This window comes from Ochotona curzoniae, unplaced genomic scaffold (assembly GCF_017591425.1).
Source record: "Ochotona curzoniae isolate NIBS_2020 unplaced genomic scaffold, NIBS_Ocur_1.0 contig_2235, whole genome shotgun sequence".
In the NCBI taxonomy this organism is placed as follows: domain Eukaryota; kingdom Metazoa; phylum Chordata; class Mammalia; order Lagomorpha; family Ochotonidae; genus Ochotona; species Ochotona curzoniae.
In genome coordinates, this window is record NW_024465384.1 from 2,080,529 (window position 1) to 2,152,454 (window position 71,926).

The window sequence follows — 71,926 nt, forward strand, 5'->3', positions numbered from 1 at the left end:
TTGGATATAAAAGAAAGTAATTGATAGAGATAAATGTTTTTTTTTTAAAGTTTGTCTATTTGCAAAGCAGAGTGATAGAAAGAGGACAAGACAAAGAGGTCTTCCATCTGCTGGTTCCTTTCTGAAATAGCAACAACAGACCAGGCTGGGCAGTCAGGAGCCTGGAACTCCATCAGGGTGCCCCACATGGATGGCAGGGTGCAAGTATTTGGGCATATTTTCCCACCTTCCCAGGTGCAGGAGCACGGAACTGGATCAGAAACAGAGCAGCAGGACTCAAACCAGGGCTCTGAAATGGAATGCTAGTGTCACAAACAGAAGCGTAATTCAGCATCACAACCAGCCCCTATGAGGTAATTATTAATATTAAAGAGTTGATATCGCTAACACATTTTATAATTAGACGCTGAATTAATCCTCGACTGCTTTCCCAGGCCACAAGCAGGGAGCTGGATGGGAAGTGGGGCTACTGGGATTAGAACCGGCGCTCATATGGGATCCCAGCGAGTTCAAGGCGAGGACTTTAGCCTCTAGACCACCGTGCCGGGCCCCATGGCTTTTTAAAATAAAGATTTATATCTTTTTATTTGAAAGGCAGATCAGATTTATGAAGAGAAAGAGAGACAGAGAGAAAGATCCTCCGTCCGCTGACTCCCACTCCAATTGACCACGATGGCTGGAACTGGGCTGATCTGAAGCCAGGAGCCAGAGCTTCCTCTGGGTCTTTTAAGCAGGTGCAGGGTCCCAAGGCTTTGGGTCATCCTCTCCTGCTTTCCCAGACTACAAGCTAGATGGTAAATGGAGCAGCCAGGACATGAACAGGCACCTATAGGGAATTCCAGTGCTTGCAAAGCAAGGATTTACCAATTGAGCTATTGTGCCAGTCCGAAATCATGGCTTTTTAAAGTAAGGAATTTTAACCAGAAGGCAAAAGTATGAGTATTGACTTGGATTGCTATATGTCTTATATGGCAAGCCACATGAAATTCAATCATTTTGATATCAAAGAATAGAATTTTATAACTTGTTAAATGCAATATATCGTCTGAGATAAAATATATACTCTTTACATCTTAATTATTCATGCCACTATGATGAAAGAGAAAATTTCAAGGATTCTAATATTGAAAGACGCCTCTCAGATGCAAAGAGAAAAAAGAAAGTCATTTTGAAGATGGAAAAGTCAGCAGATCTGCCACCTTCTCGATGTTAAAGAACAGAAAGTAGCCTGATCACACATATTTGTAATATTAGTTGGTTCCACTGGGGGGCAGTGTAACACAGTAGATGAACTAGGCCTTGGCCACTGAAGATTCGTGTACAAGACTCGGGACACATTGATCTGTAATTCTGACTTTCTAGGTCATGTGGCAAGTGGAAATACTATCTGTCATGACCATGTCGCATGAGAATTATATGAAAGCTGCATTAATGCTTTACTTCTCATTTTTCAAAACATTATTCACTGCAGTGCCTGTGATTGTGTAACAGTAAACACTAAAATCAATAGAAAAAAAAAGTTACTGATGAACAGTTACAAAACGGTTCCCACCCACCCTCCTTTCCCACATCCCATTAGTCTGTGACTCTGCCACAACATGAACTGTCTTCTTTTAGCTGTCAGATGCTAAGAGTCAGCTCTACAATGAAAATACAGGCCCGTGTGGTGGCATAGCAAGCTAATCTTCTGGTTGCAAGTGGCAGCATTCCACTTGGGGTCTGTTTTGTGTCCTGGCTGCTCCACTTCCTGTGCCGCTCTCTACTTACGGCCTGGAAAAGCAGCGGGGTATGATCAGAAGCCTTGGGACCCCACAGGCCTGGGGGGCCAGGAGGAGACCTCTGGCTCCCATCTTTGGATGAGCTCAGACAGCTGTGGTCATCTGGGGAGTGAACTAGTAGATAGAGCTCCTCTCTCCTTGTCTCTCCTTCTGTCTGTGTAAAAATCTGCTTTTCAAATAAACATAAATAGATCTTTTTAAAAAAAATCTCAACATAAGGAAAATACAAATCCAATGTAACATGAAATGTCAGAATATGTTTAAGTAGCAGGATGATGGACTGTGACTGTTGTTGAGGGACTGTTGTTACAATATAGGGGAAAACAGTGGGGGATAGAGGGGAAAAGAGGAAATCCCTGGATCTAAAGAACTGTATCATGAAAAATAAAGAATTCATAAAATGCAGAACGTTAGAAAGCCTGGGAAGTCATATTAGGAATTTGTTTAAGTCATAGCCAAAATTACCGTCACATGAGAGAACATCATAATTAGACAAGTTAATTACTCAAATGCGGAACATCAATGGGAACGTAAAAGTATTGGTTGGTGTCTCAAAAAAGGATGAGTGTAACCACACTCAAGGTGAAGTTATGCTATCGTGATTGTGTTGAAAGATAACAGCCCCGTAAAGATTGCAGCACTATTCTTTGCTGACTCTAAGAATGAACGCCTGTCGAGCCATGCCAACCTGGGCCAAGCAGGGGCCAGGTACGTGAATCCCAGGAACAGGGGATCTGACAGGCTTTGGTAAATTGGCTCAGGCCATGAGGTCCACATATGTGGTGGCGGATGGGTTCCTGTGCCGTGGGGGACAGGGGAACTGGTGGCATGTGGGTCACCTGGCCCAGATCCTGGGGCCTGCCTGCTAGTTTGGCGTTGGTTTCATGAACCCCGGGGTGGGGAATCTGGTGGGTCTTGGATCTCCTGGCCTGGGTTCCAGGGCTGGCATACTAGGTGGGTGTCTGGTTGTTGAGCCCAGGGGTTGGGGAATCTGGCGGGGCTTGGGTCTGCTGGCCCAGGTATCAGAGCCCTCCTACCAGGCGGGTGACAGGTTCATGTGCCCCAGGGGAAGGGGATTCGGGGATGCTTGGGAAACCTGGCCCAGCTACTTGGACTCGCCTGCTGCTTGGACATGCCCTGCTTAATGAAAAAGGAGGAGCAGTGGACACAGGCCCTGTTGTAAAAAGAGAATATGGCAGCACGTTTGGTGCTGCAGCAGAAGAGAATTAACTGGACAACCACCCCAAACAAACGATGACAGCAAAAAATTTTGGTGAATGGAGCTGATGGACATTGGGATGGTGACATCATCCTTGGATTGGTGAAATCGACAGCATTTCAGAACTATCCAAACCACTTGGACAGAACCCTCGGAATATGTACACGTGGAGACTCTGGTTGATATGAGGTGGCGGTTCCTCATCCCTGGGTACTGGGATGTGCGCAAAGGCATGAGTGGTAATCCCCTTTGCTTCTCCCTTCTACCCCAGGAACAACAAGAAGAAACAGCAAATTTGGAAGCAATGAATTCACCCAATTTTCCTTAAACTCCGATCCTTCCTAACCTGATCAACCATGTAATCATTATTTTTTAAAAAGACTCCCGAATGGAGCAGTACTCCTATGCGTACTCCTAGGGACAGACTCCTATGGAACAGTATCATGAAAAAATTAGAAAGAAAAGCAGTAGTTTAAATTTCAAAAAAAAAATTATTTTCAATGTTCTTTTTTATTTATTCTTCTTCAGGACCCGCTATAGAATGAGGACCTGTGGTACACACTATGGTGATTGATTTCAAACACATGAAGTCAGATTTGGGAATCGCTCGACTTGGCTGACTTGATTAGGGACAATTCGTTCATGGTGTCTTATTGTTCTTACATCTGTCCCCAGGTTTCCCAGGATCCTGAATTCTGCTGTAATTCAGCTGGATTTTGTGGTTCTTGCTGTTCTGTTCCTGGGACTTGATCATCTTAAGCAGGTGGTTCTTAGATTTTTACATTATGTATCTCTGTGTCTGTCACCTGTCTGGAGAGTGTGGTGGCTTTCTTCTTTCAGGCAGCGTTGCAGTTGTGAGCTTGAACCTTGTCACGTGCTGCTGGGTGTCTCATTCACGGTCGTTATGGCAGCAGTATTTAGCATTCTTGTTTGGATGGGTGTGTCAGATGGTGTCTGCTGTTTGGGGCTTTAACAAAAGCAGCTACCACAGGCATTCCTGACCACAGTAACTGTGAGACACTAGCATATTTCAGAAAAAAAAAAAAAGAAAACAGTATAACTTAGCATTTTTTGACCATTTTTCCCTTCACTTTACTGTGTATTATTATTATTAAAGATTGATTCTTTTTATTGCAAAGTCAGATATACAGAAAGGAGGAGAGACAACGAGGAAGATCTTCTGTCCACTGATTCACTCCCCAGTGACCGCAACAGCTGGAGCTGAGCCGATCCGAAGCTAGGAGCCAGGAACTTCTTTCCAGGTCTCGCACACCGGTGCAGAAACCCAAGGCTTTGGGCCATCCTTGACTGCTTTCCCAGGCCACAAGCAGGGAGCTGGATGGGAAACGGGGCCACTGGGATTAGAACCGGTGCGCATATAGGATCCCGGCATTTTCAAGGTGAGGACTTTAGCTGCTAGGCCACTGCGCTAGACCCATTTTCTGTATGTTATTAACTTGTCTTTCAAAGTTATTGTGCACTCGCACCCACAAGGTACGACACTTGACAGTGTTAGAATGTACTAAATTTTACTCATAAAAAAGATACTAATGCTTTCTCATGTTAAAAGTTTGCTTTTCTCTGCTTATGAATGAAGATAATCTTTTCATATATGTACTGATGATTGGATATGTTATTCTTGTGAAAAAGTTCTCAAGTGTTTACTTGCAAGTTGTATACTGCCCTGCTTGATTCAGTTTTAAAATATATATACTTGGAGAAACAGCATTGTGGCATAGTGTGTAAGGCTGCTGCCTGCAATTACCACAACCCACATGACTGTTGGTTCAAGCCCTGGTCGCTCCACTTCTGACACAGCTCTCTGCTAGGGCACCTGGGAAAAGAGCAAAAAAGGCTCCATTACTTGGGTACCTGCATGCATGTGGGAGACCGGGAAGGAGCTCCCAGCTCCTGGCTTCGTTCTTCCCCAGACCTGGCCCTGTGGCCATTTGAGGAAAAACTAGATAGACAATTTCTCTTCACTCTCTTTCAGTCACTGTGTGCATGTGTGTGGATGTCGTTCTTCCTTAGCTGTTTTTCAAGAAAATCAATTTTGAAACTATGCATGCATTTATATGGATATTTATTTGTTGTCTTTTATAAACGTTGGAAGTACCTTTTCTCGTGGTGGATTTGTCAACCTCTTGCAGTATTTTCAATGTTTATTCACTTATCTGAAAGTCAGAGTTACAGGCATTGAAATAAACCAACTGGTGAATTTTAAGGTGTTTGTTGAAATGCAGGTAAGGATGCAGTTCCATACTGGCTGAAATGATAAACAGAACCTCCTGCATAACTGTCAGAAAAGAACGTGAACTCTGGAATTAAAGAAAATTTGGGGAATGACCGATTGATAAATAATAGCTAAATATTGAGATTTAGGCATTAGGTGGAAATATGATAGACAGATGATCTGCTTAGTAAAGTTCGCGCCATTGATGGTGTTACACATAATGCAATACTGAACCTAATTAACCTTTTCCAAAGTATGATTCCGTATTTGTCAAAAATATGCTTTTTAAAAAAGCAAAGATAAGATCAGGAGGAACTCTAAGGAAATATCACAACAATAATCTGATGGTTCAATTTTCTTGAAAAAAAAAACAAAAAAGGCAGGAAGGTCATTTTTACAATACTCTCCAGCAATGAACGAGGGCTGTGCTGGGGCTCACCCTTCTTGTTGGTTACCTGGGAGAACAATTAACATTTGAGGCAATTTTTTTTTTCTTTTTAAAAATCAAGCTTGTGAAAGTGCTCCTCTGAACCAGCTCATCAGATGCCCAGGACCCCAGAACTCATACAGTCTCAGCAGACTGAGAATGCTAGCAGGAAGCCGACTTCTTGCGTGGGACTGTGGCTGCCTCGCTGGCTAAGCGTGGCAGGGAGGAGCAGCGCATCCCTGTGGTCCTTCCTCATCAGGTGCTTGTAACCGAGCGTATCCCCCTCCTCAGTTAATTGATTTGTTAGAATCCGTTCCTGAAGAAAACATGTTCACTCCTTTGCTGCTGCTGCAGTGGTTGTTATTTCATTTACTTGTTGGCTATTTTTGGAGGGGCTTTCCGTGGTTGCCCAGGTAACCTGCGTAGTATGTTTATAAACCCTGTTGAGTTTAATAGAGGGTGCATTGCTTCACTTGGCCTTGCATCTCCTGTGTCACAATCTCTCTCAGTGCGGTGGTCACACCTTGTTCCCGGACTCCTAAGAGGGATCATCCTCACAGTGTTAGTTTAAGTCGCTCATTTCAAACGACTTCATGTTTGAAATATAGATTTTCATTACTATCCAATTACTATTGGATTAGACATGTTCACGTTGAGGACCAAGAATCTGCTCTTTTGAAAATAAATTTAGAACAACATTCATACCTAGCGTTGACTTCATTTTCCCGGTCCCCGTTTGGTTCTTACCAAGAGCTTCTTGTATTCCAGTATTTGAGTATTTCATTAGTTGCAGAATCACCTCTTTCAGTGTTGTAATGGTTTCTACCCTGCTTTGATTGATGGCACAATATGTCACTTTCTAAAACCTGACAGATTCAGTAACTCTATTATTTATGTTAACACATTATATCATTATAAGACACAATCATAAAATGTTTAGTTTCATTAGCTTAGCCTGTTTTCAAATGTTTTCATGCGTACAATATAACAAGACTTTTTTACAGTGTGTGGTCAGATGCGGTGGCCAAACCCTGCATGCTGGTGGCTTTTCCCTGATCGTTGTGTAGAAATAATAGTAAACAACATGTTAACAAAGAACCAAGAGATGCTATCTTTTCCCTTCACAGAAATTGCACCCAAGGCTGTCCGATCACTGCTTCCTCTCTGGGACAGCCCAGAGACAAAATCTTTCATTTGAAATTAGTATTGTTCCAAAAATGATCTTTCATTAGATCAGTCAAAATAATCCATAATAACTAGAGAACACACATAGATTATTTGTAGATTTTGTTTTAAAAAAAAGTAAATGTGGCTCAGTTATTCATTTTTGACTTAGGGTTTACAGAATCAAATTATAAGGTGTTGAAAAGTATCAAAATGAATGAATGAATGAATTGATTGAAATGAAGTAGGAACTTGTAGGTAGAGTAGAATGGATGTGCTTGGGATTTTGTTTTGTTTTGTTTTGTCTTGTTTTGCTTTTTTGGTGGCCTGGGATAGAAAATGATATGGGTATTTATTTTGGAGTCCAGGTTCTGGAATCCAATTCCATGAATACAAGTCCAGCTTCTAGAACCCATTAAGTACCCTGTTTTCTCTGCCATTTGGTTTCCTTAACTACAAAATTGAGATAACAGCCCTTAATGAGGCTTGACGGGCTCAATGAGGTATATGTCCCTGTCAAATTGTAAATACCCAATGATGCTTTAAAGATATCTAGTATTTAAATTATAAATTAACTCAGAAATATATTTTTCTAAATAAGTATATGTTTGCTGTTTCCATCTTTTTCATTTCCGGCCTTCGATTGTGTCATGTTTGTTTCTGGGTACAAATTGCACTAGCTTCAACTAGCTTCAACTAGCCTTATTGAGCCCTTTCATGCACTCATTTGTTCAACACATATTTTTAAAGCAACAGTTGTCAGGAATTCTGCTAGATGATGTAAATTCAAAAGAAAATAAAAGGCGTCAAGGTATTTACACAGATACTCTGAGTACTCACAGTAAGTGTGAGGATGTGAAAATTGATAATACTTGCCAAATAATCTTGAAGTCAACTGCTTTTAATTTGCTCTTTTGTTTGTGTACATTCTGTTGTTGTGATGTATTACTTTCTTTATTTTTAAGCCATTATCTTTTTTCATTCAACTGGTTTGCATTTTCTGTCCTCAGTCGCTTCTATCCCTCTGACTCATCTCTTGAGGAGCACCGTCATTGGAGAAAACTCCCTTGTTTAGTTCCAAACCCATTTCCATAGCAGTTTCCCTGCAAGCTGTCTGTCTGCTGATCTGTCAGTCCCCTTACGTGCCTTCACTTCTAAGTTATTCAGGGTTGTGCAAATTTTTTAAACAAATCAGAAAAGCACAGGAAATACTAGGTAAACCACAGCCTTCAAACCATGTCCAAGAAGTGTCTGAACTCTTGCTAAGAGGAAATAAGCTGATGGCAAAGGAAGAGATTGTGGTTGTCCTTGCCACCCTGCTTTAGCGTGATGTAGGAAACACCTGAGAGAAATGTGCAAGACTCCCGGCATATTGAATCAAATGCTTCTAGAATTCAAGGCATAGAATAACAGTTCTTCCATGCACCAAAACTACTTGTTGAAGGTTGTTAGCTCTGTCTTCTTACTGTTGCAACAGGAACAGTATCCTTGCACATAGAAAAATCAATCCCTTTTGTGGTACTACAGGTTTAGCTGGTGCCTGCAATGCCAGCATCTCATACAGGCAGATTCAAGCCATAGATACTCCACTTCCTCTCCACTAATGTGGGGAAACAAGAACTAAAATCCTGGCTCCTGGATTTGGCCAGGTCCAGCTCCAGTCCTAGCCACTGTAGGCATTTGGGGAGTGAACTGGCTGGTGGATCTCTCTCCTCTCTGTTTTTCTCCCCCAACCTAACTCTTTCAAGTAAATAAATAAACCTTTATCTGTGGCACCAGTATTCCATATAGGCCCCCAAATTTGCTACAGTAGTAAAGTGTATGATCATTTGGCAAAATAACTCTATATCTCACGTGATACACAGCTATTACCCTATGTATGAAATAAACAACTATTAGGACCAGCACAATGGTGCAGAAAGTTAATCCTCCACCTGCTAGCACCAGCATCACATATGGGTGCCAGTGTATGTGCCAGCTGCTCAACTTCTAATCCAGCTCCTTGCTTACAATGGGACAGCAGCAGAGGATGGTTCAAGTCCTTGGGAACCTGCTACCAAGTGAGCAACCTGCAAAGAAGCTCCTGGCCCCTGGCTTCAGATCTGGCTATTGCCACCATTTCAGGACTGAACCAGCAGTTAGAAAAGTTCTCTGTCTCTCTTATCCCTGTAAATCTTCCTTTCAAAAAAAAATTTTTTAAGCCAACCCCACCACTTTGACCATCTCTTTTAACTTCTCAGTTCCTTCAAAGTATTCTGTAACTATTCCTCTTCCATTATCCCTTGTGACACCCATTTTTCCTTTTCACAGATGCCTTACATTAACATCAACATTGAAACAAAATGAAGTCAAATTATTAGAATAAAAAACACAAACAAGCAAGTTAAGAATTCAGTGGAAAGGGCCTGGCGGCGTGGCCTAGAGGCTAAAGTCCTCGCCTTGAATGCACCGGGATCCCATATCGGTGCCAGTTCTAATCCCGGCAGCTCCATTTCCCATCCAGCTCCCTGCTTGTGGCCTGGGAAAGCAGTCGAGGATGGCCCAAGGCTTTGGGACCCTGCACCCGTATGGGATACCCGGAAGAAATTCCTGGCTCCTGGCTTCGGATCAGCATAGCATCAACCATTGTGCTCACTTGGGGAGTGAATCATCGGAGGGAAGATCTTCCTCTCTGTCTCTCCTCCTCTCTGTGTAGCTGACTTTCCAATAAATAAATAAATCTTTAAAAAAAAAAAGAATTCAGTAGAATTAATAATAGAATGAGTGAGGCAAAAGAAAGAATGACAGAATTGGATGACAACTCCTGCAATAATGCTGAAACAGCCAAAAAGTTGGAAGAGGAACCCATGTAAGATGAGAAAAGCATCCAGGAATTGAGGAACACCACAAAAAAAATACACAAACATAAGAATTATGGGAGTTCCAGAAGGTGCAGAAAGAGAAGCAGGGCTCAAAGATGTATTTAATGAAAAACCCATTAAGAACGTCCCTAACCTAGAGGAAAAATTGGACAACAAAATACAGGAGGTTCACAGAACTTTCAATAGAGTAAAATCAAAAGTGACCTTCACCACGACACATCATAATCAAGCTCTTTTCAGATGAACATAAGGGAGACATTTAAATATGCAAGTGAGAAAAGTGATTTAACAGCTGACTCACAGCTGACCTCTCAGAGGAAACTCTACAAGTCAGAAGAGAATGGAGTGACATATTCCAGATCCTATAACATACCCAGCAAAGCTTTCCTTTGTCTTTGAAAATGATATAGGTAAACATGCATGTGCATATCGTCACCTAGAGGAACTGTGTAATAGAAATCATCGTATCAAAATGTGAAGATGCAATGCAGTATGCACTGAAACTGTTAAATATATCTTGACAATAGTTTGCTGGACTCTGCCGTTCTCCATACCTATAGTGTCAGGATATACTCTCTGTCTCTCTCTGCCTCTCTCTATTTGCTCTATTTCCTGGCCTCTCAAATAAATTGAAGTTCTCTTTACTTCTTAAACCATATCCTGTGTGGTTTTACAGCTAGTTTTTATTTGAATGCCATGATTTGTAGACTGATTATACTTTTTGTTAAGTGATGTCTCTCTTTCCATCTCATTCAGTGATGGAGTATTCTGTTTATGGAATGGTTGAACACATCGAAAGCACAGAGGGATCTGTCACGAAGAGGCCAAGGAAACATCCTCATCATTGCCAACACAAATGGACACACAAAGGTAAAAATCTGTAATCCTCCAGTCAATCAGAGATTATATGATTAGAATTTTCTGTAGTGAATTTATTTCTAGATGCTCACCGAGAACCTGAAAGAACTTGAAACAGACTTTGATACTCACAGGTAGTGCTACCTTGGTTTTAATCGTCTGTTTTTGTAGATGTCTCCTAATTAGATTGGGAAGTTAACGATCTCCCACACCTAATGCAGTTATTAATAGACAAGAGTATTTCCAAAAGTTGTGGAATTAAGATACATTTATTTAGTTGTGAAAATTTTTGAAATGCCTGCGTACAAGCAATATTCAACAAGTTTGTGGGAAACACATATTATTTTTTAAAATGTGCATGGATTTCAAGATGTGCACAACCAAAATAAACATGTTTTCATTCTGTTTTTCTACCAACTTTTGTTGGTAGAATTACTCTCATTTGTAAATTTGTCGTTTTATTAAAACTGGATGTGATTAATCAGATGTGACTTTTCCTGAGTTGGAAATCATTAGCGTCATGAGTGTTGTCTTATTAAAGCAATCATAAAGATTATAATTGAGTTATATATGAATCAATATAAGTTAAAGAGTTTTATTTCAAATAAAAGTTGGACAGAGGCTACAACGCTCTATCTTGCTTATGTGTCTACAAAGGCACTCGTTTTTTTAACTCACATTTCATTATTTTGACACTATTTATGTTTTTCCTTTTCATGACTTAATCCCATTGAATGTTATACATGTCACTGAATCAAAATTTAATTTAATTAAAGCCAAAGGACAAATAGGAATGAAAATGTTTTTGACACATGGGTTTGGTCAACTACTATTTCTGTATTCAGTTGTTGCAAGAGTTCTAATTTGAGAATACACATGTAAATGTAACAAGGCTGTTTAATAAATACCAAGTAAAGCATTTAGACTTACTGAAATGTCAAAATGTTTCAGAAGAGAAATTAATCATTACAGATTACTCTCAGTGTCCAAAATGGCATCACACAGCTCTGAGACTGACCGGCATTGTGGTAGCTCTATTGGTGGCCACCATAATAGGACTGTCTGTTTGGGGTGAGTAACTCAAAAGCCACACAGTTAACTAGAGGGATAATTGAATTTTCTTCATGAAATCTTTCAAAAGTTTATGGAAAAATTATAGATATACTTCAAAATGTTTCAGTCCAAAACTGGCTTATCTTTTTAGCTCTATTTTCTACAAATTGTTTAAAATACTATTTTTTGTAAGAAACATTTGTAGTGAATTTGTTTCTTGTAATTTTTAAATTATTATTATTATTATTTTATGATACAGATCCATTGGCTCTGGGATTTCCCCTACTTCCTTACCAAAACCCCTCCTCCCCCGGTGGGCTTTCCCCATATTTCACAACAGTATAGTTCCTCACAAACAGTTATAAGTCCATCATTATGGGCATCGACAATGGCAGAGAGTACAGCATCCTATTGTCAAAATATAGTTAACAGTTTCATTGGGAGTCCATCTTTGATCTGCAAGTAGATGCATACTGCATTGTATCTTCACATCTGGATATAATAGTCTCCATTACACAATTATTATACATCCTTTTAAATGGAAGTCACAAAATAAAATCAACAACAGGAAAAAAAACCAGAAATTTACAATGCCATGAAGTTAAATAACATCCTATTGAATGACTAATGTGTTGCTGAAGAAATGAAAAAGAGAATGAAGAACCTTCTTGAAGAAAATATTCTACTGTATGACCTATGAGTCAGTGAAGAATTTAATATGAGGAAAAACTCTTTTGAAAAAATGAAATAAAAAAATCAAAATCTATGAGATGTAATTTCCGCTGATCTTTGTTGGTGAAATGTTTCTCCTGTAGGCGACAGATAGATGGGTTTTGTTTTTCGATCTAGTATACTAATCTACCACATTTCATTGATTAGTATGCTAGATTAGGTTTCTTATGCATTCAGAGATAATATGTACAGGTGGTAATTTGGTCCTGCCATTTTAGCAATGGGTTGTTCATTGATTTAGTCTTCTGTTGTTCCTTTACTGGGATGTTCTTTACATTTGCCTTTGGTTTTGGTGGAAGCTATTCCTTTTCTCTGTCAAGAGAACATCTTTATGTATAATTTGTAAGGTGGGTCTGAAAGAGGCATATTCTTTGAGCTTTTCTTTACTGTAAAACAGTTTTATTTCATTTTCAAAGATAAATGAATGCTTTACACCTATGTTCTTCTGGGCTGACAATTTTTGCTTAAAAATGTGGAATATGTCACACCATTCTCTTCTAGCCTGTAGAGTTTCCTGTGAGAGATCAGCTGTGAGTCTGATTGCTACTCCTCTATATAGCAATTGATTTTTTTTTCCAAGACCACATTTAAGGACCTTTTTCTTATGTTTGACTGAAGAGAGTTTGACTATCATGTGTCATGAAGGTCACCTTTGGTCACCATGTTGGGAGTTCTGTGCCCCTCCTGGATGTTGTTTCCCAATTCTTTCTCTAGATTAGAGAAGTTTTCTTTTATTATTTCATTAAATACATTTTTAAACCCAGCTTCACTTTCTGTGCCTTGTAGAACTCCTATAACTTATATTTGGCCTTTAATAGTGCCTCTTAAATTTTTTTTTGATTTATTTATTTTTTGTTGGAAAGTCAGATATAGAGAGAGGAGAGACAAAGAAGAAGGTCTTCCATCTGATGATTCGCTCCCCAAGTGGCTGCAATGGCTGGAGCTGCGCCAATCCAAAGTCAGGAGCCAGGAGGCAGGAGCTTCTTCCTGGGTCTCCCACATGTGCATGGCCCTAAGGCCTTCGACCATCCTTAACTGCTTTCCCAGGCCAAAAGCAGGGAGCTGAAATGAAAGTGGAGCAGCTAGGATGTGAACTGACAGCCATATGGGATGCTGGTACATGCAAGGCAAGGACTTTAGCCACTAGGCTATTGTGCCAGGCACTCTTAATTCTTGAATTCCTTTTAGCTTGACCTAGCTCTGCTTCTTGCTTTTTGAAGGTTTTCCCATTGTGAGTAGAAATATCTTCCAATTCTGGTATTCTTTCTTCTGCTTCATTCATTCTATTATGGAAACTTTCACGGATTTTTTAATTTGCTGTATTGCATCATTCACTTTCAATAATTCTGATTGATTTTGTTTTACTGTTGCTGTATTGCCTGTGTGACATATTCCTTAAGTTCCTTGAACTCCTGTATATGCTTCTCCTTGATAAGAAACTTCGTAACAAGTGTTTTGACTTCTGTATCCCCCATTTTCTGGATATATTCCTCGGTTAACTTTGAGTTTGGCAAGATCCTTTGCTGCTTTGCAAGGGAGTCTTCAGTAATATTCATTGTTCCTCTGTCTCTTCTTATACTCTTGGTCATTGTGCTCTCTTCCTCTCTCTCTCCTCTCTCTCTGTAATTCTGCCTTTCAAATAAGTAATAAAACTTACGACAAGAAATGTGTAAGTTCACACTAAATTTAAGAACTCTGCTTTAAGTGAACTTCATGTGCTAAGAGCTATGGATGATCACATTTGCTTCTATTTGCTATGACGTATTATTGTATGTTAGGAGTTATGATACACATTATATGGTTAAAACAAATGAATAATTTACAAACATAGACTTGGAGCTACAGAAATCTTATCAGTGTTCCTATTTTCCTAATTTCTTAGTGTATCATCTAAGCGTATATTCCTTCAGTGACAGTCACAGTGAGCAGTTGCTTGGTAGTGACAACGGAACCAAACCCTGCAATTGTGCGAATATTTCTCCCAGGAAACAACTGGACCATACAAACTCCTCAGGTAAGTGATTTTATTTCATAGTATTTTCAGAAAGGAAAAACCAGGTTATATTAATGGTTAAACTAAGCAAAGAGGCAGGAGATAAAGGAAGCAGTAGCCCAGTCACTCAGGGTTAATCAAGCTTGGTAGGGGAAAGGGAGGCATAGGAAATGCCTCTATGGGAAAAGCAAACTAATTTCTTTGGGGGAAAAAATAAAGAACAAAGTAGAGATAAGAAAGTGAGTGGTTTTCTCTTTTCTCCATGTAAAAGAAAAAGGAAAAAGAAAATTCCCTCAAAAAGGGGATTTATGATAGGTTCACACTTAGCAGCCTCATTTCTTGGAAGTTCCTGCTTTTGGTCAGATCTGGTCAGACAGAGAAACTGTGAAAAGACCTGTATTACCATCTATTAAATTTAATCCTGGGCTCTCTATTTGAAAATCTGCTGCTGGCAAAATGGTTCCTTGTGATGCTCATCAATGTTTTGAATGTGATGCTGTTATTCCTGTTGTATCCCTCCAAATCTGGTTCCTGTTCCTTGACCCACACCCACTGCACTGGTGCCCTTACTGCTGGCTGCTGACACCCCTCCCAGCACCTGCCATCCCACTGTCTTGCAAGGCCAAATTGCAGCTACTTCACATTTTAGGCTTATGCTGCTAGCAACCTCACAGCTCAGCAACTCTCCCAATTTTTCAAATTCTTGGGGCTTTTAACTGACCAGAACTTTACTCTTGGGGCTTTTAACTGACCGGAACTTTACTCTGTTAGCTCTACCTTCAGACCAGAGAAGGTCTCCCCAAGAGGCCACTGAACTTATCTGGACAATAAGATGCTGGACTTTATGCTAGGTATATGCTTGCAATGAAGGAATCTCAACTGAACTTGAACTGTGGTTATGCAGCAAGGTGGAGGAATCCACTATGGGGGAAGGGGTGTGGGAGGGGTGGGGGGAATCCCCAGTGCCTATAAAACTGTATCACATAATACAATGTTAATAACAATAAAAAAATTCTTATCTACTGGGCTTTACACCTTTATTAGTCATAAACAAGCTACTTGCTTTCTTGATGAACCAACAAGCAATTTAAGAAAAGGTCACTTTCTGTGGAAGCCACATGATCCACATCTGAGTTGATAAAAATCAAATCCACAGTTATTTCATGACAATAGAGCCGTCCGTGATCCTGGCATGACAATCTTCTTTTATGAAATGTAATATAGATGGTATCATATTAAGGCAAACAAAAAAATATTAAGGAGCAGGATATTCAACTTGCATGAGACTCTAAGATGAATTCCATTGTTAAGGAAATCATGCTTAGATCCTTAGGAAACAAGTTCATTCTGTTTTCAGAAGTTATTGACAGAAAGCTGTTGGGTATATTGGACTAAAATAGTTCTGCTAATTTGTTGATTGTCTTTTACTAGATGAACAAAGGACATTGGGTTTCAATCACCTTTTTCTGGTTTTGCCTATACAGCTGTAACTTCTATGCCATCATCTGCTTACTGCTTTTGTAATTCTGAGGTTAAGATGTTCTAGACTATTCTTTCAAAAGGTAAATGTCAAAGGGTTGAAATGCAAGGCCAAGAGAGACCAGTGTGTCTCAAGAAGAAGAGAATTGCTAATCACAAGTGTCCTAATGTTGCCTGGGTGTGCAGACCCATTTTGGAAATGTGTGCAAGGACAGACATTGGGCTCAGTGGATAAGATGTTACTTGGGAAGCCTGCCTCTCCTATTGGAGTCCCTTGGTTGCAGTCCTGGCTCAGCTTCTTGTTAATGGACATCTCAGGAGGCACAGATGACAGCTTGCCACTTGAGTCTCTAATCTACATGAGAGACTCGCTTTAAGATTCAGTGTCCTGTTAATCAATACCATGTCAATTAATGCCATAAGGTTGTAAATGACTGTTGATGTTATGTCGGGGCTTTTAATTGATTGGGATGATACTTTGCTGGCTTTACCTTCAGACCAGAGATGGTCTCACCAAGAAATCGTTGAACCCACTAGGATAATAAGACACTGGACTTTATGTTTGGTAAATACTTCCAATGAAAGAACCTCAACTGAATTTGAACTGTGGTAACGCAGCAAGGTGGAGAAATCCACCATGGGGAGAGGGTTCGGGGAGGGGTAGGGGGAATCCCAGTGCCCATAACACTTTGTCACATAATGCAATGCAATTAATAAAAAAAAAAAAAGAAAGAAAGAAAGAAACAAGTATGGGTGAATAAAACATGGAGAGGGTTTAAAAAAAAAATGATTCAGTGTCCTGGCTTTGGCCTGGCACAGCCCAGTCGGTTATAGGTATTGATGAGTGAATCAGCAAGTAAAGATATGTGTGTGCGTGTGTGTGTGTGTGTGCGTGTGTGTGTGTTTAGGTCTATCTCTATGTTCATGTCTATCTCTATGTATTTAAACAAATAAATAAGTTTCAAAATGAAATAAAAATTAGGGCAAAATTTGTATTTTATATTTAAACCTTTTTTCTCTTTGCTATTTCTCCATTTCAGCAAGTGTATGCCCTAATGACTGGCTACAGAAAAAAGGGAAATGCTATAAATTTTTCATGAACTTCGAATCATGGATCGACAGCCAAAAATCATGTTTGTTAAAAAAATCACATCTCTTGATGATCCAAGACAAGGCAGAACTGGTAAGAGCTAATCTGTCATGCAAAGTAGCCCTTGGAAAACTGGGAGAGCTGTATGGAGTTTTCAAAGTGTACATGGAGACACATGCTATAAACACTATGCATGGATTTCAAAAACTGGGGGGGGGGGGGAGGCAAAACGAGCTTATCTATTTATTCTATTCTTCCATGAACTTTTTGAAGTTTCTGAGTAGGTACATTTTATGAGACCAGAACTGTGGTGCTGATAACACTGCCATCTACTGAATTCCTTCCAGGTCTTAGGCCTTGTGTGAGGCACCTCAGGAATGTTATGCAAATTAGTGCTCACGATCAGTGCCACGTAGGTTAGAATTTCTCCATTGTCAAGAGAAATCTGCAGAGCCTCACAGGATACAAAACTCACCTATTTCACAATACATGTAAATGGCAAAGATTTTTTTTTAAATCCAGGATCATTTTATGGATGTCATCTTTCCATATCATCTCCTGGCACTCGTTAGGCATCAACGTCAGGCCATATTCTTGGTATCTTGGGTAGAGAGAGTGGAGCTTTTTCATTTGGTTCATGCGTAGTTTCAGATGAGGCACTGCTATTTTCTGGACTGCTCCTTGGTTGACAAAAGAATGAGTGAATAGTTGCGGATTCCTTGGGCAGGATTACTGATTCTTCAGTTTGCTCTATATCCCCTTGGCATTCATTCATCAGTTGCTGTTCACATCATTTTGTGAATGTCACTAAACAACACAGACCTGCATATTATGTGTGTCAAGTTTTCCTTATTAGGGAGATAAATATCAAAACCTTGTTAGTCTGGACAACAGAAGAGATTATTTTTAATAGATTGAACTCTCAATTTTCTCCGGATTTCCTCTTCCAGGATTTCATACAGAGTAACATCCAGGATGGAATTTACTTTTGGATTGGATTAAATGTTACATATCCACCAAAGGCATGGACCTGGCTTGATGGCACACCACTGGATCTACAATTGTGAGTGTTTGGCACTTGAACATCATTGCAGAACTTTAAGAGCTGAGCAGCTGACCCTTCCTGGTGACTGCCTGAATCTGCAGGACAGGTGGTTCCTGGAAAATGAAGCCTTTGAGCTTAGTTAACATGTGGATCATTTCAAAACTTGGAAAAATGGAGATTTAACTCCAAACTAACTTATTTTCACATTTAGGCTTTCAGCTCACTTAAAGATGCAAGAGGCTTGATTGTCCACTCCATTTGGCTTTGCTGCATCCATTTCCAGGTGCATTCTAAAGTGAGAAGTTATGCACTAATTCTCAAAATACAGGCAGAAAGACTAAAAGTTCCTGGTGACCTATTCTCTTGGTATAAGGTTTCAGTAAACATCAAAAGTTCACCAGACTTCTTGGAAATTTTGAATTCGTTGTGTTGTCTTAAAGAGATGTAAAGGAGATTGGGAAAAGATTGGGAAAAGTCACCCAGCAGGTCCACCACCTGCCTGAAGAGATGCTCTGGGACTAGTGCAATGGGGCAACATGCTAATCTTCAGTCCTTTGGGGCAGGCATCTGAGCATCCTGACTGCTCCAGTTTTGATCCAGCTCTCTGCCTGTAGCTTGGGAGAGCAGCAGAGGATGGCTCAGGTCCTTGGGGACCCTACATCCATGTGGGAGACCTAGAAGAAGCTTCTAGCTCCCAGCTTCAGATCACCTCACTTCTGGCCTCTGCAGCCATTTGTTGTTTGTTAGCTTCTGATGCTTGAGATGATTTCATTGTCCTGTAGCTTATTCATCTAGCCCAGGGGACGCTGACTTAAACTTCATATGAAGAAAAAAAAAGGAATTAAGAGGGAGTTTCCTTCTTTTGTGACAAGGTGAATGATTTGGGCACACTCATATGTACATGTATGCATGGAAGTTCTCTTGTTGCAGTATACCTACAATTTGGCCTATATAACTTAAAAAAAATTACAAGTGGTGAACTCCCCTCCTGCACTGCTCACTGTAGCTTTCACTTCTTTCTCTGACCTGGAATCGCTGTTGCCATCTTCAGCAATATCTTCACCTCATTCTTTTCACTTCAGTGCAATCTATTTATATCAAGGGCCTTCTGTAGACTCAAACAAGCTAATCAAAAGCACTTAAAGGTTTTCAAAGGTGTGTCATTTGGTATTTAGGTCTGAAAGATGAAAAATAAAGGTTAGATTTATTTCTACAGAAAATTGGTTCAATGCCTTTTGAAGTCTAAACGTATGGGCGTGCTGACATTTCTACATCTTAAAATGATGACTCTGATATTGTCTGCCATAGGGTTGGGATCCAAGCAGTTTAGACATGCAAAAATCTTGAATTATGAGTCTGTAGGTACTAGGTGAATTTTTCTCCTAAAATGTTCTCAAATTGCTCACATTCAAAAACAGAGAAAAGGTGCATAGCTGTGCTTGTAGCAGGTACAGGTCAACTTTCTGGGAAGAGTCCTGCTTCCAGAAATTAACATGCCACGGTTCCCTCTGCAGATTTCAAGTCACAGGCCAAGTTGACGAGCAGACCTGCGCTGTGATCACAAAGAAGGGTGTTTTTTCTGAAAAGTGCTTCGTTCAAAGTTACTGGATTTGTCAAGAAGTCATTTCACCAACAGAGATTAACCTCTAAACTAGTCTCAGCTCTTCTTCCCAACAACAACAACAACAACAGAAGTTTTGGCGGCAGGCAAAAGTGGCCCTGGTCTTAAAGATACTTGAGTTCCGTATCAGTGTGCCTAGGTTCGATTCCTGGTTCCGGCTTCTGACTCCAATTTCCTATCAATGCAGACCCTGGAGGACAGTAGTGATGGCTCAAAAACTGGATTCACGTGGGAGATCTGGATTGAGTTTCTGGTTTCTAGCTTTGATCTGGCCCAGTCCTTCTGGTGAGCATCTAACAGATGTAAGTGTTCTGAGGGCACTGCTCAGTGGTTGGATTTTCTCTCCCTCCCTGACTCCCTATAATTCTTAATTAGCTAATTAATTACCAGAGAATATGTTCTTGGTTTGAAAACATTCATAAATGGATTTTACATTTATATATCTTTAGAGAAATACTTTCTTTCTTTAACAAATGCAATGACGCTGATGATAATAGAATTGCATTGCTATAAAACGAAGCACCCACCCTCATCGTGTGTCAGCCAGCCATTATTTCTATATTATCCTACTATTGTCTTTCCTGATAGTGGGACTATTTCAGACAGACGCTTCCCTAGCTTCAATACTTCACTCCATGCAACTCTCACAAGCCCTTGGCAAAGGACTTTGTATGTGTCATTAAGAGTAGCCATTGGAGGAATAATCCTGACCTTTCTATCACTGAGTCTGCACATTTGCCTACCCCTTATTTAACTACCTTTTGTTTTTTTCCTATTTCTCATGAAGGAATATACATCTTCCCATCTAAATCAAATTCTCCAAGTCCATATTCAGGACTGTAATGTTTGTAATTTAAAAAAATAACATATCACACGCACCAAAGACATTTTCTTAATTATCTGACTTTCAAATCTGCCTATTTTGTATCAAAAGCAAAACGTGCAATTGGTGAAAAACTTCCCTCAACCACATGTGGTTTCTAGTTTCTACCTAGCTTCTTCCACCCTTTACATGTCAAACTTCCTAAAAGTTGTTTACACCTGCTTTTTCTGCTGTCTCCCACTCCAAGTTCCTTTAAAACCCAGTTTCTGCTTTTCCTATTGTTTCACTACTGTATTCTCACCATGTTACCTGTGACTTTGTTCTTACTAAGTGTAATGAGACCATTATGTCACATTAACTCTCAGCAACTTTGTTTTTCAAGGTTATTGATGTGCTTTTGCTTTCAACCTAAAGTTGGAGCAGAGAGACACTATCTATGTTTGTTGATAAGTTTACCATAGGAGACCCCATTTCTTCTTCTTCTTTTTTTTTCGATATATTATTTTATTTTGACGATCTTTACATAGTTGATTAGGGCTCAGACTGGACCAGTCTGTTCTACATAATGGCAAAAAAAGGAACCAGGACTGGAGGCAGGCTTAGTGAGGGTTATAGGAGGTTGCTCCGACTGAAAGAGTCAGGTTTGGGACCACTTCAGATGAGGTTTCTTTGGGGATCCCCACTCCCCAACCCAACTGCTGGTCTCAAAATTCCAACCATGGGGAGAATCGCAGGATCTGTGGTCTGACCGTGGAGTGCATGTGTCAGAACTGGGCCCCCTTAATGACTTAGATTAAGCAGTGGACAGCATACCCAGATGCACAAGGAGGATTTGACGGTCCATTTGGACCTACAAAGGAGATGGGGTACCATGACAGAGAAAAGAGGGCAGAACAAATTGCTTAACTGCCCCAGCCAAGCATTGATGGCAAATATCTGGACGAATGAAGACTAAGGTGGACTATGTCAGCCAATATACCTTGGAAGGACTTCCTCATTCTTGAAGTGGCAAGATCGACAGCATTTCAGAACTATCAAAACCTGCCAGAGATCAGCTCCAGCCGAACTCGGAGCTCAAGGAACCATGTGTGGAGTCAGCAAGAAAAGAGAGCCGACCTCGGTCACTGGATGCTCAGAATGAACAGCTCAAGTGGGTGTCTTCTTTATTTACACAGAAAAATCATTATAAGCTTCTGCACAAACATTTAATTGTTCTATTTTTTACTTCAAGGCTAAGCAGGCATGCACAAACGTTCAATCATTCTATTTTTTACTTCACGGTTAAGCAGGTGTTTTGAAGATAATTGTGTAAAGTATTATAACCATCTCACTTCAAAGCAAGCTATTATTCATTCTTCAGTAGTAGCCACTGGGCAACAGCCAGGACTCCAAGGCCCGGGCACACATGGCTATTTATTAACCAGTAGTACATTCCTTCCACATTATTATTTCTACAGCTTATCTATCACATAATGAGAGAAATATGTCAAAAGGAAAAACATTTCTATTTTAACAATTTATCTATCATTAATAAAAATAAAGATCCAAAACAAAAGTTTCAAACATTAAATTCCTCTACAACCACTTGCTTTACAACTCCGTAAACAATCAATGATTAAAAACATGTTTCTATAATGTGAATTCAACCATCCTTTAATTCCTCTAGCCAAAGGATCATAAAAGCAGCTGAAACAAATGCATTTTCTATGCTCCAAAGAGATTGCAAAGGCAGGCTAGCCCTTAAGGTTACAGTAGCTATATTTACTACCATAGCAGTTTTGGCTCGTACTCCTATTGGTCTCATCAAGTTTTAGGATACTTATCAAGCCATTTCCCAAAAGTTGCACTATATATCTGGGCCAGGTTCTGGGGCAATAGTTAGGTACACAATAAGGTGTTCAGGAATGGCATGAGCTCGATTGTACCTGTGTGCATTAATTCACATAAATTGTTAAAGGCCCACTCACCAAGACATTATCAGTAACATTAGCTCCCAAGCTCACATCAGCTGCAGAAACCATCTCACAAGGGCAAATGACAATGCCTCAATAGATTACAGGATTCTTTAATGGGGTAGTGGAGCATCCGTGCAAAGGCAGTGAAACTGCGTTGCGGTGGTTAGAGAGATATCCGCCAGGCCTTGCCACACAGCTGGAAGCTCCTTGCAGCCTTACCAGCAGAAGAGCTGTTTTCTTTACACTTTCTTGTCATCCACCCCAACTGCACAGCCCCTAGCAAAAGCCACTTGAGCAAAACCCTCGGAGCATGCTCCACAATGGGGACCCTGAGTGACACTGGGTGGCCTTCCCTCCTCCCTGGGTACTGAGAGGCAGGGTATGGCTTCTCCCCTTATCTCTCCCCTTCCCCCACATACAGAGGGAAGCAAAATAAAATTTGAGAAGAAATGGTCTCACTCACTTTCCCTTATTTCAGGGCCCTTCCCACCCTAATCAATTATGTAAGCATCATCAACAATAAAGTAAAAGTTAGGGTTCTGGGAAAGTAGATGAGCTTAAGTGGTTACTACGAATTCACAGAAATAAAGATATTAAAATATAATTGATTTTTTCATTCATTTGGTAAGTGTTTCATCAGGTCTTAAAAGCTATGAATCAAAAATATTTATAGAAAAACTATACTGACAAGTTTGATGTGAAACACCAATGAAAATTTCTAAACATGAATTTCATGTACATTTGTATTAATGTAATACAGTTCTTTCAGAATACAGTTCTTTGCATTTTATGTAAAAAGATCTTTGATCTCTGGTGCCTTAACTTCCTGTTGTATATGTGTCTGGTTTGCTGCAAATCCATTTTCTAACCAAATGGCTGCTTGCACTGCTGACGCCAGTTTTATGTAGATAGGCACATTCTCCGATTCCAATTATTTTAAACCTGAATCAAGACACACAGCAAAAAAGGCAGTGATTGCATGAGGACTGACCGAAAGTGTTACAGAAAAACTTCCCTTGTTATAACCTTTCTGCTCCAACCAATCACAATAATAGCTCGACCATATAAAATTCATATTTTGTCTGACCTAAAAGGTAGCTTCATACATTCAAATCAAAACCTGCCCATACATGGTGGGGAGTGTTAAGACATCTTGACAAATACAACTGAAGTGTATGTTGCAAACTGTTTAGTGATGGTTTCATCACTGAAATGAAGAATACAAGAGTACTTCCAAAAAACTGTGGGAAATGAAATTGAAAAATAAATTCCATTTTAGTGCAAAAACATAAGCCCATATGTAGTTTTCTCATAATATGCATTTTTCATGATCTTCTTTAAGACTTCACATGGGCATAGATTTCAAAATTTTGACACAGAAAATTTTTCTTTCATTTCTATTTTCTATGGACTTTTTGAAATTGCTTTGCAGCTTTCAGTATCGTTGTGGAGTAAAATGATATGACAACTATGACATGTTAATGTTTGCCATATTAAAAAAATTAAATTAATGGCATAATGATTTTGATTACCATTTTTCCTCTGCATTCAATTTAGTCTCTCTCACAAAAGAAGCCACAAGAGAATGGTATGTATAAATTATAACTCAGATCAGTCCATGAAAAGGACTCTAGGCTCTACATTCAATTAAATCAACTATAATGTTAACTGGGACTTACCAACCACTGTGTACGGTTCCATCTATCCACTGCCAAGTGTGCCCCTGTCTTCTGCTCAAACCAATCCAATATTGAGAGTGGTCTGAATAGCGTTTCAGGAAATCCTTTAGCAAGATACATTTACAGAATCAATTCCAAGTGCCTCATTGTTTCAAATATTCTTCCATCTAATGCAATCTTTTTCTACCTTTGGAAACCATCTCAGATGTCACATTGTCCTTGGCTGGTTTGTGGCTTAATTCATCAGTTGTGTCTACTTCTATAACACTTCTGACAACTTACAACTCATTTGTAGAGAGTAGTTTTTTCTGTTTGCTTTTTTCTTCTAAAAGAATTTTTACAGAATATAGATGATCTATTTCATAAGGGCTTGTCAAATTTGCTAACCAACCTTTCTAGGGTTGGTTCCTTAGGACATGAGAGAACACTGGATAGCAGTAAAAATGTTTGCATAGTTCCCTGTTTATTCTGCTCTTATATATTATCTAGTTTCGTATTTAGCGCTGACAGAATTTACTTTCTGTTATACTACTAACCCAGTTTTTTCTTCTCATCTGATTTTGGCTAGCAATTATTTGGCATCTTTTCCTTCATTTTGGTTCTAACTTTCGTGTGTGTGTGCATGTGCCTATAAGTAATTCCTACTACTTATATGAATGTCCCTATAAGTAATACACAACTAGACCCTTGCTTCCTTTTTTAAGTCAATATGAAGGGTTTTTCTTAATAAATCAAGTAGATTTCTACTTCATTGTTGAGGGCTGCTCCTTGGATTTTTCATTGTTGAGTTTTCTGACTCCCAGGCTCATTTCCTTTTCCTTTGGTAATTTCTGAATTCTCTTGGATTAGCATTTTCTTAATGCATTAAATTGATTTGGATAGCATGGTCTGTCTTTTCATTTTTCCATTTCTAAGAAATGTACTCGTCTCTGTACAGGTCTTAATTTTTAGATTGCCTAAACAATTGTTAAATAAGTTTTAGTCACTTTATACATCTCTACAAAGTCTGCTTATTGATATTATTTGTTGCATTTTATGTTTTTCCATTACTACTGTTTGTAATTATATTTATTGAGTTAAGTGCATCTTTTCTCCATTTTTGTAAACCATCCTGTCTACTCAATCAGTTTTGCTTTTTGTTTCTCATTTATTACTTGATCATAATGTCTTGTTCCGGTTTTTTTTTTCCTCTCTCTGTTACATCTAAAATCAATGTCAGTAACAAAGGTTTTTATGTTAACATATGTCCTTTCAACCTGTTTCCATAGTTACCTGTCATTCATCCCTCACCCCTCTGCAACTGAGTTTCACTGTTTAATATTCCTCTGCATGGAATGTAGGCCTTCATGTGTATTTCAATCATCCTAAGATGGGTGCTTAGAAATCCTTGTCAGATATTTTGTAAAGTTAATTTCAGCTGTCAATTCCTCTTCCAACTCTTTTGTTTTTTCTTTAAGTGTTCAAACAATGTTAAATATTACTCCATGTTGCTTGAGCCCCTAACTTGTCTCTTTTTTACCTCCAATGTTCTGTTTGTTTTTTTCTATTACTACTCTTTGTGGAAAGTTTAAATTGTGTGCTTTTAAGTTTACTTAGTTACCACTTTCTGTGTCCCCAAAGCTTAAAGATCTTAGCGAGATCAACTTATCTTTTCACTCTTCTACATAGCTTGCCAAATGTTGTGTTCTGCCTCTGCTTGTTCTTTTTTTCAGAGTTTCCAAAATGACAGTATCAATTTGATGTTAAACAGGTAGGTACACAATAGTTCCTTACCAGGGACTTTATTACAGCTTGCCAAGTCTGAACTACAGAAATGGCTCTAGATTCTTCTCCAGATATTGATGTGCTGTTCCCCGTTTGAAAGTACAGATAGAATGTTTTGTGGTTGGACTTTAAGGAATGAGTAGAATCTTTCTTATAGGTCTTGCTATATCAATTGTTCTACATGGGACTTGAGGAAAATTCCTACTGTGTACCTTATTTCCAAATATACTTGCACCCAAATCCTAAATGTCTTCTAACAATTTTGTGGCAATGATTGATCTGCCCAGTCCTGTCTGTGGTCTGACCCAGACACATTCTTTTTCTACAGATTGTTGAACTAATGTGAGAAATGGAGACCCCTCTATTCCACAGAACAGGGTCCTCGCTGGACTATTTCCGTTGCCAGTGTATATGCTTCCTGTCAGGTGGAACCTCTGCCTTACCAGTTCTTTTGTGGTGTTGAATACGGCGAGAGTGGCTGCGTGGGAGGCACAGAAGTCCTGACTGGATGCCCAGGTAGTCGTATTTTCAGAAAAATAGAAGCACTTTCCCAGGTAGCCAATCCAGTCATCTGGGCATGATTTGTGTTCCGTGGAAGGCTTCTGCTTTTCAACTAAAAACAATTTAATTGTGTATTAAATATCAAGTACAGAGGAAACAGAAAGGCCTGAACTTCCTGCTCCAAGACACAGTAGAAACTGTTCTAAAACATGGATCTGTGCAGATGGAGCAAATTTGCAGGATTAGCCATGGCTTTTCAGTCTGAAAGGTTTTAGACTTTACTGTTAGTCACTCTGCTTCCCCCTCCCCAAATTGTGTACTTCCTTTCTAGCGAGGTTGAAGGAACCCCTTTATGGATGCCACCCATGCACATGCCGTTACTGCTCAGGTTCAAAGGTCAGTGGTGTCCTCAAGTAACACAGCTCCGAGGGGATCCCACCTAACTTCACGAGGCTGTCACACAGATACTCACAGTTATGAAGTTAATATTTAACTCCAGCCTCTCACGAGGATCTATATACAATTACCTAATGGACAACCATGTGTTCAATTAAAACAAATTTTGTGCATATGTAGGATGTGTTAAGTACTCTAAGATATTTATCATAGACTCAAGTCTCTACAGCTGTTATGCTAAGACTCTAAGATGGCAAGTAGATGTTGAACATTTGATTTAAATGACAAGGAATGATACTAAAGGAATAGTGATTGAGATTAAGGGAATGTGGAGGGGAGCTGATCATAGGTGGGGCCTGCAGTTGTCATTTAAGCTGGCAATTGAAATTTGCATAGGCCTGATTAAAGCAAGAACATTTAGTCTTTGGTGCATTGTAACATAGATCCCTGTAACCTAAACATCAATATCTAATGAATACAGAAAAAGCCTATTTTAATGCCAAAGCAAAGAATTCAGTCTTGTGGTCCAGGCCATAGGAATTTGGTAAGCTTATCATGCCCTGCCCAAATTTCTTCTATTCCTGATCTTTACTTAATGATTTTATGGCATTAGAGGATTTTAGCACCATAAGCAACCCTGAAAATTGTATGACTGAGTCTCATGCTGTATAGAGGAGACTGAGCTGCTAGCTGCTGGATGGATTAAGTAGCCAGTGACAAACCTGGAAACCCGCTCCCGTTATTCAACTTCAGAGCAGGAGACAGAACATTCTTCTTTATGAATTGCCTACACAGTTGCATGACTGAATTTATAAGGAAGTCCTTTACGCAGAACTTAAGCCAGGGAGCAAGAACGATCTGTGGGAGTTCAACTGAGGAAATTCCATGGAGAGAAGATCTGCAGTACCATCGGTAGGCGGACTGCATGAACTTTATCAGCAAGTGGCACCTTGAAGCAACTGCTTCTGTAAGACCAGGTAGGATTTGTATGCCAGCTCCTTGAAGAATTCAGTGGGTATTTATTTTATATACAAATCCCAGAGAATGAGTTCTTCCAGAAAGAGACAAAATTGTTTATTTGAACAACAATGAATATAGATCAGGAGAGCTTGAGTCGGCTTGCACCCTGCTTAGCTGGCACTTAGGCATTCAGCGAACTAGGGTCACTGAAGTTCAGTTCCCTATGACTCCCTGACCTCTCTGGCTTACTCAAAGGCACACATTACATATAAAAATATAAAACCTACATGCTTTGTAAATAGATTCTGTTTGATTGAGACCTGTCTTCCTCTCCTTCCCCCTCTTCTTCCACTTCCTCCCTCTGCTCTTCCTTTGCCCCAGCTTCCTCCTCCTTACCCACCTCAGAATCCTCTTTCTACACCCCCACATTCTTTCTTCTGCCTCTTTTCTTCTTCCTCTCTTTTTTTTTATAAGAGATGTATTTATTTTTATTGCAAAGTCAGATATACAGAGAGCAGGAGAGACAGAGAGGAAGAGCTTCCGTCCGATGATTCACTCCCCAAGTGACCACAGCAGCTGGTGCGGTGCCAATCTGAAGCCAAGAGCCAGGAACTTCCTCCAGGTCTCCCATGCAGGTGCAGGGTCTCAAGGCTTTGGGTTGTCCTCGACTGCTTTCCCAGGCCAAGAGTAGGGAGTTAGATGGAAAGCAAGGCCGCCGGGATTAGAACCAGCACCCATGTGGGATCCTGGTGCGTTCAAGGCGAGGACTTTAACCACTAGGTCACTGTGCTGGGTCACTTCTTCTTTTTTAGATTGTTCAGATACCTGAATAGCTGCATTCTCTCAAAGGCTGTCATTTACGCTAAACCAAAATATCAGTCATATTTAGTACCTTAACTTGGCCAATATAGCCTTTGTTTTCACTGAAGTAACCTTTTTGTCAGCCTATTTGTAGTTAGAAATGAAATTAGAACTTTGTGCCATCCCCTTCGAAGTCATTTGGTGATGAATTTCTTTACTGAAAGTTGTAATATCATATTATCATCTCTTTGGCACAATGTTTACTCTTCTGCATAGTTTCTTCATGTCCTCATTATAGACATCATTAGCCTTACTGTTAACTCATAATTTTTCTCTTGTTGAGTAAATTTTATGAAGGTAAGAATCATATTTGTCTTTTTTATTTTCAATATTTGACTTTGTGCTTATTTCATATAATAGTCAACCTGTCTCTTTCTCTTTTTCTCCTCTCCCTCTCTTTATAAATATAAATATATGTATTGTATGTGCTTGCTATTTATATATGGCATCAATATACTCATATGTACACTTATACATATTCATGTACATGTTAATGTCATGAGATATAGTTTATAGAATAAGCTTGATTAATCTGTCTATATTAATGTATATCGATATATATAACATTTTAGTCAGACAAGCATCCATAATTTACTATCACAAAGATTATATACTGCTTTTAATATGCAAAATGGGGAAATATAAATAAATACCACATTGAGATTCCACCTAACTCCAATGAGATTAGCCTACATTCAGAATTTTACTCACAACACTTGCTAACATGAATGTGGGGAGAAAGGTACCCTTCTTCACTGTTGGTGGGAGTGTAGGTTAGTACAACCACTATGGAAGCCAGTATGGAGAGTGTTAAGACAACTGAAAATAGATCTGCCATATGACCCAGCTATTCCGCTTCTGGGAATAGAGCCAAAGCAAATCTGCACATGAGAAACTGGCCTGTAATCCTGTGTGTACAGCAGCACAACTTATAATAGCGAAGACATGGAAACAACCCAGATGTGCATCAACAGAGGAATGGATAAAGAAACTGGAACATCTACTCTATGGAATACTACTTAGTCATTAAAAAAAAATGAAATTCTATCATTTGCAACAAAATGATCCCAACTAGAGACCATTATGCTCAGTGAAATAAGCCAATCTCCAAAGGACAAATATCACATATCCTCTCTGATATAAGGCAAACTTCATGCAAAATACAAAGTATTTTGTAAACATTATGTATACATATTTATCTAGAAAAACTGTATAATGAAGACTATCATACAGACAAGTGAAGATACATTGCAGTGTGCATCTCTACTTCTGAATAAAAGATGCTTTCCCAATGAAACTGTTGACTATATCTTGACACTAGAATTCTGGACTTTCTACCATTGTCTACACCTGCAATGTTACGATACATTTAAATAGCAAAATGTTGGACTTGTGACTGTTGCTGAAGGACTGTACTATTGCAATATTATAGGGGAAATCGGTGGGGAGGACAGGGAATAAGGAGACCCCTGAGGCTATAGAACTGTATAGAAAGAAAGAAAGAAAGAAAGAAAGAAAGAAAGAGAGAGAGAGAGAGAGAGAGAGAGAGAGGGAAGGAAGGAAGGAAGGAAGGAAGGAAGGAAGGAAGGAAGGAAGGAAGGAAGGGAGGAAGGAAGGAAGGGAGGGAAAAAAAGAAAAGAGAAAAGAAAAAGAACCATGGGCCAGCATGTTGGTGTAGCAGCCTAATCCTCCACTTGTTAGTGCCAGCATCCCATATGGGATCACAAAATGATCTCACAAAGACATAAGATCCTTTGGCAAACTGTAAACATAAACATGGTATTTATTTGTTCTCCCATTTTAAAAATAATGAGATTCTCTTAATAGTGTGGTGATTTATGTTTTTGCCACAAGCTCTTGCCAAGCCAGAAATGTTACTTTAGAAGGAGACTTCACATGTGTTAGGTCATTTTCACAAGATTGTTACTATCTTAATATCATAGAGGAGGAAATATATTCTCATTGTACACTTACACAATCCCCAACTTTCAACTTAGGATTCTTCATCTCCAATGTAGTAAAAATGATGCACTTTCAATAGAAACCACAGTGCAAATTTTAATTCTGGTCTTTTCCCAGGCTAGTGACATGTGGCACGATACCCTCCTTACTGCTCCAAGCAGCAGGAAACGGCAGCTCCCGGGAAGCCACGCAGTAAGAATAACTTCTTGGTTTTCTGCATTGCACTGTGCTAATAAACGAGGGTACTTGGGAAATTAGGTGTGTTGAGTGCATTTTCCATTTACGATAACGTAAATCTACGATGGATTTATTGAGCTATAACTCCACGATATGTTGAGATATATTTGTACAAAGATCAGGATTAACTTTGGTTTGAAACCACCCCAAATCCTCTTCCTAAGTATGAGAGTCACCAAAAAGATGAAATACTTTATAGAAAAATTGAGAAAAATGGGAACCAGGATACTCACCTGCTAATACTGTGGCCAGGGCAGTTACTAGAAGCACCAGAAAGAAGATGACGATGACAATTTTAAAGATGCAAAATCTCTTTTTGTTCTGCTTTGGAGGTTCTTGTGTCTCTATGGTAAAGTATAGAAGTCTGTAAGATGCTAGAGTAATATTAATAAATACAAACCAATAATGTTTGTACACTGACAAATTATATGTTAAATAAGTGGGGATAACTGTCTTCGCACAGCTAAACACACAATATTTTGAATCTGTCAACTGTACCATTCATCTGTAGCTCCTTCATGCTTTCAAGCAAAAATCTCAGGAAACGGCTCTGTTATTTCATTCTGTTTAAGTTGTTTCTAACATTTACACAAAATTCAAATTCGTTTAGAATACCCAAAATAAGTTGAAAAAGAACTAAGTTGGCGGAAAAACATCAATTCCTTTGAATACCTACTTTAAAGCTGAAGGTTTTGATAGGGCATGGCATTGGTGTAAAAGTGAACAAATGTAAAGCCGATCAATAAATTCACACACACTTGAACATAGAACTTTAGCAACAACACAAAAATAATGGTATAATGATTTTGATAAGTGGTACTGGAATAAATTAATACCTATATGTTAAAAATTATTTAAATTCATATCTCCTCCAGTACACACAACTTAATTCAATGTATGTCATGGAAATAAATGTAAACCCTAAAACTAAAATTTCTACAAGAAATATAGGGGAAAAGGTTCATAAGATTTCATAAGATACCTCAAGGGGCTTGCACCACAACCTAGTGACTAAAGTCCTCACCTTGCATGTGCCAGGATCTCATTTTGGCCCCTGTTTGCATGCCAGTGTCCCTACTTCCCATCCAGCTCCCTGCTTGTGGCCTGGGAAAGCAGTCAAGGACGGCCCAAAGCCTTAGGACCCTGCACCCGCGTGGGGGACCTGGAAGAATCTCCTGGCTTCAGATTGGCTCAGCTCTACTGTTGCAGCTACTTGGAGAATGAACCAGCAGATGAAAGATCTTTCTCTCCGACTTTGCAATAAAAATAAATAAATCTTATTTCTTAAAAAAAATACCTCAAACAGCTGAAACGAATTCAGCAGAAAGGAGATAAAGAATGTGGAGACAATGCATTTCTCTCAAGGACTGATTGTTGACGATTCATTTTTATCACAAATAGCATCAGAAGCTGAACATGCGTGTCATTCTTACCTGGAGAATAAGAATCTCCTGAACTAGTCAACATTAGTTCATCACCCATGCCTCTTTTCATTTAAGAAATAGATGGATCACACAGAATTCAGGATCCCTGCACACAACTTGAATTTAGCTTAGAAGACAATCTAAAAGGAAAACACATTTTTAGTAGAACTATGACAATATTTTCACAGAATTGAAAGAGCCATCTAGCTCTTTAGTGCCCCATCATCCACCCTGTTTGAAGAGCAACCAGGGTTGAGTGGAGACTTGGAAGCCATTCTTCTGACTGCTGCATGCGGTGGGAAAGGAATGGCGCTCGGCGGTGGACCAAACCAACACAGCTGTCCTCCAGCATCAGCCTGACCTACCAACAGATTGAGTTGTGATCGTTACGATAGCAGCCACAGTTCTGGATGCTTTGAGCATGAAATCAGAGAACTCACTGCAGAGAATATGAATTCGCCTTAATACTAATCATCCAAAAATTGTAATATTCGTCATGATGGGCCTGGTTCTGCACTCTCAACGTTTGTGATTTTATTGAAGCTTGCAATGGCAGTATCAAGTCAGAGCTGCACAAAGCAGTAACAGAGAGGCTAAAACGCTTCCTGAAACTTGCACAATGGATATGTGACAGAGCTAATGGGCTCTGTTCCTTTAACCCCTCTGCCAAACTCCATGAAACCACAAAACTCCAAACCATCAATGTTCTCCCCTGCAGAGCTTCTGCTCCCCAAAAGAGAAAGCAGGTCTCAAATTCAACAACAAAATATATGTTACAAGCCATACCTCACACTCCAGCCAAAAGCAACATTGTTCCCACTTACTAGACTGTCCAATGTTGGCTGAGGGTTGTCTGGTAAAAGCTGGCAAAGGCAGGTCAGGCTGTACTTCTGTCCTCCTAAGTTTGTTCTCAGATCCAAGATCAAGAGCCAAGAGCTGCTGCAGAAGCTCTTCTCAAGGAGCTAACAGACTGCAAGGGCATAAACTAGCCACTCAGCACGTTTCACATCCCTGACAACTTCCTTGATGATGGAACTTCCCTCCTGTCTGACACCCAAGCCAGCATATTAGCACTATTCAGTGCTGATGGAAAGAACTGCAAAGCCTGCACAGCATTAACTTCCCCTCTAAGGAGCAATGAATTGGAAGTCAAACATACCTAACCCACCATTTTCTCTAGTATTTCTTGAATTCCCCTGGGCAAATTGTACCTTTTTTTCTTTTTTTCTTTTTCAAATGTTTTCAATGTTGTTCTGTCTTGTAACTAAGAAGTTTATCTAGGGGTATTACTTTCAGCCTCTGAATTCTCTCTGATCGCTTCAGGAATCTATTCCTTCCAAATAATGGAGAAGGAGCAAGGGAGTTCTTAAACTTATCATTTTTTTCTCTATGGGACAGTTTCTCTGTGATACGCCTGTGCTACTCACTAGAAGCACAACTTCAAGATTTTCCTTGCCTCTTACCAAATGTTTATTTGCTGCCTCCCCTGAACCGAGAATTCTGTTTGATGCTTGGAATACGCCAGTGGCTAAATCCTAGTTCCACACACCTTATTGGATTTTAAATAATACATTATGTCCACTTGTAGCACTTAGGTACTTTTCCACTGGGTTATTCATTCATCAAAACTAAAGCTGTATTATAGGTGTTACATCATCATAAATTGAAAAGACCATTAAATCAAAGATGCATTTTACCTAACTTCACAGCTTGGCCAAATCTACTTTAAGCATATTCAGGTGTACTAACACCAGTACACATGTGGGCTAAATCAACTAACACAACTTTCTTTTGTAATAAAAAGTAGAATATCTGTCCTGCAAGTAGAAACAATGGGAAGTATGAGTACAATTCCATACAATTGAATATTGTCACATCATAGGTTTCAGCTTGTCTGCATTTGCCTTTGGAGCACATATATTTTCATTAACACATGTGGACACACATATAGTAGTTTCCAACAAAAAAAATGTAATGTTTGGGGCCTGACGCGATAGTGTATTGGTTAAGGTTCTCACCTTGAATGTGCCAGGATCCCATATGGTCACCAGTTCTAATTCTGGCAGCTCTCGTTCCCATCTGGCTCCCTGCCTGTGGCCTGGGAAAGCAGTCGAGGACCACCCGAGGCTTTGGGGCCCTGCACCCACGTGGGAGACCCGGAAGAGTTCCTGGCTTCTGGCTTCAGATTGGCTCAGCTCCAGCAGTTGCAGTCACTTGGGGAGTGAACCGTTGAATGAAAGATCTTCCTCTCTGTCTCTCCTTCTCTCTGTATATCTGCCTTTCCAATAAAATAAATAAATCTTTTTTAAAAATGTAATGTTTGACAAAGGCAGGAGCAGCATGATTTTTAAAATTTTTATTGGAAAGTCAGATATACAGAGAGGAGGAGAGACAGAGGATCTTTCATCCACTGATTCACTCTCCAAGTGGCTGTAGTGGCTGGAGATAAACTGATTTGAGCCATGAGCCTCTTCTGGGTCTCCCATGTAGGTGCAGCATCCCAAGGCCTTCGGCCATCCTTGGCTGCCTTCCCAGGCCGCAAGCAGGGAAGTGGGGCTGCCGGGATTAGAATTGGCACCCATATGGGAATAATCAAAGTCACCACTGGGAGTGACAAATGATTCATGGTGACCCTGAAGGGACGAACCTGAGTGCCATTGACACAAGGTGCGATGGGAGCATAGGTCTGCTGGCATTGTGCACCTGCCCCTCTGAGCTGTGTGCAGGGCAGGCACACTGCATGTCCTGCCTGCATGCACGTTCCCTGGCTGCCACAGACACAAGGTGCAATAGGAGCACAGGTCTGCTGGCATTGTGCACCTGCCCCAAGTCCCCAGCACAGTGGCAGAGTCCCAAGAATCAGTTCCTTTTGGGGGTCATGGAGGTGACCTGGATGGAGCCCCCAAGAACTTCAGGTCAGGTAGCTGTGACAGGGTCATGTCCTGTCTCTTTCACACTATCCAGGCTGACTTTTTTTTTTAATAGAAGCTGTGGTACGGATCCATCCTTCTGGAAGGCCTGGCCAGCTCTGGGCCCTCAGCTAGCCTATGTTTGGGCAATCAGCAGCAGACTGATGACAGAAGACAGCTATCTGAAGGGGCTGGCATGCAAGCAGGCAGGGAATCCTGGCTAAGGCAGGTTGTGTGGCCCCAGTTTCCTGGTATTTACATGCCAGGCAGTGAAAAAGTGCTCAGGTGCTTCCTCTGGGGAAGCCTTTCCCGTGCAGTGGTCGAAAGTGGTCATGACCAGGGGTGGCCCTGGGGCCTCCCCAGTTATGTAAGATCATCCTACACCTTGCCCCAGGACTGAGGAAGCAGAAGCAGGCCTGGGACGGGGTGTTAGCCAGCTGTCTCTCATCTGGTGCCCAGCATGGATTGTTTTTTTCTGCCTAGCAGCCCCATGTGTGGACTCGAAGCATTGTTATGCTTCAAACCCATGCTTGGCCCCAAACCCTACAGGGCAGGACTTGGCTCCCCTCATCTGTCCCCTGGCAGACTCTCCCTCTATGCCCACTGAGCCCTTGGGTTTCCCTCAGATCCTGGACCACCTCGGGGCCTTTGCATGTATTCTTTCCTCTCTGGGCAGCCAACAGTACAGGTTCACCAAGCCAGAGACGGTGAACTCCATCTGGGACACCCATGTGAGGTGTCAGGGACGCCAAGGTCTTGGTCTTCACCTGTTGCCTCTAAGACTGCACTTCAGTAGGAAGCTGGAATTGAACGTAGTGCCAGGACTGGAACCAGGCACTTGGGTGTGGCATGTGTGTCATATGTGACAACTTCATTCCTGCCTCTGACCCCTGCACTCTCTGGCAGTTTTGTTTCTTAACTGCCAAGATATATATTTGAAGGTTTCCAAAGAGAACATTGAGTTTCTACTTTTGAATCACTCATGTGACATATATTACAGAGGCGTTTGATGTGGATGCATCAATTTGCTATTTGAATGCAGATGAAAAATAGTTTGATTTGTATGCAATGTATTCTTTTTGCATTGTTAAAAGCATCATGAAGGCCAGGCGTGGTAGTCTAATGGCTAAAGTCCTCACCTTGAATGCTCCAGGATCCCATATGGGTGCTGGTTTGTGTCCCAGCAAGTCCACTTCCCATCCAACTCCCTGCTTGTGGCCTGGGAAAGCAGTGGAGGATGGCCCAAAGCCTTGGGACCCTGTACCCACATGGGAGACCCAGAAGAAGCTCCTGGCTCCTGGCTCCTGGCTTTGGATCGGCTCAACTCCTGCCGTTGCGATCACTTGGAAAGTGGATCAGCGGGCAGAAGATCTTCCTCTCTGTCTCTCCTCTCTGTGTATCTGACTTTCAAATAAAAATAAATAAATCTCTTTAAAAAAAAAAAAACCACGGAAGCAGAATTTTCTGCTTAGCACAGGTGCTGAACATTTCTTATCAAGCAATGTTGACATTTCAGTGGTCTAGGAGTCCAGCTCCAGTTTTAGGAATTAGAGATGAAACAATGGAATGTAAGAGTCCTAGCTCATTTGGTAGAGGGTAGGCAGATCCTGTTTACATCAGCGAGCTTTAGAGTTCGTTGGTATCATTCTATCAGACTTGTTATGGAGCAGTATGGAAGGTAGAGCTGCAAGGATAATTCAAGCAACTCATGGAAATGTGCATTATGAGGAAAAAAACACACTTCATGGATTTCACTTGGCACCGCCATAAACATATCTTTTAATTCCACTGTTCCAGGAACTTTTCAAAGCACCCTGGTATAGGTGCTTTCCTGAGAAATTGTCCCTCTGGCCATTCCTGTCACCCTGAGCCTCTTCATGGCTTTGAGCCCAATCTAATGCTACCACAGGCTACCCTTTGGGAGCCTCTTCTAGAGTTGCAGTGCTGCCCACTATTTCCCCCAGAAGAAAGCCACTGCTTCTACCACTTTTTCACAAATTTCACGAATCTTCTCTGAGACAATTCTCTTCTATTGAAAACTAGAGCAGATACCATGGCTTCTTCCTCTTGGAAAATCTATAGTTACGTCCTTTTAACATCAGGAAGACTGGCCCAACTGAAATGTGGGTTTATAATGAAGAAAAGCGGTGTATGGAACTAGGAAGTATAATTTTTTACTTCTTAACAGCTTCCTCTTTTCCTAAAAAGAAAGCAAGCTTGAGGTCAAAATTGTGGTGTTTTGACCAAAATCAAAAAATTTTGTGTAAGTTTCTGAAAACTGTAGTTAGCATGAATTCATCCTACCTGCAAAAACAGAAGAGAAAGAGAAACAGGTATGACGTGTTGAGAGTAATTAAAGAAATGGAGTTAGTCGCTGGGAAAAAAATGGTATGTAGTAAATTGTTACAATGAACTGAAATTTCAGTGTCACATGCCATTTCCCATGTATTTTCTATACTAAATATTTGGGGTTTGGTTCATGTTATCAAGTAACAGCTTCCAGTATTTTGTCTCCCTTTAAGACAAATCTCTCCCAGTTTCCCAAGGCTGTGCTACTCTCCTGCCATACAGCCCCAAGGTGATGCTCATTAAAGACATTGACCAGAGGGAATTGTCCGTTCCTCATGGTACAAAAACTATGTGAGCAGATGAAATGCTGAACTAAGCCTTTTCTGAGTGTAACCTATGGACTGGGGAGAGAGGAGATCTCTCCCTTTCTAAGATCTAAAGCTGGAGTCTATGCTGGAGTAATTTTCTATGCTCATGGAAAAAGTAATCTGTAACTGAAGTTCAGACTGATAATCAAAGAGAACTGCAAGATTGGAAATCATACATTTCTGAAGAATCCAGCTGAGTCCTAGAACTCAGTGTTTTGCTGCAACTGATTCAACAGGCCTTTCCAGATCATGGGTCATCAGGACCAGAAGCTATAAATTGACCACCTATAATTGGGATTCAGCCTGGAACAGTCCACTGCTGGTATTTAACACAGTCTCCTGCCCACTCTCACCTCTTTTTCTCTTCTGGTTTTTCAATAACACAGTTTTGCCCAAATTTGAAGCTGAAGTAAAAATGTCCAAGATGATTGGTATTCTATATGAAAAATTTGCAGTGCCCATCTGCAGATCACAAGTTAAAATGTGCTGATCCTGTTTTCATCCTTGTCTGAGCTGTGTGTTGGAAATAATGGCTACTGAACTTTCAATTCTTTTGATTAGAACATGAATCAGCCCATCTAATTTGCTTAATTTCCCACTATGGAGCAAGGGATGGTAGCATAGGACACGTTAAGTAGATGATATTTCTAAGAATAAAATCATTTACTGGGCAGTTAGAATGTGAGAGGTAGTGTTTAAGTGCCTTGTACCCACTAATATTTTTATTTTTATACAAACCTGTCACGTGGGGACAAATTTTATCCTCATTTTACAACAAGAAAATTCTCATATATTAGACATTTTTAAAAACTTACTCAAGTTACAGCAGTTTAAGTATGCAGCCTGGCTTTCCACCCCAAGTGCCTCAGCACTGTTCATGGGCAATGTATATTATGGAAACACTCGGCATAGTTTTCAATTAAAAATTCTTACTTCATCTTGTATGTTGAAATACTTCAAATAATTCCAAAACAAAAACCACAAAGAACAGCTCATCAAGCACACGTGAAGTAATGCTTTTTAACATTTTAACACAGAGTCTGTGTTTCGAAAGCAGGGGGGAGTATGCTAATACTGAATAAAGTGGCATTCATGGAAAAAAATCATAAAATGAGAAAGCGAGGATATGTGATTGTGAGAGCATACGTGTGAATCAAGAATTTCTAAATACCAATGTACCAAATGTCATGACTTCCAACACTACATGTATGTATACAGTGTGTGTGTGTGTTGAAATCACACACACCCATGCAATCAATATGAATGAGAGAAAAAAAGACGTGATATGTGTCTTTCTGTCAAAGATGGAGAGAAATAATTAATTTGATTATAGGGCCAAGAAAAAAAGCTTGATAAAGACAACGTGACAATCGAATTCTAACGATTGAACCGAGTCATATAGGATGGGCAATGGTTTCGAAGGACTGGCAGTGGGCAGAAATATGATAAGCTTGAAGACACATGACGTCTCAGAGGTACTGAGAATATAAGCTAATGCTGAACTGCGGAGGGAGCTACGTCACAGGCTTTATTTAGGACAGCATTGGACCTGTATCCAGTTAGATTCACCTGAGAATTCAGGTCTTTGAAAGGTCATTCTCGCAGACACAAACAGGATAAGCTAAGTGAAACATGCTACAGTGAGATGCATCGGGGTATTATCTAAACATGAAGTACAAAATACCCAATTTAGGGCTGGGTTGTGGAAATACTCTTAGTCACAGTAAGAAGGAGCTGAAAAAGAAATACTATGATGAGAATATGCCAAAGCGAATCAATTCTGATTTGGGATGTCAAAATAAAAGGGATTCATTCAACTGATAAGAGAGAATGAATGCACAAAATGTCTAGGACACATTTCTCTCTGCCTCGGAAAGCATTCGTAAGGTGTCGGTGAAGGTTCTGTCCACAATGTGTAGCGAACTTTCTCCCAGCACACTAAGACCGGATCTTGCTTTTGTACCCATGACAATGGTGAACATCACACAATAGAAGCCAGTGCGTGAAATCGTCAGCAAGCAAAAGGTAGAGTAAACGGGGAACCATCAGGCCTGGCAATGTAAACCTGAAACCATTCCCATCGTGTCCCCGGGGCTCCTACAGGGTTTGCAAAAGTTCCAAGTCCCCTCTTAGAACTCTCTTGGCACAGTTGCATTCGGGACGGAGACAGGACAAAAGGGAGTCCCACAACAGAAACAGTTCCATTTAGGAGATAAACGGGAACGAGTAACTAAGCAAAGTAAACTTGGAAGTCGGAGAGGCAGGAGGGTAGAGTCAAGTTTCCTGGAAGCTGCTGCAAGGGTTACCGTGGTGCTTCAATTGGAAATATCTGTATGCGTGTGTGTGGTGTGTGAGACAGGAATGCCACAAGGTGGCGCCACAGGCCTTTTAGAGGACAGCTCAGACCCAAACCGGCACTTTGCTAAGGAAAGCTGCTAATGCAAGCTGCAGTTTAACCAGGTGTGCTATATAACACTGACCTCCGTGATGGTCTTTACAATAAGGAAAAGCTGAATTCCCGTCTCACCTGAGCTTCTTGTAGGGCATCTACTCGTTGTAACTTCCAGTATGCTGCAGTGCATGGCTTAGTTACTGTTGTCCATTGTTACTGCGCGCACACACACACACACACACACACACACACACACACACACACACGATCTAATGATCCCTATCAATGCTTTTGGCAAGTGGCTCCATCTGCTGGAGAGAGTGTCCACTGCCTGTATTTGTTATCAAACATCATGTGCCAGGATGGGCTAGAAGGGCCTTAAAAGACTCCTGGAAGTTTTCCAGGGAATTTGGCCCAAACATGAAATCGTTGCTTCTTGCATTATAATGGGGCTGTGAAAGAGAAAATTCTGGCCCTCTGGGCATTTCCTGTCTTTGTTAGCCATCACTTGCCATCCCTACACCTCAAAGAGAAAGTTAATTCTCTGGAAAATACCTTGAACTCCCACAGCCAATGGGTCTGACCTAACAGTGGATGCAGCCAGCACAAGATGCTGCTTTAGACTTTCTCCATCGTCTGTTGCCATCTGGTTTCGAGGAGCTGTGGAATGTATTTATCACTGTGTAAAAAGAAAATCTGCTGTGCGGGCTGCTTGGCTTCGGACTCGGAGTGAGTGTGGTTCTCTCCCGTTTTCCTATCTCCCTGGATTGTCCTCGGAAGGTCTGGAATGCCCTAGGCTGCTCCAGGTTCCTGGCAGAAATGCTGGGTAGGCTTCCTCTGGCTTCTTCCATTGTCTCGGGGAATCCTGAGCAGTGCACTGCAGGGAGAACTTTCAAGAAGCCTGGATGGCAGACTTGTCCTCCCTCTGGTCTGTTTTCTCTTCGAGAACACTTGATCCTTGGATTCTGGTGTGACCCTCAAAACCAGCAGTCACTCGGGCAAGACTGTTCCCTTGCCCACATGTAGAACACAGGGCTCCTGGCCCATTTGATTTGTCTAAAAGACTTTCTTGGCTCCATGTCCCCCTGCCACTGGGAGTCCTCTGAGGTTGCGTTGATGAGTCTGCTCCTGTGGCTGCTATGCTTGCAGAAGGGGATGGTACAAGCAACAGAGTGACGGGGGGGCCATGAGCTGTAGTCTTACAAAATGGTGCTAACCCTGGGATGACACACTCAGAACTGATGGCTCTCCTCATTCCATGGGCTCTGCATCCTCGGCGAACACTTGCCATGCTCATGGGCACTAACCATGGTTCTAGAACATGATGTTAAAGCTGTTTTCTGACTTAACTACCATTATGAGATTGGTTCTCTACTCTGATTAGTTTTAAATGCAGCAATGGCTCTCATCCTATGATAAAGGAGCACTAGTGACCCACGGCATGATGTAGCAACAGAACGAGACAAACTATCATGACTGGATACTCCTAATTAGATGCTTATGAATAGTAATCCTGGTTGCCATGTATTTACCACCTTGGAGTCTTTTGCTAAACTGAGGAATACAATGAGGCTGATTGGTTGTTCCTAAATGCACTAGAGAAAATAGAGAAGAAAAAGAGTGAACTTGGGTTTCAAATTTCTAGGTCAAGTTCTGCAGAACAAGTTTTTGCACAGGTCCTTAAAGAAGTTCCTATATTCAATAGCTACAGTGTTTGGGTTTCTGAAAAAATAAACCCATATTCTTATCCTATAGCAGACTGACACAAACCTAACTGGTTTGGGGCTCAAAAGTTCAGGACCGCAGGAGTCTAGCGTCACCCCTCTGAGCAAACTCAGCAGCAGACATGGAAATGCTTGGCGACAAATAACTGAATTATGACACAGCAGGAAGGCCCAGCGCTCACAGAAAGCAGAATAAACCCCTTTGCCACTAGCGAAAAACTCTGGAATCTATTTCCCTTGCAACCACTCAGCTAAAGGGGGCGGGGAGGTCTTATGATCTTACGAAGGACCTGTGTGTGTGCTGGATGAAACCTCAAGAATAAGGTCCTGGAGGGTTTGATTTCTGTGGAGGAGTACTCAGTCCTTGGGATCCTCCTTGCTTCCAGCTCCATAGCAATGTGCCACTTTAGAGCTGGTGCTCAGAAAGTCAGTAGTGCCTGTAGAACCAAGCCTGCCTGCCTGGTGGCTGTTCTGACTTCATTTCTCTTTACTCGTATTCTGTGATGGTCGTATTGCCCAACAGGCACACCTATGGTTGTTAAAAAAAAAAAAGAGAGAGAGAGAGAGAGAGAGGGGAAAAAAATCCCAAGTTATTAATATACTAGCTCTGTGTGTCTTTTAAACAGTTCTAGTCTCATTTTACCAGAATTTACTGGAAAAAGTATAAAACAGTTAAAAATGAATTTAAAAAAAAATATTATCAGTTAAAAAGAACTCTTGTCTTTAAAAAAAACTCTATGGTAGTAAAATAGCCAGCTTTACAATTGTTTCAGCAGCAGACAGATCTGGAGCCGTAACGGAACAGCCAGGCACAGAGAGGAGACTAACTGCTTTGGCTCTGCTCCCAGCCAGAGCAGAGCCCCACTCAGGGCACCCATTAGCTTCAGGAAATTAGTCAGCTCCTTTATGTCTGGGCTTCCCCCTGCTCAAATTGCACCTCGGTGATTTCTAGAACAGCTTCTGTTTCTATCATCCAGTGACTCTGCCAGTTTACTGGAAACTCATCGAGTGCCACCTGTAATTAGTCAGGTGACACACAGGAATTCAGGGACATGGACAGAAGCGCACTGGTTTGCCAAGGGTTTGGTTGAACATGAGACCTGCGTTCTTTGAACTGCACAATTGTCTCTCGGTCAACAGCCAAATCCATTGAAGCTCAAAACCCTTTGAGACGCAGCATTTATTATTAGCATAGGACCAACACATCTTCTCCCCTGTACTTTAAATCCTCTCTAGTACTGCTAACCATTTGCCAAAAAATGCTTGGTGCAATTGCTGTTCTCAGGAAGAGAAGGATCCCTGCAAATCCACCTTTCGGGGGGTGGGGGGAACTCCAGGATAGGGAAATTCTGTTCTAAAAACTGGATCAGCTGCACCTGTGAGCGCAGCAGGTGGGCCCTTAGATGGTGAGAGGCCGGGACTGCTGAAAGCTTTGTCACGTGATACGCTCCCGTTGCCCATTCTTTTGAAATAATCAGACGCAACACCCTGGTCCACAAACACACACGTACACATACACACACACACACACACACACACACACACACCACACAATGCACCCAAAGTGCATGCTCTCCGTATAGGCAGACTACTGAAACTGGAATGCAACCAAGAAGCCAGAGAAAGCCAGTAGCCAGCACAAGATGCGTGAAGCCCCAGGAAGTTGAAAGAAGCTGGGAACAATTGTGCAGGGCTCTGTAGGCCATCACAGTATCAGCTGGATCTTTCTCCCCACAACAGTGCAGCATAAATGAGCACACGTGGCACTTGTGCAACACTAGATCCGTGTGTGTAACGACAGGAAGATGTTTGACTTCTGCTCGTAAGTGTGATCATAGGTAAGTAACTTCATCTTTGTATTTTGTGTTTTCTCGCGTCTGACATTGTAAAATCAGATGAGCAAACTAGAGATGCTTTCCCCAAATCTCTGAGAAAAGGAGTTTCTCTCCCAGAACAGAAACTAAACCGTAGAATCAGAATCAAATGCCAATTTTGTTGCTTGAATTGAGTTAAAAAAAAAAAAATAGCCTCTAGAAAAATGGAGTGTTTGTCTGAGATCTTCGGAGGGTTGGGGATTAAGAACCTGGCGTTAGCATGTGTTAATTTTTTGCAAATTAGGTTTTATCAGCTCACAGGAAATTAAAATGTTCAGTCTAGAGAGAAAAGAAAACAGATTAGCCTCTGGATAAATTAAAGGAACATTATTTAAAAATAAGAAATCCGGTGCTCTTACAGCCAAAAAATTCTCACTCCAGTCACTTGATAACTGTAAACTTTGGAAAGTATGAAAGAAATTAATTCTTCAGGCAGACAATTGAATTTTTTTTCACACGGGCAATGCAACGAGGTAGAGATTTTGCTATTTAAACAAGCTACATAAACTTCTTAATAGAAAAGATGAATTGTGTTCTAGAGGAGAGAATGAAAACAGAAAGTAACAATACTGGATTTGGAATTTGTCATTTTTTAAGTGGTCGTATGACTAAGGCACATTTGTTCACTTTAACCAATGCCAGCTGTTGCTTATTTCAAAAATTTTCCATTACTCAGTCATCAACTCCAGACCTCATGAAATAGAATGCTTACATTTCATACCTATTAATATTTGGATTTTTCACTTTATTTTGTTCTATTTGAAATGCAAAAAGACAGAGAGAAGGGCATGGTGCGATAGCCTTAACGGCTGAAGTTCTTACCTTGAACGCGCCAGGATCCTATATGGGCGCCGGTTCTAATCCTAGCAGCCACGCTTCCCATCCAGCTCCCTGCTTGTGGCCTGGGAAAGCAGTCGAGGACCACCCGAGGCTTTGGGGCCCTGCGCCCATGTGGGAGACCTGGAAGAGGCTGTGGGCTTCGGATTGGCTCAGCTCCAGCTGTTGTGGCCACTTGGGGAGTGAATCATCGGATGGAAGCTCTTCCTCTCTGTCTCTCCTCCTCCCTCTATATCTGCCTTTCCAAGAAAAATAAATATTATTTTAAAAAAATTAAGAAAGACAAGGAGAAATCTCATCCTGTGGCTCACTTGGCCAACATGAGAAGCCTGGAAGCACCTGAGTCCTCTCCATCAGTCGGAGCTGAAACGCAAGAGCCAGGCACTGCAATACAGGATGCAGCAGCCTCTGCAGTGTCCTCCGCTGGCTTAACCTTTTCATTCCATCCATACAAAAATCCCTAGGTGATAGATGACAGTAGACATGTTTGCCAGGGGTATTTGCCTCTGTGTAAGCAAGTTTATCCTCTTATCTTCAAAGGACACGCTTGACCAAGAGTGAGTGAATGTCTGGAGCAGAACAGATCTAGCGCGCAAGTGGCTGTGTCCGTGTGGATGTTCACATTAAAGCTGGGAATCATAGGAAGGCCGTGAAAACCAAAGTCAAGTGCCACACATTAAGGTAAAAGTTTCATGAACTTTATGAGCAGATTTAAAAAAAAAAAAAAAGAACTGTTTTGTTTTGTTATTGCAACGCCAAATACAGCAAGAGGAGATACAGAGAGATATACTCCCCAAGTGGCCACAACGGCTGGAGCTGAGCCAATCTGAAGCCAGGAGCCAGGAGCCTCTTCTGGGTCTCCCACACCGGTGCAGGGTCCCAAGGCTTTGGGCATCTTCTACTGCTTCCCCAGGCCAGTAGCAGGGAGCTGGGTGGGAAGTGGAGCAGCTAGGGCACGAAGCAGTGCCCACATGAGGTCTTGGTGGATGCAAGGTGAGGATTTCCCCACAAGAACATCATGCTGGGCCTTGAGCATATCAGTTGTTTCATTAAGAGCATTCATTTCAGGTCAGGATCATGGTATAGTTGTTAAGCCACCACCTGCAGTGCCAGCATCCCATATGGGCACCAGCTCAAGTGTGTACCCCTTCTGATCCAGCTTCCTGGCAAAGCAACAGAAGATGGCCCAAGTGATTGGATCACTGCACTTAGGTGGGAACCCTAGTCTTTGATGCTGACTTCTGATCAGCCCAGTTCCACCTGCTGCAAGCAAATTTGGGGATGAATGAGAGAACAGAACTCGCTCTATCCCTCCCTCCCTCTCTCTCTCTCACTTTCACTTTCTCCTTGTGTATTATGCCTTTTAAATAAATAATTAAATCTGTTTTACAAATAGAATATACTATTGCATTCAATAAATCTCACTCAGATCCCAGGTTAAAAGTAAAATCTAGGGGTCAGTGTTAGGCATAGTGGATAATAGTGCTGTCTGTTTTGTTGGTTCTCAGTGGATGCTGACTGCTGCCCCAGCTGCTCCACTTCCAATCCATTTCCCTGCTTAAGAAAAGTAGTGGAACATAACCCAAGTGTTTTGGGCCTCTGCCATGCATGTGTGAGACCTGGGTGAAGCTCCTGGCTCCTGGCTTTGCCCTGGCTCAGTACTGGCCATTGTGGGCAACTGAGAAGGAGCCAGTGGATGAAAGAGCTCTCTCTGTCTTTTTCTCTCCCCCGCCCTCTCTCTTTCCCCTACCCCCATGTTAGGATTAATCAAACAGACAATAATAAGAAGCTTAACGGAGAAATTATTTTATTATTCTACACTGCGGCCATCATCTACACTTTCAGATGACGCACTTTATTTGGAAATACAGAGATTTTTACACCCCAAAAGAACACAGATGTCACACCAAGGCTTTCATTAATTCTTATCTCATGTGAAACTAGCAATTCTTAGCATAATTATTCTTACGTCAGCAAAACTAAAAAAAGTTAGAGAAGACAGAAGACACTAACACAGCATCTTGGTATGCTTTGGTCTGTTATTTACAACTCAAGGAAATCATAGAAGAGATAGTATTGAGGCCAGGGACACTCTCTTCTGTTATATTTAACCAGAAAGAGGCACAAGCAAGAGATTAGCATTGTGGATTTTGGTCTGTCATTTGGTGTTCCAAGATTAGACACAAAGTCAGGTGTTCCTAGCTTGTAAATAGCTCCCTTGTCCACTGATGCACACAGCTCCTTCACCCCATAACTCTGATTTTCAAAATGAATCAATAAATCTAAAAAAAAATAGTAAAATATAACTAACCACATTTCGGAGGTGGAGATTTGTACTCAGTCTTATCAAAGTCATCGATCTTTGAGTATCTACATAATACAGAAATGATTAGCCATAGTTCTTATACTGAAGTTGCTTTTCAGCATAAACATGCAATAATTTTGCTGTATTAATGTGACAGAATACATTTCATCTCTACATTCTGTAACCCACTTCCTCTTTTAGTTCAAGCTATGTTCCTCTGACATACTCTATAAATGGCCAGTATAATTCTCCAACGTGAAATAGCAATTTGGGAAGAAGACAAGGAAAGGGAGGGATTTTATTACAGAAATGATAGAAAGGAATAGAATTTATCTTATCTTGGTTCTTGAAATACACTCTATAAACTTAATAGAAGTTTCTCTTAAAGCTGTTTCTTTTCTAACATGCTATACTACTGATACCAAACTGAGGCGATGTTGGAGTGAGCTTTGTGTCACTTGAGGTCGGCTGCTGCCTCTGACACCCATAAACCACATCAAAGTCCAGTGCCTGTTGGCTTGCATGTGAGCTTTATTGGGGGAGAACCAGGCTGGGCTCACTGTCTGTACCCACTTATGCATGTATAAGTCAGAGTAGATGCAAGCTGGTTGGCATTGCCACAGCATCAGCAGGCAAATCCTGTCAAGTTAGATGGCAGAACCACCTGGAGAGTGCAAGATCCAGGATTGACAGTGGGCCCAGTAGGGAAACTGTGAGCACCTCTCCAATGGGCTGCAATTCCCACTGGTGAGCATGGGAATCAGGACTAGGGGCTGGCAGGGCTAGATAGGGGGTGGCACCCACCGGCACAAGTGTGGGCTGGATAGTGGAATCAATTGGGTTGAGCTAGGCTTTAACGTCCATTGACATGTACGAGAGCTGAATGGGTTGTGGGACAGACAGGACCAGTCTGTGGCACATAATGACAAGCATAGGAAGGGACAGGCTGGGAGTGGGCCACGTGTGAGTTATTGGGGATCCCTGCAACTAGGTTATAGCTAGGTTATAGCTCCTGCTGGTATACGTGAAGGTCGAGTGTGTGGTGGATAGGGCTGGGCTTGGCTGTAGCACACCATTGGTTTGCATAGGAAACAGGGCTAGAAACAGAACTGATCTAGCTACTGCACCTACCAGTGCACACGTAAGCTAATGTGGGTGACCGACAGAGCTGAACCCCATACTGAGAAACCCATAGAACTGAACCCCATACTGGAAAGCACACACAAGAGTCAGGTCTGGGATCACCCCAAACGAGGTTACTTTAGGGATCCCCCAAACTGAATCGCTAGACTCAGAACTCCAACCATGGGGAGAATTGCAGGTTCCGTGCTGATAGTGGAGTGCATGTGTCAGAATTGGGCCTCCTCAGTGGCTTAGGTGGAGCTCTGGACAGCATGTCCAGATACACATGGAGGATATGGCAGTCCGTCGGAGCCTGCAGAGGATATCAGTTACCATAAGAGAGGAAGGAGGGCAGAACGAATGGATCAACTAACCCAGCCAAGTGGTGGCAGCAAACCATCTGGGTGAATGGAGACTCAAAAGTGGACTATGTCAGCCAATGGACCTGGGAAGGATTCCCTAATCCTTGGATTGGTAACAACAGCATTTCAGGACAATCAAAACCACCTACGCAGAATCCTAGGAGCACGCTCCATACTGAGGGCCCCGGGATGATGTTGGGTGGCTGTTTCCCAGCCTTGGTATTGAGACTGTTGGAAGACTGGATGCTCTATCTTCCCCCTTCCCCCAGATACAGAAGGAGAAAAAAAGAAAATATAGAAACAATGGTCTTGTCTACTTACCCCTAACTCTTGACAATTCCCACCCTAATCAACTATGTAAATGTCATCAAAAATAAATTTAAAAGGGCCCAGCGGCGTGGCCTAGCGGCTTAAGTCCTCGCCTTCAATGCGCCGGGATCCCATATGGGTGCCGGTTCTAATCCCGGCAGTTCCACTTCCCATCCAGCTCCCTGCTTGTGGCCTGGGAAAGCAGTCAAGGACGGCCCAAAGCTTTGGGACCCTGCACCTGCGTGGGAGACCCAGAAGAAGTTCCTGGATTCTGGCTTCGAATCGGCATAGCATCAGTCGTTGCGCTCACTTGGGGAGTGAATCATCGGACGGAAGATCTTCCTCTCTGTCTCTCCTCCTCTCTGTATATCTGACTTTCCAATAAAAATAAATAAATCTTTAAAAAAAACTTTAAAAATTTAAAAAGATGCAATGATTTTATTCAACCGCTAGATGATGCTGCAGCACACTGGTGATCAAGAGGATACTGTTAAAAGATTGTGGAAACAAAACTGCCAATAACAAAATTATTCCCTCTATGAATTTTGTTTGTGATTTTTCTAAAAAGCTTTTCTTAAGAATAAAAAGCCTATTCGATGTAGAAAAACGTTAAATTATAAAGATGCCTCAAAATTGCTTTCAATTATATTCCTACTATGCTGGGAGAAAAAATGTCGTTCACATAATTTAATGCCAACAAAATTTCTGCTCATGTATTTTTCCAACATTTTCCCCCTAGGAAATCATTTGCTATGTTTATTACTATAATTTCTAATAGAAATTGCTCTTTCTGAAAAGAATTGCATTGAGGAGCTAGTATTGTGCACAGGGAGTTAAGTCCCGTGTGATTCTGGCATCAGTTTGAATGCTGGTTTGAGTCCTGGTTGCTTCGCTTTGAATCCTGCTCCCAGTTAATCCACCCGGGAAAGCAGCAGCAGCAAATGATCCAAAGGCTTGGTCGTCTAATCCCCACGAGGGAGACCCAGTGGAATTCCAGGCTCCACGTAAGCTATTGTAGCCATTTGGGGGGCAAATCAGCAGATGGAAGATCTCACCCTTTCTATGTGAAAGCAACAGATGAAAACAGTTAAAATGAAATTATCTTGAAACACAGGTGATTGATATTTGAAATATGTATGCTTTCATGCAACTCTCTGAGGCGACTGTCTTACAGTTAGTGTTTGAAGACAAACCGAAAGTTCAAAACCATAAGCAAGCAAGGGCAATACATTTGTGGTGGGCTGCCACAGCGCCTTCCATTTCTTCTATGTGATATTCTATTGGTCATCATATTTGTCATGTATCTTCCTGTGTGTTCTACAAATAGACCACAAATTCTACAAAGCCAACTGTCAAGCCGAATCTGTCTAGTATTTTAACTCTCACGTCCACCACAATAGCAGGTGCTCTTGTAGATGGAATATTTTCACTTTATTTTTCAAACTTACTCATTTTGAATTTGAAAGAGAAACAGGCAGAAGTAGAGAAATTTTCCACGTCTCCAGTGCCCACAGTACCTTGCACTGGTTTAGGCTGACGTCAGAAGCCAAGAATTCCATTCAGGTCTCCCAAGAGGGTCACAGGAACCCAAGTGTTTGAGCCACAAGCTGCTGCTTCCCAAGTACATGGGATCGGAAAGGGGGCCAAGACTCAAATCCAGGCACCAGGAAATGAAAGATAAAGGATCCCAAGCAACATCCTTATCACTTTACCAAGAATACATTTTTTTACAAAGTCCTCCAAAAAATGAATTAAATCTATTCCATAGAAATGTTGCCTATGCCCAACCTGAAAATCTGATGGTATCGTGTTTCCATTGCTAATCATCACTGTTAACATTTCATCATCTCTGGGGTTTGCTATGATCCAGATACTGTCCTATGCTCATTTGTATAAGCTATTTTAACATCTAATCAATCTTAACTGAGTTTCTGATTCTCAACAAAATAACTAGTTAGGCAGTGGCTGTAAGAGCCAATACTTAGGCCACATGATTCCTTGAGCCCTGGTCCTGGGCAGCCATCCTGTCCACTGACACACTCCACACATACCACACAAGCACAAGACTGTGCTAAGATGACTCAAGCTGTTGTTACTGGTAGAATGCTGGGGCAAAGAGACCTCAAGTCCCTGCATGGGACACCTGCATGCCATGTTGGATCTGAGCCTGACCCGTCTCCCGGTTCCAACTTCCTGCTAACATGCACCCTGGGAGGCAGTGGGTGATGGTGCAAGCACGTGTCTCCCTGTCACCCACATGAAAGACCTGAATTCAGTTCCTGGCTCCTGGCTTTGGCCTGGGCCATCCCTGGCCATTGCAAGCACGTAATGTGAGCCAGTACATGGGAGTGTGTGTGTGGTGTGTATGTCTCACAAATAAATATGAAGAAATATTTTACAAAGAAACTTGTCTATTTTTTTCACCAAGAAGTGTTCTAAACCTACATTGTGTATGTGTGTATACATATGCATGAGACATGCTAGTAACAACAGATGAAAAAAAGCATACACATTACCAGCTTTCAGAAAGGAACAATATTGAAAATATGCTTATAAAACAATTTTGAAAATACCCAGTTTTCAAGATTAAAACAGTGTGTACTTAAAGGATTGAGTAAGATGTTTCCGCAGCAAATATCATGAGGACCCAATTATTATAAGCATCTACTATACACAGAAAAATGCATGTGGCCCTTTAGGATAGGCATACATGAGAACAATTTAAAATACATAGGCCATGTTATGAAACTAAAGTTTTGTCAGAAATGTAATTCTTTTTAAAAGTCAGGATGTTCTGTCTTATATTTGAATATGAGACACTGTTTTTTTTTTTTAAAGATTTATTTTTATTATTTTTTCATTGGAAAGGCAGATATACAGAGAGGAGAGACAGAGAGGAAGATCTTCTGTCCGATGATTCACTCCCCAAGTGAGCGCAACGGGCCGATACTATGCCGATCCGAAGCCAGGAGCCTCTTCCGGGTCTCCCACGCGGGTGCAGGTTCCCAAAGCTTTGGGCCATCCTCGACTGCTTTCCCAGGCCACAGGCAGGGAGCTGGAAGGGAAGCGGGGCTGCCGGGATTAGAACCGGCGCCCATATGGGATCCCGGGCGTGCGAGGCGAGGACCTTTAACCACTTGCGCCACCGCGCCGGGCCCGAGACACTGTTTTTAATGTAATAAATGAATAAACACTGTTTTTAGGAATAAATGTTTCTCAGAAATCATTGTACTGATTCTACGTTTATTTTCATGTGCACAAAAAAACAGCTTAACTGCACTCAATTTGAAATATGAACAGATTGACATGCTTTATTGCACATAGGAAAATATTTTCACATGATGTATATTGCACATGATAACAAACATGTATTAGGGAAGGTACAACCTTATAGTATTAGTCTATGTTTGATTATTATGAAATATTTCCTGATAGAGATTTACCATACCACGCATGGTACATTTTTCAAATTTATCTGTTTTACACATTTCATCCTATTCTTTGCCTTTATGGCTTCTCTGCAGAACATTGCATAGAAGGCTTTAAAGCAGAGATATCAAAAATATCCTGCAATTAAGAAAGTATGCATGTACATAACCAACTCTCTTTTGAGAGCAAAAGTGACAAACTGGCAAATTTCTCTAAAAAGAGGGACCTGTTGCAAAGTTTCCTTCCGTAAGCACGTGTCCACTCGTGAATGCTGAGTGTAAAGCATTCACCTGTACTGAGCATCTCGCTCACGCAAAACCCCCTTGGTTTACATTCAATTTGCAGAGCGACCCTCCAACTCTTCCAAATAGTGCAAGTACGTGAAGGGCCCTTCACTGGTGGTGGTTCAACAATAAATAATGAGTCCAAACCCAGTGAGTCTCTCATTCCTGGGTTGAAAATAGACATAAAGTGCATCTGAAAAATCCTCATACTCATTCTTCCACACGACAATCAGCCAACCTGTGACGTTTCCATCTCACGACAAAAAATAAAAATAAAAAATAAAAGAAGTGTTCAATGCAGATCTTCCTGAAATGCCTGTCCCTTTTCCCACCGTCCTGTTTTAAAGATTTCCAGGATGCTACAAAGCTTTCTCACAAAGTCTTTCTCAGAAAGTTCTAGCAGTAGAGCAGCATTCCTTCACATACAACAGTTTATAGTTTCGAAAAGATTTCTTCATTCTTTGGAGGGTTTGCTACAGATCCAATGTAAATCCCTTTCGCATTCTGCACTGCCAATGCTGGTGCTGTTCAGAAATGCACAGTTCTCGGACCCTGTAAGGTTGAACCTGTAAAATCATAAAGAAACTTAGAATTAATGTCATTTTCATGCATTAATCCTAATGCAAAGCTTATCCTGTGTGTGTGTGTGTGTGTAGTATAGTAGGGTGTATATGGTAAGTCCAATACACAAGAATTGAAAGGAGTAACACGTGGAGAAAACATGCTGAAATAAAAGTAAATCATCCATTCAGTTGGCTTGCACAGGAATGAGTCTTCGTTATTTTTGAGTTCATAGATTCATCAAGAAATAATTCCCAAAATTATATGCACCCAGCATCATGCATTCCAGTGCATGCACACGTAGGAGTTTGTGCCCCTGAGACCCATGCGTGAACATAAAACCATCAGACACTTATGCAGAATCCCTTTACTAGAGAGCTGAAGCTTCAGCCTTATTACTGTTTCAATATGTAGCAAAAAATTATTGAGAAATTTATTCAAGTTGTATTCTCAAATGACAAAAATAAAGTGTAAATATAAATAAAGCATAAATATGGGTAATGAAAAGAGTCAGTGTTTTTAATTCTGGGAGAAATTTTCCATGGAAACTTATAAATAGGCATTGGAAATGTACTTTATCCCTGTGGAGATGAAAATTTGGAAAGAGTGAAAAGGAATTGGGGTTGGCATTATGGCATTGCAGGTTAACTTGCTGCCAATGAAGTGGGCAGCCAATATGGACCCAAGTTCAAGTCCTGACTGTTCTGCTTCCCATCTAGCTCCCTGGTGATCACTGAGGGAAAGCAGTGGAGGATAACTCCTTGGTGCTGGGACCCTTCATCTGCATGGGAAACCTGGTGGAAGCTCTGGGCTCCTGGATTTGGCTTGGGTCATCCCTGGTCATCATTCTTATCTTAGGAGTAAACCAGCAGATGAAAGTCCTCTGTCTCCATCTCTCCCTCTCTTTCTGTAATTCTGACTTTCCAATAAATAAAGAAATCTTTAAAAGTTGTTGGAATGATTTTCCACCAAAACAGAAATACGAGATGAAAAATCCTGCTTTATTTTGCATTATCATAGGAAAGCTGTTCGAATTTGTTAATTAAGAGCTCATCCTTCATGCTCAAAAGAGAAAATAAGAATTTGGCTTACCAGTTGTTAAATTCTTTGCCATTTGGCCATTTCCATGACTGACCAGCCTCTTTTTTCAGCCCAGTCCAATGGTCTGTTCTCCCCGCATATCGCTTTAGAAAGATCTTAAAAAAAAAAAAAATACAGAAGAGCTGCTATGTTAAACAAATTACTGGAAAATTTCATAATAAATCCTGTTTCCCAAAATTGCGAGTTAAAGATCATTTATTAGTTCTAAAATAAGATCAGCTCATTTGAATTTCTGATCTTGGAAGCTGTGCAATAAAATCAAACTTAAGAGACCAAGCTGAACTCTCATTTTGATTGCAGGCTAATGTTATGACTCTCTGTGGCTAAGGTTTCCTGCACACAAAATAGGTACAATGTTCTCACAAAGAAACAGAAGGCAAACACAGTCTCTTCCCAGTAGATCCAATAGCAGTATCTCATGAAATCGCCTCTGATCTTACCATGTCCTTTGCCGAATCAACGACTGCAAGAGTAGCACCAAGTCTGGAACAGGAATTGTGGGCCAGGGGCCAGCTGTGTGTTTCAGTGGAGAAGTAGTAACATTTCCTCTGGTAACCAACCCAGTCATCTGAGCAGGAAGCAGCGGCGCCTTCTGGTGCAGGCACTGAGAACTGGCCAGGACAATTGTATTTGCCCACTGTGAAAAGGCGAAACGGTCTGCGTTAGCAAGGGAAGAATCCAACTGCCCACAGCATGCAACGCTACAGAGACGGAGCTGTCCTGAGTGTCAAAGCAAAGCACACAGCCAGGAGGAGAATTCTGAGTAAGAAAGCCCACCTCAATTAGACTTCCATGGTGCCTAAACATTATTTTGCAGGATATGGGGGCCAAGGAACCTTAGGGCCATAATATCAGAACGTGGGGTATTTCTTTTCTGCTTTATTTTTTAATACCCAGAGTCTTTGATTGAAAAGTGTAAAAAGTGCATTATCAATTCCAAGTAAAATTTTGAATCAGAATGCAAAGTGGAGGTAATTAAAGAAGTAATAGCTATTATACTAGGTGGGGACATTTTTTTCAAAAAGTGAATTTCAGCAAACAAATCCAAAATTCAGAAATACCTGTTACTGAGGATCTTACATAAAAATCGCAGAATTTTAAATTTGCAAGACACCAGTGTCTCTTATTGTAGCTGAATCATTACATATATCAATACTAATGAGGACTTTCTAGATACAATCTGAAGAATTCTCAGCTACTCTTCTGTGGGCTTTGAGATAAAAGGCAAAACTTGGCTACTTCCTAATTAATTCATGGCTTTGATATCAGTTTTTCCATCAACACTGAGTATGAGGTCCATGTTTTTCCATCTATTTACTTTCTTAGAATGCAAATGACCACCTTTCATTCCAGTTGGAAACATGTGTTCAAAAGTCATTTTTGTTCCTAAATAATGCATAAATCGTAGACACCTCCCCCAAACAGGGACTGTTATGTATTTCCCAGTAGAAAGTTAGCCATGTGTGGTCACTGGGGTAATCCCAAATTAACAAGAGCAGGGAATGCTGGCAGCTGATGAGCGCAGACTCACCTGATAAGGCGATGAGAGCTATAATTAAAAGGGTGGTGAAGACCACGCCCATCACAGCACATGGGATGGGCACTTGGAGAGATCCTTCATGACTCGTTGTAAAACGGGAGAGCCTGGCATCATCTGAAACAGAGAAAAGTGATCATGAATCCAGGTTTGTTTTACATGGGACACTTTCTTGGAGGCATTTATATTTTAAAAAATAAGATTTTTTTTCCCAATCTCTTTCAGTTTGTAAGTTAGTTTCCCCAAACTGTGAGGCAATAGAGTTTCTTTGTGGCTACAAATAAAACAATTCAGGTTTAACACAGAGATACTAAAATCATGTTCAAATATGTACATTTTATCCCTCTGTCTGTGCTTAGTACAAATATATCCATCTTGTAGCTTTGATTATTTTAAGCCAATCACTATTGATTGTTTTGGTCAGATAAGAACATTTTCTAAAAACACAGTTACCCTGGAAGACATAACAACATCTTTCACCTCCTATAGTTACCATTTGAGAGACAATATGAATGGTATAAATGTGAGTAATGTAAAATAAAACCTGGAGCTGATATTTCATGTCTAAAATTGGAAAGATGTAAATGTTTTCATGATCATTGTTTTATTAAAATTGGTGCAGATGTGGAACAACTGAATTTTTCTACATTATAGGTAGAGCAGTCATTGAGGCAATATTTTGGAAATATTTTTATAAGATTAGATACGTAATTGCTTATGATCCAGCCTTTTATGTGTAGCCACAGAGTAAATGACAGATAGTTTCCCCAAATCTTTGTACAAGAATGTTCACATCAGCTTTATTCTTTAGGGCTGAATCCTAACCATCGACAGGGGACCAAGTACGTAAATCACAGTATAGTAAGACACAAAAAAAGTATTCAGCAATTTTTTAAAGCCTGATGCTGAATCTCAATGATGTTGAATGAAACAAAAAATCAAAACATAAAATATCACTTGGTGTGGAGATGTTCACTTACATGACAAAATTAGCTAAACTAAGATATGTTGAGAACAATCAAATAGTTCTCTTTAGGTGTGTGGGAAAGGCAATTAAGCTGGAATGAGATACAAGGGAAATTCCTCAGGTGATGGAAATATTCTGATGTTGATTGGAATTATGGTTACACGTTGTCATAACTCATTAGCCTATACACCAGTAACCAATGCATTCGTTGTAAATTACACATCAATCAAAAGGATATGCGACTGAAGAGTAAAATATTTGACTTTTCCACCAAAAGAAATTAAAATAACAGAGAAAGCAATAAGGATTAATTTTTTATTTCTCCTTCTGCATGAAAATAAAAAGAAGACAGTCAAATTTTTCTTTGACCGGTAAGAAATATTTTTGTGGAAGTATTTAGAATAGGAATATAATGTGAAAGATGATAATTGGTTGTTTAAAAACAGACTAGAAGGAAGTCTGGGAAAAAGGAACGTTTTCACTCCGATTGTGCAGTTTACTTTTACAGAATGAATGATCAGGATTTGAGAAGCATGGCCCTACAAATATTTCCTGTTTTGTTCTAAAATTCCCTTTTACAATCCCTAGAATGTTCTCTAAAAGGATGAAAGGGAAAGTGCCTATAAGAGTAAGAAATCGTCTCAAATGTTAAATCATTTTCATGATTAAAATGGTGTGTGTCTAGGGCCTATTTTGAAATCCACGTGGTTTTGGTTTTTTTTTCCTTTAGGAGTTGGATGTCAACTTCTGCCTTTGTCCAGCATGTTCTTCCCAGCACAGAGCTATACCTGGGTTTTGCAATAGAAGCCTTTGTCTCACTCCTTTCTGGTTCCATTCCTCTCTGCTTCTCAGAGCAGATCTTCCTTTGTCACTCACCCACTTATCACCAGACACAGCCTTCGGTAGGAAGGGTAGCAAGATCAGAGCTCTGTCTAGTTTCACTTCTCGTCATGGGCTGCATGGATTCAAGACAGCCATAGACCATCATGGTTCTACGGGTCCTAACACAGCCAAGCCATCCTAGTGCTCCAGGCCTTGGCTCAGCCCATTGGTTCCCTCCCTCAGTGGGTTGGTTCAGGAGATCATTCTCTGACAACACTGAATTTCCACTAGTGAGGGTACAGTTAACCGCAGCCTGTCACCTAGGTAACAAAACATTCCCCCAATAGCAGACTTCTGTTTTGCTCACAAATCCTAATTACTAATGAAGAATTTCAAAGCAAATCTACTCTCTTATTACCTATTTAATCACCCAGGAGTGACCCAACAATGATTATTCGTATTAATAAAGCAGCTATGAGAACAGCATAGTCATATCCAACAGAAAATTGGAATGATCGTTGAAAACGTTAGTTCTGGCATTAAGTTCTTTCAGTTGCTGAATTTCTTTTATGACCACTTTTCTTTCTTTTACTTAGTTTCATTGTCCCCTCATCCTTTAATTTTTGGCAATTCAAATAAGTCTTAAAGTTGTGAACAACTTGATTACACCCAAATTTGGGTCTTGCACCTTTCACCCAAATACAATTTTTTTGTTTTGAAACAAAGGAATGGCTTATCAGTAACTGATGACTCTTTGTAGCAAACCAACCTTGGAGATATGCAATCAGAAAATCATTTCTGCCTGAGATTACTTTAGCTCTCTGTATTGAAATAACCTTGCTTGCCAATACACTCTAATTCCCCAATATTACTGTCTTTAGAAAAAAAAAAGTCACTCATTAGGGAAAAAGAATTAGAAAAACAATGAGGAAAATACTGGTAGTAGGAATAGAGTCGGTATGTGGATAGAAAACAAGAGGAAAATTAATGCTCATTGTTTTGATAAAAGTGGAAATAAAGGCCTGATTTTTGTACATAATTCAGGGCCAGTGATTCAAAGTTGAAACAAAAGAAAGAAGGAAAAAGAATCCTAAATACTGACAAAGCAGGGGCCGCAGGTATCCATCCTAGTGACCAAGACACTGCTGTCCCAACTTTGAAACTCACTCCTCTCTCCAACGTCCTGACAGAACGGGGCTCTGGAAGGAGCATTGCTGGTCCAAGTGATGGACTTTCTGCCACCCATATGGGAGACCTAGATTGACTTCTGGCTCCCAGCCCTACCCTTGCTGTGATAGGCATTTGGGAAGTGAATCGGCACACAGGATCTCTGTTTATTCGCTTAACCTCTCTGTCACTCATAAATAAATAGAAAACTAATTTTTTAAGTAAAGGAATACTAAAAGCAGAAGAGGACATTTTTCAGAATTATTTTATTATGTTTTCCTAATAATTAACACTAGATATTGCAAGACTGAAAAGATATTGAAAGACTGAAAACCTGCACATTCCCAGCAACTAAACAACATGGCCACAGCAGCATAGCACGAAACATACAGAAAGCAGATAAAGACACAAGGGAAAGCAACCAAGACTGCAATAGTTTATGTGGGAAACGAAGTATTCCATAAGAAAGCATTTCCTGGGGTACACACAGGGTGAAAAAACAACAGCTGTAGAACTGGGCCAGGGCAGGCAATTTTCTAATTAAGAAGTTTAAGATCGTGTAAACTGAAATAAGAAAGATCTTGAAAGATGTGAAATGTATTCTGTAGCCTCCTTTCCTCTCGGATATCCTCTCTTCTGATATATAAAAAGGAATTAACCTCTTCTCACTTTATCTCTTCTGTCCGCTGAAATGAAACCTACGTTCTCTAGCACATAAAACTTCATTTTCTTCCCTACCCACTCCTACCAGATGTAAACGACTAATATAGAACAAGTCAGTTGTGACTTACTTTGTTGGCCTCTCTCCAGATGCAAAGAGCTATTCTCCGTTAAGGAACAACCTTCAGAGTCCATCTTCATGAAGATTCCCTGGGGTAAACTCGGGCCAAGTTAATCCACAGTGAAAGTCTCTCCTGGGCTCCTGTTTGGTCTGTGACTCTCTGAGGCATCTCGGCATTTATATTCCGTTACGGTGTCTCCACCCCCTTCCTCTTACCTCGTCGTTTGTTCAACTATGTCAGTTCTCTTTAATTTATGCTCCAGCGGCCCAGACAATTTACACGGTGTTGTGGTGGTGAAGTCTGGGTTTTCCCTGATGTTTGAAAACGTGCTTTCTCACAAATGTAGGTGTAAAATGAAAAGATGGTGGGAATTTCCCAGAACCTCACATGTGTCTCCTTAACGTTTTAGAAAATGTTAAGAAGACTGTGTACTCTCTGCAAGGGCTTTAAAGTTAAAACAGTCCTATGGTTTGTATAGAAATAATTTAAGGAGAAAGAGCATAGTACCTTCCAGGAATCCTATACACTCATTCCTTCACAAATTTAACAGCTAATATTTGTCAAGCACCTGCTCTGCATCTGACAATGCTTAAAGATTTATCACTGAATAAAAAGACCAAAGTCTTTATCTTCATGAACCTTTCTCCAATCTGGAAAAATTTCCTTGAGGAAGTATGACCTGGCCTTTGGAACTGCTCCTTCTTCCCGGAAGACAAGCCCTTTTAAGGTGCCATTTACTAAGTTGCTGCTGTAATGCAGGAAATCGAAATCTTGTGGTCTGAAACTTCCTTGCTATGTTCTAAAATTGTTTCTCTTTATCTGTTTCATTTATCTCCTGTTCCTTTTCTCATTGTATTTTTTTGCCAACATTCAGACTGCCTTTAGAGTGCCTCAGCAAGACTTTGTTTTTCTCTTGTTTTCTGGATAACTCTGTTCAAGTATCTCTTAGACTTCAGACATCTGCAGTATGGATGCTATTAAAATGGCATGACCATGATATCAACTTCATCCAGGCGAGTTATGTAGGTCAACTTAGAAGGAATGCAGAAGGCCTTTATATAGTGAATTAAAGGAACAATTGAAATACCACTCCGGATAATATGAAGGCAATTGACAGCACAGAAATGGAGGTTTTGTGCTCTGCCAACTCCCCCCACCAAACTACTCAAGTTAATTGAAGGCACAAAGGCAGATCCAGAGGCTCCGCTCATCTGACTCCTCCTGCCTCCTACTGTACTACTTTAGGTTAATTAACTACCGGAGAACTTTGGGCTCTGGCTGTTCCTTTGCTATATCCTGCTGCTTGGTTAGTTGAATGCACGGAAACTTTGTCCTGTATAACCCTCAAAATGATTGGAGAATAAGAGCTTAAAAACCCTTGAATTTAGCAGCACTGTGCAACAGCTCCTGGTGTGTAGTGGGAGCTGCTGTCACCAAGCTTGGACAATAAAAACTCCACCTTCAACTCTACATTCATGTCTGATAAGATATCTCTCACTCTCCACAACAAATAATAATTTTGATATCAAGAATATATCACCAAAAATCTCCTCTTTAAAGACATTCTCTTTTCAGAATGAAGTTACACAGTGAAAATATTTTATTAGATGGTGGAAGTTTGGTATGGAAGCGTAAAGTCCCATCTTGGGGTACCCGCACCTCATGTTATAGTGCCTAGGTTACGTGTAGGCTCTTCTACATTGAGCCCAGCTTTCTTCTGACGTACAACCTGGAAGGCAGCCGATGATGGCTCTAACACTTGAGTCCCTGCCACTCACAGGGGAGACCTTGAAGGAGCTCTGAGCTCCTGGATTTAACCTGGCCCAGCACTGTCAATTGTGAACATTTGAGCAAATCAGTGGTAGGCATCTCTCACTTCTCTCTCTGTCCCTTTCAATTAAAATGATAATAAATATGTTTAAACTAAAAATTGTTTATCTGTGAAACAGCTACTGCATGTACTTAATGCATAAGTCATACCATGTTGGTGAGGTGTTCAATTATTCTTTCTTCCACCCCTACAGGCTTCCTACCAAAAGTGCCATCAAATCCAAAGACCTTCTTGGAGTTGAGAAGGAAGTGCATGTATCATACTGCCTGGAATCTTCCCTGTGATCTTCCCCACCTATCATTCCTCTCTCCAACATGTTCACTGCAGGGTCTCCACATATTCTCTCAAAGTTTCTTCCTCCATCTGACTTCTTGTTTTCCCTTTAACTTAATGCATTCACTCTCTAACCTGTCTAGTGAGGTTTTCATGATATATGTAAAACAGAAGCTTAAGCTCTGCCTTTCCACGTGCCTTTGTCTTTATGTCACCATCAGTATCTGATGTTCTCTCTTTATCTTTCATCTGTTTTCCTTACCAAATCATAAGCTCCTTGGGAGCAAGGACTTTGACTTAAACCTTAAGTTTTCCAACACCTGCCATATTAACTGGCACATAATATGTATTCATTGCATATGTATCCGAAACATGAGTGAATGAACCAACAAGATGCACAGAATTCTGAAAATTCTAAAACATGTGATAGTGCTCAGTGAGGTTTATAGGATGGCTTGAGAAGTGTGTAACTTGCCACTGTTGGTAGATAGCAAGGGCACATTTAAATAGTGTTGATCAATAACTAAGAGCTAAGTTTGATACTTCAAGGGATAGAACTTCAGAATGATACTTTTGAGAATTTGAGTTAAAGCAATTTTCATCACTTAGACACTTTTGCATCTTTCTAGAGTTGGGAAACCCAGGATAACATCCACTCCCTGCCACTAACTTACACATACCCTAGGAGAGGAACATGTGAGATGATGTGACTGATCCAGGTTTACAACAATACTTGAGTTCTTCCAAGTCTGTGGAACCCGAGAAAGAAAACATCCTTACCCACGCTGATACCGCCTTTGCCCAGTGTTCTCGTCCATGTGCAAAGGACTCTTCGATATTTTATTAGAAACTGGTGTTTATTTTCTGTCAGCTTTATTTACATTTTGTTTCAGATATGACAAAGAGCAGTTTAAGATCACTCAGTGATTGTTCCTGTCCATTCAGTGACCTGGGCAGAGGAAGCAGCAGGTTGGTCTTTGCAGTTGATAAGGAACTGTTGAATAGGAACAGAGAGCACATGCTTGCACCAGATTAGATTAATGGGAGATCTCTCGCTCTCTTTCTCTCTCTCTCTCCATGTATATATATATGACTCTGCCAGTCAAATAAACAAATAAATAAATATTTTTTAAAGAAAATCTTTAAGAGCAGGAATGTTCCTGCTGACTTAATCATGGCTCTATTACCTCTAATAAATCCTGGAACATAGGCTCAGTCCACTGCCCATTTGTTGAGTGACACCTGCAAAATTCTGTTGTGAACATGGACTCAATCATTTGTTAACCGCATAGGTTTTAGGAATACTACATAATTTCATTGAGCTTTGGCATTGCTATCTGTAAACTGAAAATATCCACAATTCACAAGTGTTTTTCTAAAGAAAACATATGAATCAGAAAATCAATTTTGGGGGCCAGTGTTGTAGTGTGACAGGTAAAATTGGCGCCTACAGCACGGCATCTCATAGGGGTGCCAGTTGTGACCTGGTTGCTCTGCTTCTCATCTAGCTCCTTGCTGACGGTCTCAGAAAGCAGCAAAAGATGGCCCAAATACTTGGACCTCTGCTATCCGCCTAGGAGATGTAGATGACTCTACTGGCATCTGGTTTCGGCCTGGTCCAGTCTCAGCTCTTGTGGCTATCTGGTAAGCGAATCAGCATATGGAAGAACTTTCTCTCTGTTTTAACCTTGACTTTTAAATACATTCTTAAAATCTTTTTTTTTAATGTAAAAGATCAATTACTTTTCTATAAAATAAGGAAAATTGATTTTGCATGATAGTATTGGTACGCCTTAAGTATTCAATGTTTTATGAGAGTGGGAATTTAATAGATGCAATGAAAAGAGAAAGTTCCTCATTTGATGCATGACACTAAGAGATAATAATCAGAAGTGATAACTGCTGATGCAATATGAAGTGCCTCTTGTCTGGGACAAAAACAGAGGAAATTGCACTCTTCCTCCATGTCTTCTGACAGGTGTCACAGCACTATGTGCTCAGAGTTTCCTGCAGTGAATGGCTATTCTATACACATCTATAAATATGCATGTGTATGTATAAATAATCCATATGTAATGCATAATATGTTTAACATGCATTTTGTATTTATGTCATTGGCCAAACAAAAAGAAATGTTCCCTAGAAATCTTGAATCAAGAAAATCAATAGCCAGGGATGGGCATCTGAATTCTCAGCGAAGAAGCCATTTAGACACCTCCATTTCATAACAGAGCGTCTGGATTGGGGTCCCAGCTCACATCTGATCCCCGCTTCTAAGAATGCACACCCAGCAGCAAGTGGTGGCTCCAGTGTCTGCCACCCAATGGGGAACCTGAAATGCCTTCCACTCCTGTCTTTGTCTTGATCCAGGCCAAACTGTTTAGACATTTGGGGAATAAGACAATAAATGAGAGCTCTCTCTGACTCTCGCTCTCACTCTTGCCCTTACACTCTCTTTTCATTCTTTCTATATTTTCCACATACATAAGATGAGTAAATGAAAAAGCATTTAAAAAGCTCCCTTTAAAAGAAAACATACAGGCTTTAATCAGTGTAGCTATATGACGGCGATCAACATGTGCTACCTTCATTCTGACGTCATTTTTCTCCACCCATCTTTATGGGGACAGCAACCTCTTTTGATGAAATTAGCACTTGTATGAATGGGAGAAGACAGCACCCGGTGATTGGTAGGCCTCCCTCAGCACCCACTGATGCCCATGTGTTCAAGGGCGTTCACAAGAACCTGAATTTCACTGCTGAATTCATCCTATCATTAACTTTCCTTTTATAACTCATAACTCTCCTTTTAAAGGGTTTGCCCAACATTGCGTTCATTGACAATGTGATGCTTGTTAAAAACATCATTTCACTTATAAGAGTGTCCTCTTAGATAAAATAAAGCATGCTCATTGAGTTAGTCAATATTTGTTAAAGAAAAGCACTCCTAGTTGTGAAATTCCAAGAAATAGAAGCATTGAGTGGGGAGGAGACACAGTGTGGGAAGACAGGGGTCTGTGGGGTTTTCACTTGCCTTTTATCCATCCATATTTGGAAGCTGACTTCCTGTGTGGTCAGCCGTGACAGAAACAGAACTTGTGCACAATAACATTTATCAATCTTATGAAACACATAGGACAATAACATCTGATACAACTTTCTACTTTTTTAGGATTTCTAATGTTTTATTTCATAAGTACTATGTCAAAAAATTACTTGCTAGCTGTATGTCAGAGGTTATCAGCTATGTTCCATAGTTTGGTGGAGAACATTGAAAAATCGGGCCTGAAGAAAATTGTTAGAAGCGACTCAGGCACCACACCTTAACGCAGCTCTCCTTCACTTATATGACCTTATATGAAGAATCCGGGGGAAGGTGTCAGAAAGGAAATGAGGTAATGCGAGGAAGATGCAAACCAGCGCAGAGCTGGCAGGAAGGGCAGTCCTTACCAGCCGGCAGCTGCCAGCAGGATGCTGTGGCCGCCGCACATGTGTCAGGAACCGCAAACTTCCGACCTGAGACAGTTTCCAGAGACAAACTGTTCATTTGCTGCATTTTTTTAAATCTTGGATTTTGTCTTTCAATGGGTGAATCGGGTTACTGAGTAGCTCTTAATCCTCTCGTGAATCAACCTGAAATGGATGAACCATCCTCCTGTTGAATGAATATCGATTACGCAAATTGGAGAGATGTATTTTTGAAGCACAGGTGCGTTTCGAATTGGTTACCGTAAAGGTAAGCATGAGTAAGTGGGGGATTTCCACCTCAAGCACTTTCCAAACTTCCCTCCTCTCTGCCGGAGCCCTTTGAACTTTCTTATTTTCCTCTTAAGCAGAACATCTCCTCAAACCCAAAAAGGGTCCTTGGAAAGTGTGAGCTGGCATGTTTCTTCTCGACTTGAGATGGTGGAGGTGAAGTACGGCATTTGTGAAAGGCATCCACCGAAAGCCTTTCAACAATTGACTATTTTTGAAGATACATAAAGGGAAAAACTACACCAGAAATGAGATGTCATGTGTAACTCCCATACCGTAAATTAGTTCTAGGCATCTCACATGGACAGGGTGTATGTGAGGATGATGCCAGGGACACTGCTGTAGAAATGCCAAATGCAACACTTAGGAACCCGGGGTGGAACAGGGCCTGGGTTACCAAGTGATGATCAAGGAAACATTTGCATTGCTTACAAGGCACATAATAAACCTCACCAAGAGCTGCTTCTCTGATGCTTGTCATGGTCTTTCACTCACTGCCTCTTTAGTGAAACTTGTCCATTACTTACAGTGTTACCAAGATTGGATCTATAAGAACTAAATTTTGAAGAATGAGTTTCCTAACTGTTTATGGGGATTGGGGAGTCAGCTCTGGAATGTTCTGAGATTCAAAGACACAGATGACTCTCTTTCCAGTTGTTAAGGAAGGACTGAAGATTCACAGCATGAATGACCTTGAGAGATCTCAAAAAAAATGTCTGTATTGGAGACGCCTGAGCACTGTTTACGAGAAGGAAGGAGCCAATAATTCCATGCAGTGCTGTCCAACTTTTTTAGATGATCTGGAACCAGGTCTCTTCCTTAAGAAATCTGGGATCCCTCTGAAGGACAGCATTGATTTGAGTACATCCTAACAACCGTGAGAGGTGTTTTTAAAACTGTATTACGTTCTTTTATTCTCCTTCTTTCTTTTTTCACACACTATAATGCCCCTGCGATCTTCTCCTGAATCTGCCTTCATTTTTTTCTAGCTGTACCTATCAAATATGTTGCCTGCCCAATTCTTTCTTGATGTCTACTTTTCAGAAGTCACTAACACATTTTTCTTTAATTTCTCGCATTAGAAATAAATATAGCTTCTCCTAGAAAATTTCCCTCACACCCAAACACTCTGCAGTCTGCTCCAAGGCAAAGCTTTGAAAGCAATGGGAGGCATCCCTTCACTCCAGCAGTTTCTCCAAGTTGTAGTTCTGTTAGGGGTCTTCGTATCCTAATCTTTATTCCAGGTTCTTACCCACAAAGGGATAAGGATTGAAAGCAGAGGCTGAAGACAGTGTACAAATGAGGACACATTTATGTAAAAGAAAAAGAGTATGCACATACATTCATGAGTGAGTGCAGGCCACCCTACAGGGAGACACTCCCATCATGAGTGGGCTAGAGAGATGCCCATGAAGGGACAGAGACTCACAAAGGATCCCTAAACATGGCCAAGACAGAACTGACCTAACAATTGCAACCACCAGTGTGTGCATAAGCTGATTGGGGTGATGGACTGTGCCGGACCCTGTATTGGCATGCACATACAAGAATCAGGTCTGGGGATCACCTCAGATGAAGTTTCTTTGAGGAGCCCCACAAATCAATTGCTACACTCAGGACCTCAACTATGGAGAGAATTGCAGGTTCCGTGCTCTGACTGAGGAGTGCATGTGTCAGAACTGGGCCTCTTCAGTGGCTTAAATGGAGCAGTGGCCAGCCTATCCAGGTGCACATGGAGGACATAGCAGTACACTGAAGTCTGTGAAGGACACCTGGTACCATAACAGAGGACAGAACAAATTGATCAACTACCCCCAGCCAAGTGTTGGCAGTGAATATCTGGGCAAACGGAGACTCTGAGGTGGACTATGTCAGCTAGTGGATTCTGGAGAGATTTGATCGTGCTTGGAGTGGCAAGATCAGCAGTAATTCAGAACTGTTGAACTATTGAAACCTCATGAGCAGGACCCTCAAAGCATGACCCTGGGGTGGTGTCAGGTGGCTGCCCTCCATCCCAGGATGCAAAGGTATTTGGGATGCTCAGTGTGGTTTCTCTCCTTGTCTCCTCCCTTCCCCCAGATACAGGAAGGGAAAAAAAAGAATGTGGGAATGGTGATCTCACCCACCTTCCTGTAGCCTTAACCCTTATCACCCTCATCAACTATGTAAAAAAAATCATGAAGAATAAAAATAATTAATGGGAAAAAACATGACCAAGAGCTAACTCTACTAAATTAGCATGCCTACTCCTTGGCTCAAGTTTCCATATCTTTCAGGCCATTACTATTGCCATATCCTTGAAATAACCATCTTTTTTTAGCCTGAAGATAATTCATACTTTAGTCATTAAATTGTTTTTCTATAAGTTAATCACATGTGAACCAGAACTTTTAGTAATATTAATGTTCTTGTCTAGATAAAGTGTATCTCAGAGTAACTTCCTGCCAAATAATCTGTAGAATAAGTTGTTTCAACTATCCTATCTTTTTCCTAACCTTGCATAAGAAGAGAACACTTGTGCTATGCTGCAGTGTACGGTAGTTGTGAAAGTTTAATGAGTTTCTATACACAAACCACTTAAAATAGCATGTGGCTGAAAATTTGTGCCTGACAAATATTTGGTTGTATTGGTCCCCTTGCGGTTGTTGCCAGGGCAACTTTAAAAAGAAGGGCTTCCTTTAACTTATAGTTCTGTAGATTCATGGCCAAGGTCCTGGCATTAGCTCTGCTCTGGTGAAATTCTCATGATATATGGCAACCCAATGAAGGAGTATGAGCAGGACAAAGGGATCAAATCCTGTCCCTTCTTACAAAAGATTCTCCTGAGTGCTCAGGGGTCCCAGGATAGCAGCCTTCACTTCTACAGATGGCTCACCTAATTATGCAAGCACCACTCTTTAAACCTCACCTCTTAAATATCCACACTACCTTCAAACATTATCGAACTTCAACAGAGCACCTTTGAGAAACACACTGAAACCATGTCCAAACTGAAATTGAACCTCTTACAAAGTAAAGGCAAGCCCCAGTCTCCAATCCATCTCCCTTAGCCCAAGGTGTCCTTGCCTTTCCTTTTTTAAAAACAAGTCCACTAAATTGAGAGAATGAGGCTGCTGTTCATGGAGTTATTTATTTTTTCAATAGATAAAACCCAATTGACCAGTATTGTCCGAAGGGATTTGTTTAGAGGAATCCCAGCGCATGGTGGGAACATTCCAGGTTTGGGACAAAAGGTAACTACCACAGAAATGTGATACTCCTTATCAACATAGAAATTCCCTAAAAAGTGCATCACTGACCAAAGAAAGATCACAAACACCACTAACTGGCCAGGAACTTGAACATGAGCTGCTTCTATCCAACTAGATCTCAGCCACAATTTCAATCTCTAAGAATCTTCGCCAGAAGTTAAACAATAGCTGTCCAACCCCTTACTCTGTGCTTTGCAATAAGTTTTAGTTTCCTTGATGTCAGTGTTTTTTGGCCTTCTGTGTCTCAGGTGAGTAGACTCAATTTTAGTAGTTTCATATCCCCTCCAACTAGACAATTTTGCTGCAACAAAGCTATCGCACTAGCCTTTTATAAGACAACCGCGGGCATAGAATTGATGTCACTATAATTATTTGAATCAATTAGAATCTACCCTCTAAGTCACAGGATGAAGTTTAGAAAAAGAGGGAGTACCTGAACAAATCACAATTTCTGTTAGAAGAGATACAGGGAAGAATTTCTTCTTTTCTTTTTAAAAATTCTTTATTTTTCATGATAGTTTTTTAGGATTTCTCCTTCCACTCTCCACTACCCACCCTCCCTCAATCCCCACTATTTTCCCCTCTATTGCAACAATAGTTCAGTCCTTCAGCAATAGTCTCAAGTCCATCATCCTTCTATTTAAGTGTATCCTGACATTGTAAGGGAGAAATTTCTTTTGGGTTCAGACACAATTATTGAAAAATGTTTGACAAAAAGCCTTTGTGGAAGTGAGAGTTGTGTGTGCAAGTTAAGCTACCACGTGGATTCCTACGTCCCTTGTTGGATTGCCTTGAATTTATTCTCAGTTTTTGATTCAAACCCCTGATATTGCTCACCATTGGGAGGTAGCAGATGACAGCTCCCAGTGGGAGACAGGAATGGAGTTCCTGGCTCCTGATTTTGATCTGGCCCAGCCCGGCTATCATAGGCATTTGGGAATAAGACAGTGGATGACAGCTTTCTCTCTCTGTGTGTGTGTCCTTTAAATAATTAAAAAAAAAAAAAAAGAAAATTCTTTTTACTAATCTTTGTGTGCAAGCTCTGGAACTTTTTGTCCCTAACATATTTGTCTTGATCTTCTAACAGGAAATTTCAAAACCACTTCAAGTAACTAGATATTTTTTTTAAAACGCTCTGTGCAAACCCCATGAGTAGGTTTTGTGTGGTATAGAATTTAGAGAAGTGGGTGGGGAATAACAGGATCAGATAATGAGGAAACAAATGACTTGTGTGGCACCGGTAATCAAAGCTTGAAGTAGAGGAGTGCTCACAGGGAATCTGGTACAAGTGGAAGAGCCTGGCGTGGGATCAGAAAGTGATACAATTTAAAGACCGACAGCTATTCATGCTTGACTGAGTCACAGCCACCCACGTATTCTGTTATTCATTGGAAAAACATGTCTAGTGAGTTACCTAGGATGTGCCAAGTACTGCAGTACTAGGCCAAGTACCTGTATCTTTAGGGAGCATGAATCTAACAGGTGAGCCACTGGAGGGGTAATTAGGTTCCCTCTCAGGTCCTTGATTGCTCTAACCCAGGTCTTACCAGTGTTATGGATGTTCAAAGATTTTATTTTGATCTCCTCTTCAATTTTTACGAATAATAATTATGCATATTTATAGGCAAAATTTTACTTTTTAGACTGCTGTTTTTCTATTATCCATTTTGTTTGTTTTCTCTCAAATCTTCATTATGTTCTTTTCACTTTGAGCTTAGCTTTCTTTTTCTAGTTCCTGAAGTTGATTTTCAGATCTCTTTTGTTTTACTATCAATGTTTTGTTTAAGAGTCAGAGAAAGAAGCAGATAGGATCTTATCTACTGGTGCATGACCCCAAACGCCTACAATAGGTTGAGAAAACCAGGACTCACACAGAGTAGCAGGTGCCCAGCCACTTGAGTTATACCCGGCTGCCTTCCACATGCTGACTAGCAGGAGGCTGGTTTGAGGAGTAAAGCTGAGGCTCAAAGCCAGGTACTCTAATGGGGACATGGATTTTGATCTTTTGCTCACTGATTTCACTCCCCAAATGCCTTCAACAGCCAAGGCTGAGTGAGGCTGAGACAGGAACTCCATCCAATTCTTCCATGTGAGTGGCAGATACCAAAAGACTTGAGCCACCATCTGATGCTTCCCTTTGTGCTTTTGCAAAAGGCTAGATTTAGAAGCAGGAGGAAGAGTCATCCCTAGAGAATCAGATGCAGGCAGTTCTCACAAGCAGGAGTTTAACACACTGTGGCACAACACCCACTCCTACCACCCACGGTTTTTTTTTCTCATGATTTTTACATATATGATGAGAGTAATAAGGGTCAAGGCTACAGGAAGGTGGGTGAGATCACCATTCCCACATTCTCTTTTTTTTCCTTCCTGTATCTGGGAGGGCGGGGGAGACAAGGGAGAAGCCACACCCAGCATCCCGAATGCCTTTCATCCTGGGATGGAGAGCTGACACCACACCAGGGTCATGCTGGCACCCAATCCTGGCCCTCATGTGAACTAGGTTGTGCCACGACCCAACCTGGCCCGACCCACACTCAATTATGGTGGTCAGATTCGTCAATAGGTGATATGAACTGACCTAGCTTGGTTTGCCCCCGACCTGTGCCAAATGTATGCCAGTGGGTATGGTTCCCTGGCCTGGTTTGAGCTGTTTCCTATCATGGTTCTTGCACTCATCTGCAGGGACTGTATCCCGATGGAGGATTTTCCCAAGCTCTTCTATCAGAACCACTCCCAATGCCAGATCTTGCACACGTGAGTGGGTCCAGGGGCCAGCCCTACTTAGTCCACCTCCTGTCCTAGCAGGAATAGTGGCCTTTCCTGACTGGCCTTCACCCATTCTAGTTTTTACTGTTGGGTATTTCAGCCCAGCCAAGCCTGGTCCACACCAAGACACAGCTCACACATGCCTCAGTAGAGGCACAGATCTAGCCTAAGCTGCCCTATACCTACCCTGGTTCTCACAAGCACCAGTGAGTGCTGGAGTCTAGCTCAGTCTGGTGTACCCTAGACCCAGTCTACACTTGTCCCAAGGGACACTGCAACCATGCCCAGACTAGACAGCAGCCCCAGCTGTGGCCTTTGCACTCACCAGTGGGGACCACAACCCAGCCATTGTGTCCCCTTAGCTCCCCAGTCAGACCTGTTCTCAGCCACAGATCGTGCATGTACCAGTGGTTGCACTGACCCAGCTTGGCATAGTCCCTCACCTGTCTTGGCCTTTGCCTTTGGATGCTATAGCCTGGCCTGATTGGGCCTGTACCCAGTCAAACTCTCACTGGCAGGTGCTGCAACCTGGGCCTGCTCAGTCTGCACCCATCCCTGGCTCATGAAAACTGGGAGGTGTGATAGCCTAGCCCAGCATGACCTTCCTTCCAGCCTGTTTTTTGCACTTGACGGTGAGGTAAGGTTTGCTCAGCCCTGTCCGGTCTGCCCTCTTCCAAAACCAACCCACACATTAGCCAACAGTTGGAGCTACCTTGCACAGCCTGCCCAACTCCCAGCCCTGGACCATGTGCTCACCAGTAGGAGCTATGACCCACTAGGAAAGTTTTTC

The 71,926-nt window shown here is 41.0% G+C and overlaps 3 protein-coding genes across 3 annotated transcripts; 1 reads left to right on the forward strand and 2 right to left on the reverse strand.

The window, feature by feature from the left end:
- Positions 1 to 2,440: 2,440 nt before the first annotated feature.
- On the forward strand, positions 2,441 to 19,636 carry LOC121151049 (killer cell lectin-like receptor subfamily F member 2). Its single transcript, XM_040972235.1, has 6 exons — positions 2,441 to 2,486; positions 10,439 to 10,552; positions 14,208 to 14,339; positions 16,838 to 16,980; positions 17,838 to 17,950; positions 19,447 to 19,636. The coding sequence occupies exons 1-6, from the start codon at positions 2,441 to 2,443 to the stop codon at positions 19,580 to 19,582; spliced, it is 684 nt and encodes a 227-aa protein (XP_040828169.1). The 3' UTR covers positions 19,583 to 19,636.
- Positions 19,637 to 23,149: 3,513 nt separating this feature from the next.
- Positions 23,150 to 40,228, reverse strand: CLEC2D (C-type lectin domain family 2 member D). The gene is made up of 4 exons (XM_040972236.1): positions 40,209 to 40,228; positions 26,218 to 26,278; positions 24,011 to 24,114; positions 23,150 to 23,273 (listed from the first exon to the last, which is right to left on the reverse strand). Exons 1-4 carry the CDS (start codon positions 40,226 to 40,228, stop codon positions 23,150 to 23,152), a joined length of 309 nt encoding a protein of 102 aa, XP_040828170.1.
- Positions 40,229 to 51,835: 11,607 nt separating this feature from the next.
- CD69 (CD69 molecule) lies at positions 51,836 to 59,423 on the reverse strand. The gene is made up of 5 exons (XM_040972206.1): positions 59,266 to 59,423; positions 55,513 to 55,635; positions 54,422 to 54,618; positions 53,973 to 54,076; positions 51,836 to 52,885 (listed from the first exon to the last, which is right to left on the reverse strand). The coding sequence occupies exons 1-5, from the start codon at positions 59,333 to 59,335 to the stop codon at positions 52,774 to 52,776; spliced, it is 606 nt and encodes a 201-aa protein (XP_040828140.1). The 5' UTR covers positions 59,336 to 59,423; the 3' UTR covers positions 51,836 to 52,773.
- Between the last annotated feature and the right edge of the window lie 12,503 nt (positions 59,424 to 71,926).

Bases quoted from the DNA above. Each gene is read 5' to 3' on its own strand.
- LOC121151049 (XM_040972235.1), top strand. From the start codon at position 2,441: ATGAACGCCTGTCGAGCCATGCCAACCTGGGCCAAGCAGGGGCCAG. The intron at 10,553-14,207 runs GTAAAAATCTGT...CTAATTTCTTAG, and splicing joins ACACAAATGGACACACAAAG to TGTATCATCTAAGCGTATAT. The intron at 17,951-19,446 runs GTGAGTGTTTGG...TTCCCTCTGCAG, and splicing joins ACACCACTGGATCTACAATT to ATTTCAAGTCACAGGCCAAG.
- CLEC2D (XM_040972236.1), bottom strand. From the start codon at position 40,228: ATGCCCTACAAGAAGCTCAG. The intron at 26,279-40,208 runs GTGAGACGGGAA...CTGGGCATCCAG, and splicing joins ATGCCCTACAAGAAGCTCAG to TCAGGACTTCTGTGCCTCCC. The intron at 24,115-26,217 runs GTAAGGCAGAGG...ATCTTGCTAAAG, and splicing joins TCAACACCACAAAAGAACTG to GATTTCCTGAAACGCTATTC.
- CD69 (XM_040972206.1), bottom strand. From the start codon at position 59,335: ATGAAGATGGACTCTGAAGGTTGTTCCTTAACGGAGAATAGCTCTTTG. The intron at 55,636-59,265 runs GTAAGTCACAAC...TCTCTGTTTCAG, and splicing joins TCTGGAGAGAGGCCAACAAA to ATGATGCCAGGCTCTCCCGT. The intron at 54,077-54,421 runs GTAAGATCAGAG...TTTTTTTTTAAG, and splicing joins TTGATTCGGCAAAGGACATG to ATCTTTCTAAAGCGATATGC.